Raw genomic sequence first — 72,089 nt, 5'->3', positions numbered from 1 at the left:
GTATATCTGCTATTTTTGAATAGCCAAAGTGTGAAATAATGCTTTTTCTTAATGGGTTATGGCCTGAATTGCCCCTTTTGCTAATGCAAAATTATACGGTGCAATAGCGACGTTTTATTTCACAGTACGATAGGTCTAACTTAACGTTGTCTTTCTCTAAAGGGTCCTTGCAGGAGAAAGTTGGACGGCATCATCCAAGGAATGAAGGATACCTCTCGCGTCCTGGCTCTGTCTTTGTACCTTCCCAACTGTGACAGGAAAGGCTTCTTCAAGCGCAAACAGGTGGGGTTGACTTTCTGACATTCTAGCATTCTAACCGGCAGTGGTGTAAAGTAACTAAGTACATTTACTTAAGTACTGTACTTGAGCAAAATATCCGAGTACTTCTTCCACCACTGCTAAGTGCTAACCAGCTTATTTTTAGGATTGAAATGTAAAAATAAAACAAAAATAGTACTCCCATGTTTGGGACGAGATTATTTATGCCTCCTCTCTCTTTGTCTTTTCTCCACCCACCTCCCCCCCCCCCCCCCCCACCCCACCCCCCCTTCCTCTCTGTCCCTGTCAATCGTGTGTGTCCCACAGTGCAAGCCCTCTCGCGGCCGCAAGCGGGGCATCTGCTGGTGCGTGGACAAGTACGGCGTGCAGCTCCCCGGGACGGACTACAGCGGCGGGGACATTCAGTGTAAAGACCTGGAGAGCAGCAACAACAACAACAACGAGTGAAAGTACAAAGAGAGAGGGGGGGATGAACTCTGTCTGCCGACCCCTAGTGATCCCGCCCTCCCAGCCCCCCCCCCCCCCCCCCCCTTACCCTCTCACCAACCCCCCTGACCCAGAGCCCATACCCCCCCACCCCCCCACCCCATCACACCTGTCTGCTCCACCCTCCAGTCACTTCCAAGATTTCTTTCATTTTTTTATTTTCCAAAAAGAAAAAAGGAAGAAAAAAAAAGAAATCCAAATGAGACGGACAGGCTGAGAAGAAGAGATACCGGTTCTTTTTCTCTTTTTTTTTCTTTTTTCTTTGGCTGTTTTTGAACCGAAACACTCATTTCCGAACGTGAGGGGAAACCGAGAGGATTTTAAAGGCCCTCGTCTACTACAGCCCCCAGCAAGCGGGCCCCATTCTAAGTGCTGTGGGCCCCTGTGCCCACCCCACCCCCCCCACAACAGCCCCTTGGCCTACCTACAGATTCATGAGAATATAGGCACGTTATAATGGATGTGTTTTTATTTGCAATGCGAACTTGCTTTGTATCATGTAAAGGCAACAACAACAACAACAACAACAACAACAACAAAACAAACATTGTAAGGTGTGGGGTGGGGGGGTGACGTAAGGCGCATTGATTCTAAACAGAACTCATTCAGGCTTTTTTTGAATCGGATGCCGATCTGGAGGAGACAGCCGGAACATTTGACTTTTGATTGGCTTTTGAATAATTGGCAATTTCTTTGCTCATTTTTGTGTTTTCAAAAAGAGAAACAAAGCAATTTTTCCCTCTTTTTTTGTGCTTTCAAAAAGAGAAACAAAGCAGCAACAAAAAAAAGAAAACATGACATATAGGGAGCTGCTGGTGTAGTTGTGGTTCTGTCAGAGCACTTATGAATAGGGGAACCCCTGCTTATGGATCATGTGTTAACTTCACAAAAAACGATGCGCGTATGAATGTATGCATGTTGTGCGGTGTGCGTGTACAGTACGTATGAGCCTGTGTAGGTGTACGACGGAGTGAGCCTATTACAAAAGAATGTCCTTTTTCCTTTCTTTTTGGTTTGTTTTTATCACAACAATTGTTTAAAAACTTGTTTTTTTTTTGGCTAGTGCTTGAAGTGGTGTCGGTGGCTGTCCTTCTTTTGCTAGCCCCGGAAAAGGTATAATGTCTCGTGGTGACATTTGCGCGTGTTTTCAGAAAGCAAAACGAATGAGCAAGACGAGTAACAGAGGAACCTATGTTAAGTGGCTCTTTTTTTTGACGACGTAGCTATAGCCTGATGATATGCCAACTGTGCCTATTTTTGGACGGACACTCACTGCCATGCAGGGCAACACAGAGCTTCAAGAGAACGCAACAGCTCTACTGGTGAACTGAATCAAGCTAAAAAGGATTTTGCTTCTTCTCCTCGCAGCCCAAGTGGCCCGACTCGAGTCGCTCGACCCCCACCACCCCTACCACTCCCCCCCCCTTCCCCCCTCCTCTTCCCCACAAGACTGCGAGCATAGAAGGAATCCTGGACACTGTACAGTCGAACGATATCGGCCACGTCGCGTGACACGTCGGCTGCAAGCGAAACGAGTCGAGCGTGTGCCCCCCCCCCCCCCCCCCACACCCCCCACCCACCCCGACTGGTGTTCACCAGTAAGGTGGGTCATTCTCTGAGGAGTGGCGCAGGGTGTGGTTTTGTATGGTATAGTGTGTGTGCTGTTTTCTTTGCCTTCAGTGAAGTAACGACCGCCCCCCCCACCATTTTTTTTTTGTTTAATGTTTTCTTTTCTTTCTTTTTTTTGAGCCATGTTCCTTTTTCACCAAGCGGTTTCCCTTCCAATACTGCTACTACTACCGTGTAACCGTGTTGTATTACGTTGCATTTAAAATATAGATATTGAATGTTGTTTTGCCTCTCGAAACAAACAACGACGACAATGTATCGGTGCTTGGAAAACAAAAGGAGCATTTTCTTTTTTGTTGTTTTTTATTTTATTTTAAAGCCTGTAAACTATTTGAATAGGTCCTTTTAGCCTGGACCGGTGGAGTGTACAGGAGGGGCCCTGTGTCATTTGAAATACAGTACAGTCAAAGAAAGCTAAAGCCCGATTCATACTTCGTGGCACGACCGTGTCGGACGTCAAAAGTATTTTTTTGGCGCGCGACACTGTTGTGCGACTGAGCATAAATCAGGCTTAACTCGTTCACGTCGTTCTGCTTGCATGTATCACAGTGGAATTATCCTGCCTTTAGAATATAAATATATATAAAAAAGCAAATAGCAGGCAGTTTTAGCGAGCATGTTACTCACTTAAGCCCTATTTTCATTTTTGGGGGGGGAAATTTTCAAAAATGTTCCAAAAAAAAGTATGTTTTTTTTTTACATTTATGAAAATGTTCACCTATAATGACATGCCCAAAGTAGGGACACAAGGGTGGTTAAAATACAAAAGGGCAACATTGAAAAACAGGGTGATTATCAAAACAGGAGTGAGTCACAGTGCCTTCCTATATGCAAATATACATTTGAATACTGACGTGAAAGTGACATGGATGTCATAGGGGGCAGAGTCCCTTTCTTTTCTTTCCAGTCTGCCCAGGCCTGATCCTCGTTAAGCCTAATTTTATGCTCTGTCACGCTGAAAATAGCAGAACTGCAATCTCACAGGTGAGCTTGTAGGTCTGCTATTTTCTGCGTGGGACACCGTCGTTCGACTAAGTATAATTCAGGCTCATGTTGGCGAAAAGGTTCTAGATCTAGTTCTGATGTAGTGAAGAACAATTGAATGTGGTAGCTCCTATAAACAGTGTCGCAAGAATGCATTACGATTCCATTATAATCCTTGCCTGACCCTCAGGGGCAATTCTGGACAAGAGCGATTTGTTGAGGGACAAACCGCAGCTGGTTAAAACCCTCTCTCTTCTCTTCCTTCAAAAACCAATAAGCTATGATAATTGCTTTTTTTGTTTCTTCTTTTTGTTCTTGTGACTGCCAATGTATATGATTGCCAGAGAGTGGAAGCCAAAGGATGTTAGAATTCAGAGGCAAAACCATCGCCGGGGACTGGAGGAATGCTCCTCTCTTTAGCGCAGGCATAACGACGTCCAAATTTCAAACGAGAGGAGCCGTCATTTCCTCCGTAAAAAAAATAATAAATCAAAAAGGAGAAAAGGCACTTGCATCCAAAATGGCTTCTGGTCATGATGAACCTGACATCAAGGCTCCATCCAAGTCTCACTTCCTACACCAAAATCCCTACCACCACTTTTGAGAGAAAAAGAAAAAAAGAAAAAAAACGAGAAAAAAAAAGCAGCTTGCACTTATTTCAGTTAATACTCGATATTGATACTGACACAACAACGACATCCTGAGATGATGTGGTGTCATGAAGTTAGTGGAAAAGAAATAAAAGCAACAACGCCACAAAGCAAAAATGGTTTTCTTACTTTGTACTTAACCTTTTATTTGTTTTTCCGGGGAGAAAAGAAAAAAGGGTGGGGGGGAGGGGGGGTGGGGTGGGGTGCTACCGAGGCAATTCTTGACGACAGGGGCTGCACGCCTGGTACCTCCAATACAGCAACGTCCCTTTAGTGGGAAACTAGATAGATCATAAAAAATGTTTAAAAATTAAATAAAAATAAAAAAGTAACATACTGTACACTAGCGATGGCACACGCTCTCACAGCCTGTTGCACAGATGGAAGAGACTAAGGAGGGGGGAGAGAGGGAGGGGGAAGAGGAGAGGATGGGGATATGAGAGCCAGCGCCATGGGCAGTGGTCATAATCAGGGCCTAGCCACTTCTCCCCGATATACGGGGTACACCAGTTGCATGACGGTATAGATATACAGTTAGCGAGACAGTTACAGAGTCTTTGGGAGCCGGGGGGGAGCACAACACTGCAACCAGGTTAGCGGGCTGGCTAACAGCTAGCTGGAGCTTGTGTAGTTTACTTGAAAAAACACAAAAAAAGAGACATTTTTTTTCTCCCACGAGAAGAAATTTTAACGAAGCAAACAATATTGGTATCAGTCAAACACGTGACTGCCGTCTAGCACATTCTCTGGATTTGAAATCTTTTTTTTTATTTTATCGTGAGGTGAGATGGTCAAGGGTCAAGAGCCAACTTTGTTAGCATTCGTACTTTCGCCTGTTTGCGAGGTTGCGCCTTTCCTCGGGCTTCCGTCTCTCCTACTTGGTTTTTAAACTCATAATCACACTTCATACTACAATAGTTACAGTAACTGCAGCTTTTTTTCTGAATGCATAACACTTTTCCGGATGAAATCAGACAACACAATTGGTTTTCACAATGTGGTGTTCACTGGCTTATGAAATCATCCCATCAAGTGGCAGGAGGATTCTGGGAATAACAATAAGGATTAAAAACAAACAAAACAACAACAAAAAAGGTCAGCATTTGGAACTTCATAAAACAAAACAAAAAAAAAAGACAAAAAATCTCAAATTATTAAAGTGAATATCACTGTGTAATATTTATTCTACTTGTAATTTATGTACTCTTTTAACCTTTGTCTTTTTTGTTATGACAAAGCATTTATTTAAATAAAGTTATGTATTCATTTAAGCACTTGTTTTTGTGTCGTGTCATTGCATATCTTGCGTTCTGCAGTGGTGGAATGTAAAGTGTTTTTTACTCAAGCACTGTACTTAAGTACACTTTTGAGGTACTTTTACTTTAATTGAGTATTTACTTGTCTCAATAGTTTATACTTCTACTCCACTACTCATCTCAGAGGCAAACGGTTTACTTTTTACTCCCCTACAGCTATTTGAAAGCTTTATTTACGAGTGACTTAGATTTATACTATTATTTCAAAACATGTTAACCAATTAAACCCTATTTTATACTTAGGCTATTCAAAAATAACCTAAAAAATAACCTACAAGCTCATGCGATGCGTTGTGAGCTTGTATTTTTGAAAGATTAAAAAATAAAATAAGTACTTTATCTTTTTGTAATTATTTGGTACAAATTGATGCCAATACATTTTGTACTTGTAAGTAAAATTTTAAATGCAAGCATATATACCACCGCTAGACAGATTTTTTTAACCCATTAAGACCTGGAACGCATCGATCTGTGTCACTTTTTGATTTGCACTAAAAAAGCATTATTTTACACTTTGGCTATTCAAAAATAGCAGACAAAGAGCTTGTAGATCTGCTATTTTTGAGAAATCGTGAAAACGTGTGCAAATCTTGGAATATATATTGTTTCAAAGCGAACATTTGTAACTCAAATCTTTGCTTCTGGGGGTCCCTGGAACAACATATAATTTTGGGGGCTCCGTGACATGAAAAAGTTTGAGCACCACTGATATAGAAACATACGTTTTTTTTCCAGAATACTGTTGGGATTTAGAAAACATTTGTAGAATCGGCTTCAGGTCTTAATGGGTTAAATTTCATGTGTGTGTCACAGCCACAGTGAAAACACAGCCCCAGCGCGTAGCAACTATATGTACATTAGACAGACTTCAAATTGATTGTTTGAAGTGGAATAGAGTTGACTAATCTCCCAGCCACGTCGATAAGGTTCCCAGACATCGGGCCGCGGCGATGCGGGCGGAGGAGACGCTGGTGAGGCACACAGGATCTCCATAGCATACAGGATGTGACTTTATAAAAGCCTCGCCCGGGGGCAAGTCACCTGGTTTTCAACACTATAGTCAAAAAGATTGCACAGGAACAAGGAAGTCATTTAACATGAGTTTGAACTTCAAGGGAGAATAAACTCCTGTGGGACTATAGCTCTCTCTCTATTCAGATGACTGCTGGGGGAGAAAAAGAGATCTGTTGCCCTAAGGAGGCCCCCCCAAACATGTTATGGAAAACGTACCTTTATCACCACTTAAAGGGAGAATTGACTCCCCAGAGACGTGGGCGTGCATGCACATGCACACGCACGCACACACACACTCACACGCCGTGTGAAACATCGTAATCTCCATATTTCAACTTCTTGTTTTTTTCGTAAAATAATGCCAAACTTCTGTGTGCAACAGTGTCGCACAAACTTAGCAAATACAGCTGAACTACGAGCTTGTAGATCCGCTATTTTTTTTGCTAATTTTGAATACTTTTGGAAGTGAAAGTGGTTAAGTGTGTCTGTGGATTTAACAAATATTGAACCAATGAAAAGTATTATAGCTTGTGACTAAATAATAACTTTAGCTTTTCCACCCCGAAGGCAACAATATATATTTTCAAAAACACATCCGTGTACATGGTGTATGCATAAAGCATGCAACATAAAATGGATCTATACTGTATGTAACCAAAAAAATGCCATCATGTCTGCACCAGAAGACAGACAAGTGGCAGGCAGTTTAAACACAAACAGGACGATGCCCCATTGCCAGACTGTACACAGGGTTGGCATGGCAGGAATGGCGTGATGACGACACAACGCTGTCTTTTTTTGCTTTGACTTGACATCGGGGCAAAGCCTTTGCCAAGTCAAAGCAAAAAAGACTTTTGTTAACCCATTAAGGCCTGAGACCGATTCTACTTATAAAGTCTTCTAAATCCTAACAGTTCTTCGAAAAAAAAAACCTATGTTGCTACATCAGTGGTTCTCAAACTTTTTCATGTCAAGGAGGACCCCCAAAATGATATGCATTTGGCCACGGACCCCCATCTCAAATTGCTTAGTTCCAGGGACCCCCCAAAAGCAGAGATTTGAGTTACAAATGTTCGCTTTAAAATATATATATAGATTTGCAAAAAAAATATCACGCTTTTTCAAAAATAGCAGATCTACAAGGTCATAGCGCGGCACTCTGCTATTTTTGAAAGGCAAAGAAATCTAAAATGACACAGATGCGTTCCCGGTCTTTTGGGGTTAATTACACACACACACACACATGTGCGCGCACACACACACACACACACACGCAGAGAGAGAGAGAGAGAGTTGTCTGTCAAGATGTTGGTTTCTTGGCAGTCATCCCCATCTCGGTGATGACATGGTGAAAGTACAGTTAAATACACACAAACATACACCCACGTGCGTGCTCACACACACACACACACACACACACACACACACACACACACACACACACACACACACACACACACACACACACACACACACACACACACACACACACACACACACACACACACACACACACACACACACACACACACACACACACACACACGCACAAGCACACACACACACACATAAATGTGGTCTTGATGATCAGAGTTTTGCAATACCATGGTATGCACTAAGACAGTGGTTCTCAATGTGGGGGTCCGGGGTCCTTGAGGGAGTTCCAGCTAAATGATGGATAGTTAGGGACCAAATGGACCCTTATGGGTCTGTAACTCTGAGAGTGTACAAATGGAACCAAATGGACCCGTTGGGGTCCATTTGGTTCCATTTGTACACTCTCAGAGTTAAATTAACATTGATTTCACAATATAAATTGGGGTCCCAGACGTAGAAATGCCATTAAATGGGGGTCCGTAGCCTAATGCAAGTCAAACTGGGGGTCCTTGAAATCAAAATGGTTGAGAATCACTGCTATAGAGCCGTAAAAATCTTCTCTTTTTATTTTTTAACTTAAAATGTTATCCCACGATTTTGTAACCCATTTTTTTCACCCAGTGCCAATTGTCTATGTAATCCTGGGCGCTACACTCCCTCTGCCAGCCTAGGGAGTGCCTAGAGCCGAGCTCATGCCTCCTTCAATGCATGAGAGCTAGCAAGCCGCTAGAATCTAAAAAGAATCTTCTCTTATGGGGGTCCTGGCATATATTTTCAAATGGGGGTCCGTGGACTAATACGTGTCAATTCGGGGGGGGCCTTGACACTAAAAAGTTTGAGAAACACTGCCTTCCAGGTCCGTAGCTCTGAGAGCGTACAAAATGAGTTAAGGGGGTGTGTGTCTTTGAAATAAATAAAAAAAGGTTTGAGAGCCCACTGCACTATAAGAAGTGCAACAAATGAAAGGGAGGCCAAGGCGGTGGGATATCCCCCCAGGGAGGGGCGTCTGGCCATCCTTATCCCATTAAGACCGGGAAAGCGTCTGTCGTTTTCCATTTGAACCATTATCATATACTTTGGGCTATTCAAAAATAGCAGATATACAAGCTCATAGCGCGGCACCGAGTGCCGCGCTATGAGCTTGTAGATCTGTTATGTTTTGAAAAATCATGAAAATGTGTGCAAATCTTTGAATATATTTTTTTCAAAGCGAAACATTTATAACTCAAATCTTTGCTACAAATGTCTTCTAAATCCTAACAGTTTTTTGAAGAAACTTATGTTGCTATAATCAGTGGGTCTCAAACGGAGACCCCCCGAAATGATATGTATTTGGCCGCGGACCCCCATCTCAAAATATGTTGTTCCAGGGACCCCCCCAGAAGCAAAGATTTGAGTAAAACATTTTCACTTAAAAATATATATATTCAAAGATTTGCACAAATTTTCACGATTTAAAAATAAATTGCCGCTATTTTTTGAATAGGCCAAAGTATAAAATAATGGTTAGAGTGGTTACACACAGACGTGTTCCCGGTCTTAATGGGTTATTCCCTCACGGATTCCAGGAAGTGACAGGAACGGGACTTTTTTGGGGGGGGGGCACCGAGAAATCTTTCCCCAGGGACCATGGGGACTTTGACCAACTCCAGATGTAGGTGATTGACGGCAGGCCATGAAAGGATACAGGCCCCACCAGTTCCCCTGCGCCGCGCAGATCAAGCGCGCCGTAAAGGAAGGAGGGAGGAGGGAGAACGCGCACGCTCGCGCGTGTGCGTGTCTAAGTGTGTGTGTGTGTGTGTGTGTGTGTGTGTCGGTGGTGGAAACTAACTAAGTACATGTACTCTCCAGTACTGTACTGAAGTACAATTATTGTCTGGTATTATTTAATTTACTTGAGTACTTCCAATTTCCCAATACTTTTACTGTACTCAGTGGCAAATATTGTGCTTTTTTTATGCCGCTACGGTCATTTGAAAACTTTACTTGCCAGTTACTTTGCAGATTAACATTATTATATTCAAAAACATGAGCCCTATATTTTACACTTCTACTCGTCTGCTTGTAGATCTGCTGTTTTAGAAAAAGTTAGAGATTAGATTTTGAAAAAAATAATAATGCAATAATAACTTTTGTACTGTTCTGTACATTTTGATGCCAACACTTATTTTGTACTCAAGTAATGTTTAGAATACATATCTTTTATCTGTAACAACAGCATACCTACATTTTATTCAAGGAAAACAATTACACAACGTGTGCCCCCCCTATACGTACACATGTGTGGGTTGAGAGTTTGTGCGTTTGAGAGAGAGAGAGAGAGAGGGGGGGGCAGGGGGGCAGGGGAGGGGGGGTGCAGTCTTCTACTAGGGGAGAAGGAAACATGTGTAGGGGATTTGATTTGTGAGGTAGTGAACATGACAATTACTATTTGCCTTCAAAGCAACTGACAACTGCACTTAGGACTTCAAAGCATTCATGCCCCTTTTATTACATAATTAGGCCAACAACTATGGATGGCTACGTCTAATCTCAACACGCGCTCCCCCCCCACCCCCACCTACCTATACTACGCTCTCAACCTGTCCTAGAGCCAGACGAGTCGTTGTCGGCGGTGACGGGCGAGCTTTTTCTGTGGGGGGGGGGCGCTAGAGGAACTTGAGAAACTCGGTGGCACAAAAACGCTCCACCTTATTCGTGCCAAGGAGGACCCCCAAAATTGTATTTGGTGGAGGACCCCCCCACTCTGAAAAGGTTTTGTGCCAGGGACCCCCCAGAAGAGAATATTTGTGTTAAAATAAAATGTCAAAGACAGATTTTTAAAAAATCAAATAAATAACAGATGTACAAGATCACAACGCAGCACGAAGTGACACGCCGTGAGCTTGTACATCTGCTATTTTTGAATAGCCACGGTATGAAATATGGATAAAGGGGTCAAAATGATTGTGATGCTGTATTAACAAATTTAGCTGGGGACCCCCTGGAACGACCCCTGGGGGTCCCCGGACCACACTTTGAGAACCACTGCTTTAGTGCAGTGATACGCTACGTTTTTTTCATGTCAAGGACTCCAAATTAATACATATTTGGCCGCAGATTTAAAAATATATATTTTGTGCCAGGGCCCCCGATACATTATCACATTTCTTCAAGATTTGTTTGAAAATAGCAGGTCCACAAGCTCACGATGCTGCCGCGTCGCAACGCGCTGTGAGCTTGTAGATCACCTATTTTCAATTAGCCGAATAGCCCAAGTGGTTAAACCAGTGGTTCTCAAAGTGGGGTCCGGGGACCCCCAGGGGTCCTTGAGGGGGTTCCAGGGGGTCCCCAGTCAAATGATTGATAGTCAGGAACCAAATGGACCCTTATGGGGGTCCATGGCCTTATCAATGCATATCAAATAGGGTTCCTTGAAATTAAAATGGTTTGGAATCACTGTATAGCCTTAAACAAATTGTCTCTTTTGGGGGGTCCCTGGCATATCTTTTCAAATGGGGGTCCGTGGGCTGATATGTATCAATTTGGGGGTCCTTGGCACGGAAAAGTTTGAGAACCACTGGGTTAAACTGATTAAACACTTTGAGAACCACAGGTTCAGTGAAGTAGTGGGGTTGCGGTAAAAAAAAAACTGTTAATCAATTAAATTGGTCTATCGAGGGTGTCAGAGTTGGCCTTGAACTTGGTATAAGTTTGGAGTTGAGTTCCATCCTCTTGCACACCTCTCGTACCCCTATTCTAGGCATGTCGTAATTAGCCAATATTCCGCGAAAATAGCATATCTACAAGCTCACAACGCGACATGACAAGCTCGTAGACAAGCTTATTTCGAAAAAGACGTTTGGCGAGTAGATTAGGAAAAAAGGAGGGGTCCAAGTAGGCCTACAGTAGACTGGAACACTCCCCGGTCAACGGATTATATAAGGCAGTGGTTCTCAAAGTGGGGTTCGGGGACCTCCAAGGGTCCTGGGTGGTGGGGTCCCGTAGAGCTAAACATGTTAATACAGCAACACAATCACCACTTTATCCGTTTATACTTTGGATATTCAAAGATAGCAGATATACAAGCTCACAGCGCTTCACTTTGTGCCGCACTGCAAGCTTGTGCATCTGCTATTTTTCAAAAAAAAAAAAAAAAACAATCTTGAAAATCATCTCTTCTGGGGGGTCCCTGTCACAAAATATTTTAAAGGACAACTTTGGTTTTTCACAACCAAGGTTTATATTTTAGCTTGTAATTAAAGTAAATAAAAGATGAGTGTAATTTGTTTTTCATTTACTGCTTTCTGTAGTTTTTGCAATTTTCGCAATCTTTTTTTACAGTGGGCGGGGGCATTCTGTTCGTTGCCTAAATATGTATTTTTTTACACAATAACCCGCCGTTTTCTTTATTATTAATTACAGTAGCTCTTCTAGCCCCAAATAACTCACATCTGGCCATCAAAGACCACAGGACCTTTTTTATTGTGTAAAAGACATATTTAGCCACCGGACAGAATGCCCCCGCCCACTGTAAAAAATATTGCGAAAATTGCTAAAACTATAGAAAGCTGTAAATAAATAAAAAACAACACTCATCTTTTATTTACTTTAATTACAAGCTAAAATATAAACCTTGGTTGTAAAAAAAACAAAGTTGTCCTTTAAGATGGGGGAGTTCCGCGGCCAAATATATATCAATTTGGGGGTCTCTGACACGAAAACGTTTGAGAAGCACTGATATAAGGTTTATACACGTGGTTAAAGCTCTTGATGGGAAACGATGATGGGTCATTTGAAGACGTACGTAGGCGCAACGTGCTAATGGCATGCAGATGGTTTACACTGCATAATAGGGGGATCTTCACAAACCACCACTTGTGTGCGTCTTGTATAACGCTATCTCTTCAAGGGCGTAAATGATGGTTCTTTTCATCGCCGTCCGGGACTGGAGGAGATGAAAGGAGATTTACAAAAGAATGCACGGCAGTCGGGGGGGGGGGGGGAGTAAATCACATGACTTAGTAATGGTGTCCCCCCGCATTGTCGGCGCTTGAAGACGGCAGACGAGTGTCTGCTGGTTTTCCACCCTCGCCCTTTCATCAACGACGGGCTTAAAGGAGGAATCTCTGATGGAAGGTTTTCTGCCATGAAGCGGATGTGACTGTGTGAACCAAACCCCGTGTGCTCACTAAGGGTTTTGCTAATCTCCCACTGAGACCTTGCATCCTCCGAGCTTTAGCTAAAGCTGAGATGAAATAGTCTTTACAGGGTGGTGTTGTGGTTTTTGATGTAGCTCTCAGGCTCGGGCAAAATCTGAGGAATGTCACTGAAAGTGTGATGTCAACAGTATCTATTCTGCCTGGAAAGTAACTTGGGGGAAAAGTCGGGGGAAGATGGAAATTGTTCAACTTGTACTCTGCGAACGGGTCAATTCAATCCGGATTCGGAATATCGATAAACTATTATCAGAACGTTATTATCGATAACTTTTTAAATCTCTTCTTTAAAATGTGGTTTTGTGAGAAAGGCAATTTTATGATCCATTTCTTATCAATTAATTTATGACTTTTGGAACCATTTAAGCCAGTGGTTCTCAAACTTTTTCATGACAAGAACCCCCAAAATGCAGACCCCCCATCTCAAAAATGCTTTGTGGCAGGGATTTTTCAAAAATAGCAGATCTACAGGCTCGTAGCACGGCACTCGGTGCCGCGCTATGAGCTTGTAGAAGCGCATTTGTAGAAATATGTTCTAGGCAACAGTATGCCTAGAACTGGATAATTGATTGAGGTCATGTGATCAGTGCCATACGCAGGGTGTACTTTTGGCTGAGAGGGCGGAGCCAAAAGTACACCCGGCGTATGTCACAGATCAAATGACCTCAATCAATTATCCAGGCAACATAGAAGGGGGGGGGGACTTTTTTCATTAATCCTTTGAACACCGTTTCAGAGACAGTATATTTAATTCTCATTAATCCATGAATTGATAAGGAGACCCTACTGAACAAATAGCAATGAGTACTATCAGAATATAGAGCTATTTAACACTTACTTATAAAATCAACCAACGTTTCGACAATAGTCTTCCTCAGCAGGGCAAGGCAATCAAAACCGAGAGGGGCCAGACTAATCTGCCGAGGGCTATACATGTTTTTTTGCACTCGCAGATTTGTCTGGTTTCCAGGCTACAACATTATTACCTGCCGTGGTCAGCACCTCATCAAAGCCGGTGTGCACGTTCCCTCCCTTAAATATAACATGTTAAAATGAGAAGGATACCAATTGTGCAGTTTGGCCTAAGACTGAAGGAAGAGAAGTCCTCACACTGTTACTTTCTGCTACTTTCACATTTTGAAAACTTTTGAAAAGGGAAAATGGGATGGTTTACTTGTTGTGTGCTCGCAGGTAAAATCTTTTTTGGAAACGTGCCATATAGCAGTGGTTGTCAAACTTTTTTCATGTAATTTGGCCGCCAATCTGGGAACCCATCGCCAAATAAAATCACACCCTGTGTGAAGGAAGCGGTGCCTTTGATGAGCCCCGTATTGATGTTGTCATCAATATTTGTTTATAGCCCAGCCAATAAGAATGTCGGGGTGTCCGGACACCCGGACAGACACACGGACACACGGACAAAGTCAGATATAGAGCGGTTGGCACCGCTACAAAAGGAAAAACAGCGCCCTCTGCTGTTTTTTACTCTTTCACTTGGCTCTGGGGGGGGCTCAATGTAGCACCCGTGCGCAAGGAAACCAGGGTTTTTGGTCTGCTCTCAGCCGCCCACTTCCGGTGGTGCGACTATGTTTTCATTCCCACTAACAATATTTCTACACGGAACACTAACACCACTTCTCGCAAAGAACATGGATCGTTTTGGTTATAAGCCCACTTGTTTCTATGATGAAAGAGCAAGTTAAAATGTGAATATCTTTCCGTGGTTTTGTCTGCTCCGAGGACGCTATTGTTAAATGAGTTTCGGTTTGTTTTTAGTGGGAAGCGAGAGCACAGACAGTAAATTCAGCCCACTACATTTGATTGGGTAAAGCGCGGCCTGCTTCCTGATCTGGAGGTACGCCCACTTGTAGGCCAGTGCGTACACGTTATGACGAACCCCCCCGACAGATTCAAGTGGAGAGCAGAATCTGTTCTTGAGAGATTATTTGGCCGCAGACCCCCATCTGAAGGTTTTTGGTGCTAGGGACTCCCATGCAAGATTCGTGTTGTTAAAATGTTTCAAAATCATTCCCCTTCTGGTTAATGTCATCCTGGAGTTGTGTTGGTTGGTTGATTGATTGATTGATTAATTGTTTGATTGAATAAATACTTTATCAGACAAAATAAATCACACCCAGTGTGAAGTGAGCAGTGTGGTCATCACAGTGGTCATCACAGTGATGGAAGATCACTTTTTTTTAAGTGCATAGTCCTATTTATAGGTTATTAATTTCATCATGTGTCTCGCTAGCCAATCTCAGTGCTGAATAGAGTCAGCCAATAGAGTCAGCCACTCACAGTACAGCTAGGGGTGTAGTAATGTAGAGGGGTGTGCTATTATGAGCCAATCACAGTACAGCGAAGGGTGTACTAATGAGGTGTCCCAACCCCACTTATAGGAGCGGCTACACCGCTCAAAAAACATGTAAACAGCACGGTGGGACAGTAAAACATATAGGCTGAAAGGATAAAAAAAGTCCTGGGGACTTGTTTCCATTGTGGTCCTATGATCTTCCAGACGGCAGTCAGTTGGACTAACGCCATAATTGATTAATCTATGTAACAACGTCATCATGCAATAACATCACAATGACATCATAGGAACCATGTCCTTTAAAACCAATCGTTAATTAAACAAAATGTCATTTGTCAGAAGTAACACTATCTGCATAATTTAGGAACAAAATGACATTTAGCTGCTTTTTGAAGTCTACCTGACTATCAACTTCCTCTGAGAATGATTTGTCAACACTGCTGAACAGACTGCCTGCTGTGTGGCCCAGGCGATTGAATTCAATTCACCATATTAGGGAGATCTACAGTAATCGGCTTCCTTGATTGGTCAACCCGACCTTAACGGCTTTGTAGATTGGCCAAGCTTTATGTGGCATTTGTGCCACTGAAAGAACATAAGTGATAGCGTGCACATTAGGACCGCATCGTGTTAGAGGGCCAGTCTCCCGATATCCAACCTTGTGAACGAAATGTTCTGCTGGAGTGTACATCACAGTGTGAAAGGAAGACCAAAAGTACACTATGATGCAACCGCTGTTGCCGTGGGGAACAAGGTGTACACATTTCTAAGTGGCCGTTGCAACAATATGGATCAGATTTGTGTGCACGTCTTCAACACTGTGTCTGTACACTGGATGCAGTTGCCCCCAGTGACGACTGGAAGAAGTGAACGCGAAGACGAGCGTCCCGTCACGATTATGGACCACACAGCTGTGCTTATAGAAGATATCATCTACGTCTGGGGTGGGTTTACGTACCGTATTGGGCTGTATGCGTTCAATGTCGACACCTACAGATGGTTCAAGCCGAATACGTCTGGGATGTCTGTTCAGGAGGCGTGGGGGACTAACTCAGCCTGTGTCTTGGGGAAGGTCATGTATGTCTATGGAGGGTTGCTCAATCGTCTATATGACATCTATACGTTGGACACCACCACGATGGTCTGGGCTTTAATTAACACCAGAGGCACTCCGCCACCCGTTTCACAGTATGACTCCGCCACCATCATTGGGACAAAGATGTTCGTATTTGGGGGCCGAACGACCGCTCCCCGCGGAATGAACGGGGACCACTACAATACAATCAGAGTGTTTGACACAGAGACCGACTGCTGGCTGAGCACGCCCTCTGCACAGCTTCTTCCAGAAGCACGCTGTGGCCATTCAGCCTTTGCCTACAATGGAGAGCTGTACATATGTGGTGGTGAAGGCCCGCGCTTAAATGATCTGTGGAAATTCAACCCAGACACCTTCTCCTGGAAGAAGGTTGAGCTCAAGTGGGAAGGCCCCCGTGAATTCTTTAAGATGTGCTGTTGCGTGGTGGGAGATTGCATCGTCAGCTTTGGATTTGTCTCAGGTGATGGCCTCTACATCTTGGACTTAAGTCCTAGTCTGAAGACCTTTTGCAAGCGAGCAGTTGTTCAGTACGGTCTGGAGCCCTCTGAAGTTTAACTTTAACTTTGTGTTGTATATTTCGTTTCCAAGTGAATGTCATATTTAATTTTATTTAATTTCAATTAATCTGTTTAATATGTCTGCCGAATTGTCTTGTTTGTTTTTCTTTTCGGTTCTGTATTTCTCTTTTGTTTTTCTTTCTCTGTGTTTTTCTTTTAGTTTGTTTGCTGAAAAAATAATAATGTATACAAAGTGGAATTTCCCTGCAAGAAAAGCAAATAAATGTCTTTGTTCAAAAACTAGAAAAAGTGCTCCTCGGAGCACTGCCAGACCCCTAGTGGTTGAAATCTGTATGGCCGGACTTCGCATGACGTGTGTGCAGAGGAAAAGAGGGACAGACCGACCGACCGACAAAGCCTCCTGGAGGCCGACCCCCTGGGTCTGGCAAAAAAATGAAGCTATTGACTTCCTCTTTCAAACAAGTGATTTGTTTTTAAATGTCTAATATCCTACAAACTTTTATAACCAGAGAGATAAGTTCTTATTTGGCTACTGCAGCCGACAAGATTCCACCAGTTGTAGCACTAAAACGTTTCCTGAGCAAGACAGTGGGGTTGGCACCTCAAAGAAGCTACTAGAAGTGGTTACTGACATTTTTTATTTAATTTTTTTTATCCCACAATTTTTGTAACCCATTTCTTTCACCCAGTGTCAATTGCCTAAGCTTGTAATCCTGGGTATCCTGGGTAAAATATGGTTAAAGTGGTTAAAATGATATTAACAATATTGCTGGGGACCCCCTGGAACCCCCCCCCCCCCCCCCCCCCACCCCCCACCCAAGGACCCCTGCGGGTACCCGGACCCCACTGTACGAAAATACCTAATCTGCGAGCTTACAAATCCACAGTTTATAGATGAGCTATTTTCACTATTTTTGAAAATACAATTCTGAAAAGTTTTCACCAGTATGCTCTCCTGTTCCCACATTTTAATCCATGTTATTTATTTATCTGTACTAAATTTATGTTTTTCATCCCTTCTTGGCAGTTCTTAATCCTTTGTAGTTGTGGTTTTATATCTGGGCTTTGTTGCCTGTGTAGTTAGTGTTGTTAGTTTTTTTTATCCTGTTCTAATAAAACACTTTGTCATATTGCTTTGAAAAGTGCTATATAAATAGTGTTAATATTATCACCATAATATTCACATTTTGAGAGTGGGATCAGTGACAGACTCACATGCACAAACATACAAATACATACACAGTAATAAGTCACCCTCCAAAGCCTATTCAGACAAATCAATACAAACCCAAAACCACAGGGAATGGTTTCGCTTTGTGTTCAAAAGGCCAGACTCATTCTTCCATTAGACAACAAACACCAATCCAAACAGGAAATCCCGGCCAAGTTTCCAATATTTTTCTAACACAGACATCGGCCCAAAAATCACACGTTAATCAGACAAAGAACACTCTGGGATAAAGCAGCACATCAGGAAAACCACACAGAAAGCTGTAGTGAAGGGGCTTTCATATTATGCACACGGTGATTAATTGCGCGGCTCAACTGGCATTCAGCTAACTGGCATAACTGGCACTGGTATAAGGTTACGAGGGCAAAGTCAGTCAGGCGCGGCCTCATATGATACACGTTTGGCTGCGGGTTCAAAGAAGTCTCCTTTTACACAAGTCTTGAATCACTTTCAGCTACAAATCAATGATGACTTTTTGTTGGGGACTTTGTTACAATTTCAACCTGCCTTCAGACTCTAAATCCACGATGGAATGTGGCGACGTTATTTAGAAAAGCTTTTGCCCCTGAAATGTAGGTATATTTAAATCTTTATTTCTGTGAAGATCAAAGTAAATTATGGTCCAGTTGTTTTCTGTGTTTTGCAGTAGCTCATATTCAAGACATTCAAGAAACAGACCAATCCAAATTTGGATACGGTGGATTTACCAAGTTGGCGTCATTTTGACATTTTCATTTTCATCTGAGTAACTATTTCTGTTGCACTTAAATAAGTAAAGAAATATGCCATAGAAACGTGTATCTGACTTCTGGACTGCTCTCCATCTATAAAATCTATAAAATACAGTTTCTATTATTTTCTTTTTTTGCCTTTTAGTACTAATACATTTTGACAACATGCCAGTTTGATCTTTTTATGTTTTTTGATGACATGCTATATATGCACACGTATGACCTTTTTAGACAGCTTTTGAGGAGGTGCTAATACCGGGTATAAATATCTTCGACGAAAGCAGCCCATACTACAAGCTCAGCGTTGTGACATGTTGTGAGCTTGTAGATCTGCTATTTTCGACCAAATGGTTAGCCAACAGAATAGGAATGCTATGGGTTCAAACGGATCATGAATCATAGAATCTTAAGCCCGCAATCACTTCCCGGAACCCACGAGGGAGGAGGAATAGACAATCTTCTTAGAACAGGGGTCTTCAACAGGGGGTCCGGGACCCCTAGGGGGTCCTCAGAGCTACTAAAGGGGGTCCGACAAATCTTCGTGTGATAGGATGTTCTTTTTTTACATTAACCACTTCAACCCCATCATCATCCCTATTCTGAGGAGAACATTAGCCGAAAATAGCAGATCTACAAGCTCTCAACGCCTCGCAGCGCGAGGCGTTGAGAGCTTGAAGATCTGCTATATTTGGCAAAGAGGTTTGGTGTAGGAGGGGGGGAAGTTTAATCTGCGTGGGGGGTCCTTGGCCTGAAAAACGTTGAAGACCCCGATTCAAGGACAGGAGTCTTGGGTCACTTTGATTGCTTTCCTCTAGCACATTACATAACATCCACACCTGTAATTGTGGGAGCACAATGCCTTTAAGCTGCCACGGGATCACATACACACATCTGTGATCTGAATACAATATCATCTTAGTATAAGTATTATTATATTTACCCAGGGTTCGCTGAATGCTCTTTTATAGCAACATCCTGCTTTCACATAGTTTGCATTATGCTGCCTATATAGAGAGAATCTGCGGATACGGAAACAGGTGTGTGTGTGCGTGCGTGCGCGCGTGCGTGTGTGTGTGTGAATTATGCCTTGGAGTAAGCTCTAGACCAGGGGTCTTCAACAGGGGGTCCGGGACCCCTAGGGGGTCCTCAGAGTTACTACAGTGGGGGACGCCAAATCTTTGTGTGATATGATTTTTTTTTTTACATTAACCAATTGAACCCTAGCATCCCTTTTCTGAGGAGAACTTAAGCCAAAAATAGCCGATCTACAAGCTCACAACGCCTCGCGCTGCGAGGCGTTGTGAGCTTGTAGATCGGCTATTTTTGGCAAAGACGTATAGGTGTAGAGGGAAAAAAAGAGAAGACCAACTGAAACACCATTTTATACAATATAGAGGGGGTCCCTGCTTCATCTCTCTCTCAGCTAGGGGGTCCTTTTGGCCTGAAAAACGTATGAAGACCCCTGCTCTAGACCGGATGGCACTGGTTAGTAAAGGGAATTGAAACCAGGCTTTCCAGGTACTGCTAGACAGACAGTAGCATGATATAGGAATATAGCAGGATTAATCCCAGCTTTGATGGGGATATATCTGTAGCCACACTGTAAAATCCTCATTGTTTAATTTAACTCTGAAAGTGTACAAAATGGTACCGAACTGACACTCTCTGAGTCACAAATGGATGAATTAACACTGAGGATCTCACTGTGCACAGCTCAGCTTCCCACTGTAGGGATACCATCAGTGGTGGAAAAATAACTCAAATGTTTTACTTAAGTAAAAGTATCAATACTGCAACGTAGAAGTTCTCTGTTAGTACTCTGAAGTAAAAGTCCGGAATTAAAAATTTACTTGAGTAAAGTATAAAAGTATTGGTATTAAAGTACCAAAGGTAGAAAGTACTCATTATGCAGAATGTCCAGTTTTCATATAAAATGTGTAAAAATCTTTTGAAAGTAGCAGATTTGCAAGCTCACAATGCGTCGCATTGTGAGCTTGTAGATTGGCTATTTTCAAATGGTCGAAATGTATATAGGGCTGAAGTGGGTAATGTACTGTATGTTTTGTAAAATCTACAAAGTAACTAAATGTTTTCACATAATTGTAGTGGAGTAAAAGTAGAATATTTGCCTCTGAGAGTAGTGGAGTAGAAGTAAAAGTACTGAAAATTGGAAATACTCCAGCAAAATAAAAAATTGTACTTAAGTACAGTACTTGAATAAATGTACTTAATTACTTTCCACCACTGGATACCGGGTTGGTTTCCCCGATTCTGACCAACGCTCTGCAGCAGAAATATGTGCGTGCCCAGTATGTGTGAGCTGAGCGAACGTGCGTGCATGTGTGCGGAGTGGACACTGTAGGCATATATTTGCAAATGTGGATTGGTTTATTTATAGACATCTTAACCCACTTAGCATCACATTTGTCAATGTCAGCCCCCACGCCCTAATCCCTCCTCATGTCAACACTTCATTAGTAGCCCTCACAACACATGCATGCATACATCCATATCCCATCTACTGTACGCACACACACACACACACACACACACACACACACACACACACACACACACACACACACACACACACACACACACACACACACACACACACACACACACACACACACACACACACACACACACACACACACACACACAGTATGTAGATATATTAAAATATGCTTTTATTTAACTAGGCAAATCCTCCAGCCTTAACCACTTATGATAATATTAATAATAATAATAATACCTGGAATTTGTATAGCGCTTTATAAGCAATATAAGTATTAAAAGCAATAAAACAATAAAAACAAGAGTTGTATATTATATTATATTATAATATATTATGATATAATAAATACAAATACATTTCACAACGTGTCACATCGTTGGTGTGCAACGATTACACAAACACTCACTCATACAGGTACAAGTGTGGAATTTGCATGTTCTCCCCATGTCCTATATAGGGTAGGTACCCTCACAAAAACATGTAGTAATCCTGGTCTCTATACTGCAAAGATTTGAGTTACAAAGTTCGCTTAAAAATATATATATATTCAAAGATTTGCACAAATGTTCACAATTTTTCAAAAATAGCAGATCTACAAGCTCATAGCGCGGCACTTGTGTCACGCTATGAGCTTGTAGATCTGCTATTGTTTAATAGCCAAAGTATAAAATATGGATGAAGGGGTAAAAGTTAAGGTTTATTAACACATTTTGCTGGGGACCCCCTGGTACCCGCCCCCAAGGACCCCTGGGGGTCCCCGGACCCCACTTTGAGAACCATGTTCTAAACCAGTAGATATTTCAAGATTTTTACAAAATGTAAAAAAAAAAAATAGATGTACAAGCTCGTGACACGCTGCAAGCTTGTATGTCTGCCATTTTTGAATATCCAATTAAGGCTAAAATGACACCCAAGTTTTTCCGATTTTAATGGGATGATACGATGGATTATAATGGGGATTATAATGGGGGAAAAAGAAGTGAAAAGAAAGAAAAATAAGGTAAGACAAAACAAAGTGTATGAATGTAAGCAAATGGAGGTACTATGGGATAAATGAACACTGAGGATTTTACTGTGAAGTTGCACAATTCTGACGGCCGATCTATAATCAATCAAGCAAGTCACTCAAAACTTCCTCTGACTTTGGAGTTTGTTTGTTAGTGATCCAACGTGCCTGCGGTCACACAAAACACGCACACTTTAATGTTATATCAGTAGGATGTAATTACAAGTCACTTACAGTAGTATCTCCTGGAAAATCTAACCGATGGATGGGCCCGATATTGCTCAGTATCTCTCACTCACACACACACACACACACACACACACACACACACACACACACACACACACACACACACACACACACATTATGTCCAACAACATAGTAGTACATTATGACACAGTACAGCCTGACGTATAGAGTTAGCTATTTACTAACTAACTTTTTTACATTGTATATTACAGTGTACAAATGGAACCAAATGGACCCATAAGGGTTCCATCATGTACTAAGGAGCACGCTCAACCTTCAACACGCGTTAAAATGTCAGGCTCTCAGCTGACTTCTAACACCACTGACCTCCAATTCAATGCATGTCAAACGCAATTTGACAACGAGAATAGCAGAGGTGCTGATAGTGATATTATGGACCCATATGGTTTGGACGGCACTCTGAGCCGTGGAATCAACTGGAAAGGAAAATTGGAAGTGGAAAAAATTATATAATTTATGTACTGGAACGTGTGTGTTTTGGAAACATGTACCATGTAATGTCATCGCTGTAATTTCCATACAGTGGTTGAAGAAAGATAAACGCTCTAGTCTTCTACACATCACATTACCATTCTCCTAATGAAGATATGTTTATTGCTCGGCGTGCAACAGTGTTGATTTCGTCGACTATAACTATGATGAAAAATGTTCGTCGACTACCTTTTTTCACTGATGAAAACTCAATAAAAACTCAATAAAAACTAGGCTATGATGACTAAAACTAAAGACTAAATATATTGACAATTTCATCAACAAATAAAAACTAGACTAAAATGTAGTGGAAAAGAGATCCAGTAGAACTAAAAGCCAAGTAATTTTATGTTTGGTTCTGCTCGGGTGTTGCGCTCTGAAAATAGCAGATCTACAAGCTCACAACGCGTTGTGAGCTTGTAGATCGGCTATTTTCACCATGCAACAAGTGTAAAATCAGCCATTATGACCCCATCAAGGCACCACCAACATACAGTTTAGTCGACTAAATCAACTGTAGATTTAGTCGACTATAATCTTATGATTTTTTAGTCGACTAAAACTACCGTAAATTTCGGACTATAAGCCGCGATTTTTTCCCATTTTTCGACCCTGCGGCTTATATAACGGTGCGGCTTATCTATGGATTTTTATAGCTAACGGCCACTAGGGGACTTCCTAAATCTAGGGATTTTACACCCGCGGCTTATAGTCCAGTGCGGCTTATATATGTACAAATCATTCAATTTAGCTGCTGCGGCTTATATTCAGGTGCGGCTTATAGTGCGAAAATTACGGTAGACAAAAACAAAAAAAAATCGGATGACTAAAATATGACTAAAACTAAATGGAAATTGATTCAAAAGACTATGACTAAAACTAAATTAAAATTTGCTGTCAAAATCAATCAACACTGGCGTGCAACATGGAGTACTGAGCACTCCAAGTACTGACAAATTAAAGGTCCAATTTGCACATCGACCTTTATTGCTTTTATACCATTTTATTTATAATTTGTGTTCTTCTTTCTTTCTTTTAAAGCATTTTGAATTGGCTTGGCATATGGAATGAGCTGAAGGAATTAAAATCTCACAAGTTTGCATCTGAAAGATAGTAGGCCTAACTCTAAGGAAATGTCCTTTGCCAGTCGTCACCCTACCTGACACCATGGTTGTGTCTGGAATCACTCACTACTCAATAGTTTGCCATTTTATAGTGTTGTCCGAATGTAGAGTGATAATTATTATATCCCATATAGTGGACTATCATTACATTACATTACATTACACTACATTACATTACAGTCATTTAGCAGACGCTTTTATCCAAAGCGACTTACAATAAGTGCATTCAACATAGGTAGGGAACAAAACTACTAATCACCAGAAGTCTTAAGTGCATTCTCTTCTAAAACAAGCAACCAAGAGTATACCTAGCGCTAAGGTAAAAGTGCAATATATCAGCTACCTACTTTCTTAAATAGATGAGACAAATAGGAAAATAAAATGAGCAAGAGCTAAAAGAAATAAGTGTATCGAATAAACAAGATCCAATAAAACAATAAAACAAGAGTTCATACAACTAGTTAACGACAAGTAGGCAAGGCGAAGAGGAAGGGTAGTGTTTCCTGAAGAGGTGGGTTTTCAGCCTGCGGCGAAAGATGGGCAGTGACTCTGCTGTCCTGACATCAGTGGGGAGTTCATTCCACCACTGTCCCACAACTAATCACGAATCGTAGTGTAGCCTACAACCGATGGTCACTAACCACCCTACTGGGGGGGAAAACACAGCATAGACCAGCATAGTTTAATCCCACTGGTTGCATTTGTGAGCATGTTTTGGTACATTTCTGGAAGCTGTAGTGACAAAAAATGACACGAGTGTCACATGATCACATGACCAGGTCAGTTTGTTTGCAGCTTGCACCTCTGGAAGAGAATGTGCTCCTCAGACTTCTACAAAATGAATGTAAAAAAGCACCATTTAACAGATAAAACTGTCATATTTTGAAAACTATACTCTACACATCTCTACATATATATTTTGCTCATAAGAGGTGTACATTTGTGAATGGTCACATTTGTGACTGGTAGTCTAACACAGTGTTTACAAACAGGTTTTGGCTGTTAATCATAAGTCACTTTCAGACATGCACTGTATTCTGGAAGTTTTCCAGAATTTAAACGGAGGGAATGTATGTATGAACCATAGACTGTAAAAAGAATGGACAAAGCGAAGCCATTGGTTTCTGCAGACCGTTTTGAAGGCACTTTTTCGGCGAATTTGAACTTCTTTGAACTTCTGGTCCCCTTGTGTGCGTCTACTACCCAGACCCCGCCCCTCACCTTATAAAACAGAGTATTTACCTTCTGAAACTGACATTCTCCTGTTGCATATGTGAACGGCCAACACCGGACAATGTCCCAACCTGATTCCCTGGACATTTTCCAGTGTTCATATGAGAAAGGGGCCATAGGTAGGTAGACCATTTGTCTAGATTTGTTTAACCTCATATACTGTACATACATGACGACCCCCCCCCCCCCCCCCCCCACCACCACCCAAGTGCTGTTTGCAGCTTCACCGTCATTCCTACACTTGAACAAGAGGCAATTGAAAGTAGTGACAGCCATAGTGAAGGCTCAGATAGGGAGCACCATGGGGTAAAACGGGTCATAGGGAAATGCCTACATAGACAGATGTTAAAAGCCAATCATTATGAACCAATAAAGCCATCCTGATTCCTGTCACAACTTACAAACTTCAACAGCCACTACACAACAGACATACTGTAGATTCAATTCCAAATGAAGACATGGATTTGAAGGCTGTTGTTACTGTACGTCAAAGCCAAACAACCTCTAGCTTGAAATTGAAAGGAAATGGCAAACTCACACATATGCTGGTAATTGAAGTGACCATGGCACATGCGCGTTGTTTATACTGTACCCTGTCAGAACTCGCTACCTTCAACAACAACCACAACACAACACAACACAGTAGATTCAATCACAACAGCCTTCAAATTCAGAGACAGAAACATTCACTTCACTATTTCAATTTCCACCCAGTCATTGGGTACCAAAATGAACAGCAATAGTACAACAGCTTGAATCACATTAAGCACAACACAAGCAACAGCAGCAAAGAAAAACAAAAAACACAAGGTTCCTACCTTGAGCCGTCTTCTACTCGACTTCATCAGTTGTGTGACCAGTGATGACCGGTGTCAACCTTTGGAACCCGTGGGGTTGAGAGATAGAGCCTCCTAATCCCTAGTTCGTTGTCGGACGAGCCCTCCAGCTACACGTCTCCCGTCACCTCGATCCTCCATACATCTGGCTAGCTTCACCAGCAGTTTCCTCCCCTGCTGGGAGCTCCCTGGTGTCAATGTTACTGACCTGACCGACGAGCCTCTTTCTCGTGGGGGCCATCTTCTTACTTCTCACACCATGGTAGCCCCCCATGCAGATGCTTGTTTGTTTGTAACATGTTCATCCTGGTTGATGTTTAGTACCGCACTTGACTTAGCATTCTGGCGTAGCACAGTCGCCAGGGACTTCTGTAGGTCAGGCTTTAAGGGTCCCAGCATTCACATCTGTATATATATATAGGAGAACGGACTCTGAGAAGAGGCTGAGCTTGATATGGCGGAGGAGGTTGTACTTCCCACACCCTGGCCATGCCATTCAGGATCCACCATGCGAGTGATTTCTTCACTTTTAAAGGTCGCATTGACCCATGAGCCCAGGCATTTGAAGTCAATTACTTCTTTCAGCGCATTGTCTCTTGTGATTAAAGTAGGATAATATGGTCCGGGGGGAGGGTGATATAGGTGATAACCTCGGATTTGTGCCATTTACTGTATCACAAGACCAACCTGGGCACACTCTGGTCAAGAGCAGCTGTGCCTGCTCCACATGGTCAGGCAGAAGCCATCTGCATAGTTTAGGTCTATTAAGACTACAGCAGGGAGTCATCTATACCTCCTATAGGTGTAATAGTGAAGCCAAGTTCTTCCTCCCCTCGACTGATGGCCTGCCTATAAGTGTATAGTCCAGGGATATAATGAAGAGGAAGAGGGCGAGGGTGGCCGCCTGCAGCACTTCAGCCAGAACGTTAAACTCCTCACTGTTGCCTCCTGGGGTCACCTTGGCTCTTGTGCCCATGTGCATGACTCCTATGGTGCAGAGTAGATTGGGAGGGACACCATAAGCTTTGAATATCTTTAGAAAGAATAAAAGAAAGAAAAAACATGATAAATAAATAGTTTTGAAGTTAGTATAGTTATATATTGGAGATATTCAGCCAATGCCTAAAACAATTTAGAGTTTAAATAGAAATGTGCTAATAAGGTTGAAACACAGGCTGCATTGCTAATAATTTCCCTTTAACCACATAAACCATAGCATCCCTGGGTGAACATTCTGCGAAAACATTGTATCATTCAACTGACTGACTGACTGACTGACTGACTGACTGACAAGACAGACAGACAGACAGACAGACAGACAGACAGAGAGACAGAAACCATGCACACACAGCACATTTAAACAAGTTAATGGTCTGTTCATTTCAAAATAATAGCTAATATCTATGATACATATCTGGCCTTTTATTTTATTTCTTTTTTTTTTTACAACACACAGCATTCAACCAGAACTGAAACGCGCGCGCGCGCGCGCACACACACACACACACACACACACACACACACACACACACACACACCTCAGCTCCAGGCTCGTCTTTTTTACTTTACTTTAAGTAGTGAAATAATGATAAAAGTGAAATGACATACAAGCCATCTTTATTGCATGGATATATGAGCGCTAAGCAGCTGTAAACTGTAGCTATGCTAACTCACCTGGTCTGGAGAGAATAAATAAACTCTTCCAACGCTTCAGCTTCATGACGACATTAACTTCTCTTCTACCTCATACAGTATGTGTCTTAATTAGCATGTGGAAACACATATAACTGCACTCAACTCCCATGTCGTGGAACGTTACATTGTTTGTTGTTTAAACTCTTGTTTTACTTTCATAACACAGCTGGTGTCAAATAAGAGCACCTGTCTCACGGCAGGGGGGGGGAGACGCGGAAATCAGAGGATTAAAGAGCACACCTGAAGCCTGCCTCTCTCCAGTGTTGCCATGTGTGCATATTATAAGCGACTTTGAGCTTGTTTTTCTTTAAGTTGCTTGTAGGCTAAATATTGGTGGTTGCGGTTTTTCAGGCTTGTTTTTTAAGTTTAGTTGGTTATTTTGGCTTGTTTCCTAATGTTGTCGTTCTCAAACATTTTCATGTCAAGGACCCCTAAAATGAATGTGTAGGCCTATTCGTCCATGGACCCCCATCTGAAAATATTGAGTGCCAGGGACCCCATACAAGATTTTTGTTGAATTATTAAAAAAAATATTCCATTTTTTTTTTTTGAAAAGATTTGTTTTGAAAATATTTTCAAATAGCCTATGTATATATACAGTAGGTTTAAAGTGGTGATGTGGCCAAATAGTCGCTTATTTTGGGCTTGTTTTCGTAGACCTGGTTGCTTATTTCTCTAGCAAAATCTGGCAACGCTGCCTGCCTCTAGGTCGTGTCCACCAATAGCCTGCATTCACAGAGGGTCTTCATTCTAGGGACTATCTATCAATAACCCCCCCCCCCTGTTGTGCCAGGGACCTCCAGAACAAGCAAAGATTTGAGTTAAAAACGTTTAAATATATATATTCAAAGATTTGCAAGATTTTTCTAAAATAGCAGATCTACAATCTTAGCTGTCACTCCGTGCCACGCTATGAGCTTGTATCTGCTATTTTTGAATAGTCAAAGTATAAAATATGGTTAAAGTGGTTAAAATGATTGTGACGCTATATTAACAAATTTAGCTGGGGGTCCCCGGACCCTTACTTTGAGAACCAATGATTTAGCCCAATATACATTTTTGGAAGACTATTATTGCCCTTTTAGATGTTGCCCCCAGATGTTAAGCAAGCATACTTGTCGTGTAATAAATAACAACTAAGCTAAAGACGTGTTTTAATTAAACAAAGTTTGTTCAATTCTAACAAACAAAGACAATTCAGTCAAAGTAAAATCACACTAACAGGCAATTCAATGGAACAGTAGACTTGCTACCCAAGCAATGGGGGCAAGGAGGGGCCATGTCACACTGTTGTTTCCAGAGAGTAAAGTTGGAGGGTTATGATAAGAAGATCCACACCCAGCTGAACCTTTACAGATATCTATTGTTGCTACTAATATTTAAAGAAGACTACGACTATTATTTACAACTTTTTACTAGGCCTGGCTACTACATGTATTATTTCACAACTCCTATTTGACTACTACTGACCGGGGACTGTAGTTAAAGGGATATTTCACTTTCAAACATGTTTGGGGTCATTTTAACGTCTACTCTGGCTTTTTAGAGAGACAGTTTTTTAAGTTGTTTAATTCAGTATTTAGGCTAGATATTCGATATTAATTTTAACAGACACGCACCCTTCCTATACAAACCCATTGTAACTTCAAACTTAAAAACGGTCTGGGGTGCTCACAAAAGCCCAAGTAGACGTTAAAATGACCCCAAACATGTTTGAAAGTGAAATATCCCTTTAACAAACTGCTGCTTTACCTCCTGAGTCACTGCCGGCACCATTATAAATTGGCCCGGTTCAACTGAACGACATGTGACACTATGGTTCTTTTCTGAGGCGAAACATCAGGGCTGATTCGTTTGATTCTAGATAAGATAAGACCTTTATTGATACCACTGGGGAAATACAGGAAGATGGGGATATCATAATCAGCATCGGACCCCTGAGGCACAGCCGTTCATTATCTACGTAATAGGCGGATAAGATCAAAAGATCCTTCGCACACTCTAGATGCAGTCCAGAGATGCTTTAGCCAGACGTGAAGGTCACCCAACCAGCCTGCTGCTTCCTTTGTCCACATTGTATGAAAGCGCCCATTAACTTTTTTTAACCCATTAAGACCTGAGGCCGATTCTACAAATGCCATCCAAATCAGTGGTTCCAAGGTCCCCCAAAATGATTATGTATTTGGCCTCGGTCCTCCCATTTGAAAATGTTTTGTGCCACGGACCCCCAGAAAAGAAAATTTGTGTTTAAAACTTTTTTTTTTTAAACTTTCAAGATTTTTCAAAAATGTTCAAAAATAGCAGATGTACAAGCTCGCAGCTAAGTGACACGTTGTGAGCTTGTATATATGCTATCTTTGAGAACCAGCTGTTCTAAACCAGTGTTCTAAATCCTAAGACTTTTCTGAAAATTCGGCTGCCGTGTTAAGTGGTCAGGTGGGTGGGCCGCGAATGCTTTGCAAGAAAAGGTTGGGAATATAAACCTAATATGTCCAAGACTGTTACTTTTCACGAATCAAATAAACAGCAGAAGTTGCAGATCTACAAGCCCAAAACCCGTCGTGTCGCGTTGCGAGCTTGCAGATCTGCTACTTTTGATAATTTTGTGTGACGCTGTAGTATGATCAAGTATAGCGCGTTCATTTACGATAAAACGCAAAAAGTAAAATATGGAGATAAGAGGTTTCTGACCGACAGCAACGATCTGGCTTACTTATGACTGCATGGTATATTAGGCCTATGCCACATGTTTGACGGCATATTGTAGTAAAGGCATATTTTATGACTTTGCATGTGGCGTATTTTTGGCATCTACTATTTCATGGCATCAAATCCCACAGCTGAGGCCCTATAATCACTACTATATGCACTGTATGTTTTCACACACACACACACACACACACACACACACACACACACACACACACACACACACACACACACACACACACACACACACACACACACACACACACACACACACACACACACACACACACAAGAAAGAAATGACTCGTGATTTCTTGGAACTATATTGCATGTTTATTGCAACTTTCTTTTTTGATACAGAAACATAAGGAACAAATCTACAAAAATAGCAAACTATTAAACAATGTTACCGTAAACAATGTCTACTTTTATAATTTACTGCAGCAGCAATGAATGGGGGGTAATTATGATTCCATATGTCTCTCCCTAGTTTGGTCATAATAACACATAATATAACCTTTCCATCCATGCTCATGACATATTGAGGACTTAGAATAAAATGACAGACAACCACTCTATAACAGTGGTTCTCAAAGTGGGGTCCGGGGACCGCCTAGTGGTCCTTGATTAGGCCCCAGGGGGTCCCCAGCGAAATTTGTTTAACCACTTTTACCCTATATACATAGGCTATTTTATTGGGAATATTTTGTATCTTGCCCTAATACAAGATATTTTCAGATGGGGGTCTGCGGACAAATTACATACATTTGGGGGCGCTTGACATGAAAAGGTTTGAGAACCACTGCTCTATAACTCAAGGTTGGGGTCAGTTCAGTCAGTGTCCGTCATCAAACAGAGGTGTGGTCATCTCGAGTCAACATGACAATTAAAAAGGCTACTCTTTTTTTTATTTTTTACAGATTACCCAAGGCGAGCCCTTTTCAAGGCAAAAATATTCCCACGATAAAATCCTCATTGACAATTTATTTTAACCACCTACACCCCAAGCGTCCGTATTGTAGGGAAAGCTTTTGCAAGAAATAGCAGATCGACGAGCTCTTGCGACGCGCTGTGAGCTTGTCAATCGGCTATTTTCAGCATAAGATTTCCCAAAAATAACAGAAAACAGAAAGTACACTAGTATAGAGCCCTGATGGGCTCCTGTCAACCATTTAGGGTTTAAAGTTCTACACTCTACGAATTGAATGGACCCTTGCATTACCTTACAGTATGTGTGCCCTTACGGGTCCATTTTGGATCAACACTCTCAGAGTTAAATTTCACTGTGTGTGCACATTTAGAATTTTGAGGAATTATACTGCATGTCTTGGCCCCATGTGTCCTTAGACGAGTGGTTCTCAACGTGGGTTCCGGGGACCTCCAGAGATCCTTGACAGGTTTGCAGGGGGGCCCCAGCTAAATGATTGATAGTTAGGAACCAAAAAAGGACTCTAACGCATTGGTTTTCAAAGTAGGGTCCCCACTGGGGATATGTGTTAATATAGCATCACAATCATTTGAACCATTTATATGTTGGATATTCAAAAAATGTAAATCTACAAGCTCACAGTGAGCTTGTACATCTACTATTTTTGAATTATTTTGAAAAACAATGAAAATGTATTTATTTTTGCATACATCTTCTCCTTTGGGGGTCCCTGGCACAAAACATTTTCAGATGGGGGTCCGTGGCCAAATATATATCAATTTGGGGATCCTTGACTTGAAAATGTTTGATAACATACTGTATGGAAACAAATGGAACCATATGGGTCCATTTGGTCCCATCTCAGAGTTAAAATCTATCAAACGGGGGTCCGTAGCCACATGGACATCAATCTGGGGGTCCTAAAAAAGTTTGAGAATCACTGAGGGGGTTCCAAATGGACCCTTACGGCAGTGGTTCTCAAACTTTTTCATGTCAAGGACCCCTAAAATTGCAATGCATTTGGCCCTAAAATTGCTATGCATCAGATGGGGGTCAAATGCATTGCTATGCATTTGACCCCCATCTGAAAAGGTCAGGGACCCCCCATAAGAGAAGGAAAGAAATCCAAACATTTTCAATATTTTTCAAATATTTTCAAAAATAGCAGATGTACATAGATCTGCTATTTTTGAATAGCTAACATAGAAATGGATAAAGTGGTTAAAATGATTTTGATGCCGTATTAACCACTTTTGCTGGGGACCCCCTGGAACCCCCTCAAGGACCCTGCACTGCGGTTCCTTGGACCTCACAATGCCTTACGGGTCTGTAGCTCTGGGAGTGTACAAATGGAACCAAACGGTTTCATTTGTACACTCTCAGAGTGTATTAGTCCAGTGGCTTAATAAGGCCATTACTTTTTCGTGAGGCTTCTCATCAGTAAACCTCCTGATGGATTCTAGCCTAGTGGCCCAAAAAAAAACAATCTATTTTTATCTATCACTTTTTGGCCTATAACTTTTGAACCATAGGTCAAAGGTCATACCGTAACAAAATCTGTTCCCCCTTTTTCCCTGGGCCAAAGACAGAGCGTGTGTGCCGGTTTGAAGTTGCGTCATGAACCAAGGAATCCAGGAAAAAAGATTTTTGATGGTATCCACTACGGTTCAAAAGTTATAGGCCAAAGAGTGAATCGGCCTGTTTTTTTATTTTTTAACTTGATTTTGTTAGGCTAGAAATCATCTAAAGAAGCCTCGTGCAAAAATGTGCCCCTTTTATCCACTTCGTAACGGTTAAAAAATGGCCTTAAGCCACTGGACTATATGGGGGTCCTTTGAAATGAAAAGGTTCTGAGGACCACTGTGTCCTAGATAGCTCCGGAGCCCAGCGGAGAATCTCTGCGTGAGCGATGAGAGCGGAAGCGCTCTAGCGGCGGAGAGTTATGGCCGTGGGCTGCGGCCAGAGGTCATCCTGGAATTGGTTACAGTTGGGGTCCCCCCGGATTTTGGGCGACGCCGCAATCTGGATCCCCGTCAAGGGGTTGACGCACCAACACTCGCCCCGCTGGCCGTGAGTGGACATGTTGCACTGGAGAGGGAGAGAGAGAGAGAGAGAGAGAGAGAGAGAGAGAGAGACAGAGAGAGAGAGAGAGAGAGAGAGAGAGAGAGAGAGAGAGAGAGAGAGAGAGAGAGAGAGAGAGAGAGAGAGAGAGAGAGAGAGAGACAGAGTAAAAGAGAGTAATACATACACAAACAAGAGAGGCTGGAAAATACTGGGAGGGGAGAAAAAATTCGTGGAGGGAATTTGTGGAGGGGGGGGGGGTCTTAAATGATGCATGAAGTACAGTGGGGCATCATTACATATCGTCACTGTCGAGCAGAAACCTTGTATGTCCAAAAATGTCACATTTCAAGAAATGAAAGAAAAAAAAGGATCCAGTATTATTTATTCACACGCTCTTAATACTTTTCAGTGGATCAATAGTCTTAAAACCTATAGACACACTTACGGTTAACATTTTAACTGTCCAAACATTTCAAAAAAGTAGTGAAAATAGCTGATCTACTGGTTCACGACGCGTCGCGATGTGACTCGTGGTGAGATAGTAAATCTGATATTTCCGATTTTCATGATGATGTAGGGCGTGAATTTATGACAAGAATAAAAGTTGAAATATGGAGATACCAGGTTTCTGCCCGACATGCGACCATGATAATAATATGTTGGGTACAAGTGTGTCTGTATGTGTGTGTGTGCGTCTATCAGGGGCGCGGGGGGGGCGCAATTATTGGACGAGATTGAAGGCTGGGACGGAGGGGTGGGGCAATGTCCGCCCAATAACAGCCCATGGTCAGGTCATACCCCCACCCCACCCACGACAGGCACATTTGCACATGCAACACACACACACACACACACACACACACACACACACACACACACACACACACACACACACACACACACACACACACACACACACACACACACACACACACACACACACACAGAGCGAGGCATGCCAGTGGACACACAGTGGCCCCCCTGCCGAGAACCCCCTCTTCCATCGGCCCCCTTAAAAAAATGAGGTCATAATTGAAGCGGACACCGATTATGCCGCGCGTACGGGGGGCTAAGAGATGGGGGGGTGGGGGGGGGGGGGGTAGAGAAAAGAATGAAGAGTTTATGGGGGGGGGGGGGGGGTGGGGGGGGGGGGGGGGTTTTAGTCTTTCCATTTTCTTCCTTCGATGAGGAAGAACAAAAAGAAGTGACAGTTACGGTAATTACCCCGGCGAGGGAAGGCGGGATTCATGAATGTTATGGAAGGTACAGTGTGCTGTGCCCTGTGGGAACTGAGTCTCCTGGAACCACAACAATGCTGTTGTTTGTGTGAGAGCGCCGATGAAAAGGCCTGGGACCAGTGGTTGTGCCGGAAGAAGTACTCAGGTTTTCTTGTTTTTACTTAAGTAAAAGTAGCGATACCAATGTATCGTTGCTGTCGTGGACAGAAAACCTCTTATCTCCATATTTAAATGAACGCCCTACTTGATAACACTGACAGCGTCACCACAAAAGTATCCAAAATAGCAGATCTACAAGCTCGAAACGCGACGCGAAGCGATGTGTTGTGAGCTTGTCGATCTGCTATTTTTGAATTTGAATCCTGAAATGTAACAGTTTTTGGACATATGAGGTTTCCACCTGACAGAGACGATATACAATGTAGAAATACTCTATTACAAGTAAGTGTCTTGTATTACTTCAGTAAAAAAGTACAGTACAAAGGCATTGGCATCAAAGTATAGTTACCAGAGGAAAAGTACCAAACCTTTTTTTCAGAATAAAAAAGAAAAATGCTGAGGTATAAAATAGGGCTTAATTAGTTTAATGTATGTTATGTAATAGTAATCGAAATCTGCAAAGTAACTAAACTCGTCAAATAACTTTAGTGGAGTGAAAAGTACAATATTTGCCTCTGAGATGTAGTGCAGTAGAAGTATTAACTATTTGAGTAAATATACCACTACCACTGGCCATGACAACGATGAGGAGGAGGATGAAGGTGGTTACAGACCCTACTGTATGAAATCAGGATGAATTTAAGCTGTTCTGTTGTTGTTGATGTTGTTTTTGTTTGTTTCGTTTTTCCTTTCCTCCGCCAGTGGGATCGGGAGGGGTTTTGTTTTCACCCCGTTCCAGTTTACTTGTTATATCCGCCCAGCTGAAGGCATGGGGGTGATTTCGTCCCCGTCTGTGTGCCTGTCCGTGTTTTGTTCCAGGGACCCCCAGAAGCAAAGATTTTCGTTAAAAATGTTCGCTTTGAAATAATATATATATTCAATTTGCACACATTTTCAACATTTTTCAAATCTACAAGCTTGTATATCTGCTATTTTTGAATAGCCAAAGTGTGCCTGTCCGTGGCTAATCTCACAGACCACTACACCAGTGGTTCTCAAAGTGGGGTCCTAAAGACCCTCAGCGTTCTTTGAGAGGGTTCCAAAATAATGGATCCTTATACAAGTCTGTAACTCTGAGACTCAAATATTTCTAGAACTCTGCGGGTTCTAGAAATGGAAAAGGTAGAACCACTGCACTATAGACCAATCAGCGTCAAATTGCTTGTACACGCTGCCAGCAAGGCCAAGGGACTCAATCCCAGAATATTTGTCTCATCGGGTCATCGATAACTATGTTTTTTATTGTGAATACATAACGTCAGAGCCACACTCCCTCCAGGCTATGGCCAGTCTGGAGTCATACTTGGAGGCCATGCAGTCTGGAGCTTGTGGAACTCATACAGATTTGAAAAAGACTGACGTCATATCTCACCCAGCCTGGTGGAGATATGCACTCCACTGAGCGCCTCCTTTTTTTAGGGTGCCATAGCATTCACTTTGAGAAAACCCTGAACTATAGAGAACGTTCGGCCAGATTGTATAAACCAGTTGAATTTTCACTTTAAAATGTTTTGTAGTGCGGCTTTTAATTTTTTTTTTTTTTCTACCTCTATTTGGATAGTATAGTGGAGAATAGGGATGTCCGATATTATCGGCCTCCCGATATTATCGGCCGATATTAGCATAAAAATTGATATCGGGAAAATATCGGTATCGGTTTTTGAAAAAAACATTTTTTTTTTTTTTTTTTTTTTTGCTTTATAAATAAGTTACAGGAGTTCTTACTGTATATGGTGTGTGTGATATGAAATTTGAGCTTACCCTAATCACAATAATCCCCGCATATATCGGTATCGGTAATTAAGAGTTGGACAATATCGGTATATCGGTTATCGGTAAAAAAGCCAATATCGGACAACCCTAGTGGAGAATGACAGGAAACAGGAGAAAGATGGGGAGTGACATGCAGGAAAGGTCACCAGGCATGGGAATCGAACCGGCATTAGTATGTGGTATGCGCATCAAACCGGCATCGAACCGGCACCAGTATGTGGTATGCGCCTTGACCACTAGGCCATCAGAACCCCTATACTGGCTACTTACGCTACTTTTCCATGACACTCTTTGTCTGAAAATGTTCAAGGGTCAAGGTCCTTGGGAGGGTTCCTTGAGGGGGTTCCAAATGGACCCTATACAGGTATGTACAGTTAGGAACCAATTGTGCACTCTCGGAGTTACGGGGTCCTTTTGAAATCGAAACATTTGAGAACCAATGTAGCCTGGCCCCTATCCTTGGGGGGTTCCAGGCGGTCCCCAGCAAAAAGTGTTAATATAGCATCACAATGATTTTACCTTTTATACTTTGGCTATTCAAAAATAGCAGATATACAAGCTCATAGCGCGGCACCGAGTGCCGCGCTATGAGCTTGTATATCTGTTTTTGAAAAGTCGTATTTTTTTTGTTGTTAAATATTTTGAATATTTCATTTTTTTAAGCGAATATGAACTAAAATCTTTGCTCATGGGGGTCCCTGGAACACCATATTTTAGATGGGGGTCCGCGGCCAAATACATAATCATTTTGGGGGTCCTTGACATGAAAAAAGTTTGAGTTTGTAGAGGAGGGAAAAAGAGCGGTCCAAGTATGGTCAAGTTCACCAAAGTAGATGATTTAAGTGGTTAACACTGCCTGCCTGACCCCATGCTCTGATTTCTATAGACTAGCATCGTTCCAAACTTTTCTATGTCCCATTTGGGAGCTGTATGGTTTTTCTGCGCTGCGCAGACGTTTTCCCATGAACTCTGGTTCTCTCTCCGCAAACACGTTTTTTATTGCCTTGTAACCCCGGGCTGCGACACTGTTGCCTCACTTAAGATGACAACATCGCCCCATCTAAGTGTGTATTATGTTGAGGAAGTTGGGGTGGGGGTTTTAGGGGGGGGGGGGGGGTGGAGGGGGGTGCTGTGCAGTTGTTGGGGTGGGGGTTGTTGTAGGGGGCAGTGTTGCCTCACCCATAATGATGACGTTACCCCCGCATTCCTGCCGTGTGTGTGTGTGTGTGTGTGTGTGTGTGTGTGTGTGTGTGTGTGTGTGTGTGTGTGTGTGTGTGTGTGTGTGTGTGTGTGTGTGCGTGTGTGTGTCCATATGGCCCCACGAGGATAGTGAAACCAGAACAAATGGACCGTGTAGGGACATTGTTCCATACCCCATGAGGGATATAGTCATTTTAATGCTTGTAAAAAAAAAAGTTACAATAAAAATTATGAAAACAATTAGGTAGGCGTTAGGCATTTAGGGGTTAGGTTCAAGGGTAGGATGAGGTGTTAAGTTTAAGGTCAGTTTAAGTGTATTATTGCATGGGGATTTCAAAGCTGTAATACGCAACTTTTATACAGTACCTGAATACGGAAGAATACCACTATAATCCAAGAAGCACGTCCGCACTTGGCAAAGGGGAGATATGGGCTTCAGACAGAACTACACAGGTCTAATTTCTCACAGGAAGATTATAGGAAGACCACCTCCAACCACCGCAGATGTACTAGTAGTTATGTTCTGTTAATTGGTTCAATTACATTTGTATTCATTAAAATAAGTTTTGGATTAAAGCCTTAAGGTCCTTACACACCGGGGCGATTTTTTTCATGCGAATAATATGTTTTTTTTAAAAACCTTATAAAGTCAATGCAAGCTTACATGGAGCGAAAAAGCGTTTTTTAATTATTCGGAACAAGTCCGAATTTTGTGTATATTCGCATATTCGCCGGTGTGTAACCGCCTTTAAGGTTAGGTTGTGTTTAGGATTGGGCCAGCAAAAAATGGCCTTTTTAACCCATTCAATCCAGGAACGCATCTGTGTCACAGTTTTTTTGAAAACGTACAGTATGTTGCTATAATTTCTGTGGTGCTTAAACTTTTTCATGTCAAGGACCTTCCCAAAATGATATGTATCCCCCCCCCCCCCCCCCCCTGAAGCAAAGATTTGAGTTACAAACGTTCGCTTTACAAATATATATATATTCAAAGATTTGCACACATTTTCAGGATTTTTTCCCCTTCAAAAACGGTGCCAAAAACGGTCCGGACCGTTTTTGAGAATCCATGCGGGGAGGGCCATAAACGGTCCGGACCGTTCTTGGCCCAATTTCTTTTTTATATGTGGGGTGCTCTAACAAAACTTTGGGATCATCCACTGAGTCTCTGAGAAGGAGAGGCCGGATGTGGATCCATGTCAAAAAATCCTTCCGGTCGGCCGCTCCAATGTTAACTCCTTGACTAAAAGCTTAATATCTCCATTTCTTTTTAACGTGGTGGAAGTGAGCCGTTTTCGATCGGCGATCACTCTGCAATGGAGGATCGCGTTAGAAATATTATTGTTCCAGGCGTTAGTCGGGACCCTCCGCCGTCTCGCACGCACGATCTGTTTACATGCACTTCCGCGTCGGGGCTTCGACAGCACGAAACATATCAATGTAAGTGGATGGAAGATATGCAGGCACTGAACGTACCCTATTTTAATAAACCTCTGGCACCCGATGTGTAACAACCACCCATTGCCCTGTGCCCAGCACCACCACCACCACAGCTCACCTGTTTAAGGTTGTAGTATCCCAGTCTGTCACAGTTGGGAAAGTAGAGCTCATACAGGTTCTCCACCGGACCTCTGTTATCCGGGAAGGTCATCTTGGATATTTCCTCCAGGACCTTGTCCAGCTCCTGCTGACAGGAACTCTGAAAGGATGGAAGCACATAGAAGTAATACTAAGTACAAATACCAGTGGTGGAAAAAAGTACCCGAATATTTTACTTAAGTAAAAGTATCAATACTGCAATGTAATAGTACTACAATTAAAATTCCGGTGTTCAAAAGTAAAAGTACTGAAATATTTGAAAATAGCCGATCTACAAGCTCACAACGCGTCGCATCGCGACGCGTTGTGAGCTTGTAGATCGGCTATTTTCAAATAGCCTATGTATAAAATAGGACTAAAGGGGTTAATGTATGTTTCATAATGTAATAATTTACATCTGCAAAGTAGTAATTAAAGTTTTCAAATAAATGTAGTGGAGTAAAAGTACAATATTTGGATCCAAGATGTAGTGGAGTAGAAGTAAAAGTATTGGAGAGTGGAAATACCTCAATTTTACTTAAGTACAGTACTTAAGTAAATGTACTTTCCACCAAATACTACACCTGAAACCCGTGGTGCTCACAAGTTTTCCCGTCAAGGAGCCACACATTAATATGTATTTGGCTGCGGACCCCCACCTCAAAATATATTGTGCCAGGGACCCCCAAGAGAGAAGTACATATCAAGAAAAAATGTAAATTATACAAAATATGATCAAATGTGCAAATATGGAGTGAAAACAGACTTACAGTACACAATACAATAAAATAAATAAAAAAAGAAAACTATTTACACACAAGGTGTGTAAGAAGAAAGACAAAAAACACACAGTCATGTCTTTCATTTAGGATTTTGGGCATGACATTAAAAGCGAAAGTTTACCAAAATATTCAAAAATTGTGAAAATAGCCGACCTACAATCGCTGTTAGCGTACAGATCGGACGATTTAGCTTTATTTTCACCATTTTTTTCCACCGTACAATGAAGTTTGTAGGTCTTTGAGAGGTTAAAAAGTGTCACAAAATACAGAAGCTTTCTCTGAGGTGCACCTTTGCAAAGAGAGAGAGAGGTCATGCAGTGTGACTGATGTTAATCTGCTGGAGGTGGGCATGAGTGCCTGGACTGTGTAACTCACCAGGTGGTCACGGCCACACGCACACACGCACACACACACACACACACACACACACACACACACACACACACACACACACACACACACACACACACACACACACACACACACACACACACACACACACACACACACACACACACACACACACACACACACACACACCAGGGTTGCATTCATTATAAGCGACTTTGGGCTTGTTTTTCTGTAACACCGCTTCTAAATATTGCTTAGTTGAAGGTTGCGTTTTTTGGGGGTGCGTTTCTAAAGTGCAGTTGCTTATTTGAACATTCCTAAATGTTGTTTAAACCAGTGCGTGGTTCTCAAACATTTTCATGTCAAGGACCTCCAAATTAATATGTAATTGCCCACGTATCAGAAAATATTTTGTTCCAGGGATCCCCCGTATCAGATTTGTGTCAAAAATATTTCAAATCTTTCATCTTTTTACCAAGATTTTTTGGAAAATAGCAGATCTACAAGCTCACAACGCGGTGCATCGCGATGCGTTGTGAGCTTGTAGATCGGCTATTTTCAAAAAGCCAATGTACATGTGCTAGTCGCTTCTTTTGGGCTTGTCTTCATAGACCTGGTTACTTATTTCTATTGCAAATTCTGGCAACATTGACAGACACACACACACACACACACACACACACACACACACACACACACACACACACACACACACACACACACACACACACACACACACACACACACACACACACACACACACACACACACACACACACACACACACACACACAGAGAGAGAGAGAGACTCATGGACGCACAGGCACACACAAATACTGCTCACTCTCTCCTCTTTCACTGACGCACACCCACGCAGTCACACATGCATGCACGCATTCACAGGCTACTGATTCACAACGCCTCGAGCTGCGAGGCGTTGGGAGCTTGTAGATCTGCTATTTTTGGCTAAAGTTCTCCTCAGAAAAGGTATGACGAAGTGGTTAATGTAAAAAACAAATCATATCACACAAAGATTTGGCGGACCCCCTGTAGTAACTATGAGGACCCCCTAGGGGTCCCGGACCCCTTGTTGAAGACCCCTGCTCTAACTTATTCATGTCAAAGACCCCAAATTGATTAGGTCTATGTATTTGACTGCGGACCCCCATATGAAAATGTTTTGTGCCAGGAACCCCCCAGAAGAGAAGATTTTTTTTCATGTTAAAAAATAGCAGATGTACAAGCTCGCAGTACGGCACAAAGTGACCCGCTGCAAGCTTGTACATCTGCTATTTTTGAATAGGCAAGGCGAAAATCTAAAATGACACAATCCCCTTTTTTTTTTAAAGAAACAACGTAGTGTATCATTCCACACACAGACTGGCTGGCTAGCTATTATGGCAGAGATTGAGCAGAATCTCTCTCTCACACACACACACACACACACACACACACACACACACACACACACACACACACACACACACACACACACACACACACACACACACACACACACACACACACACACACACACACACACACACACACACACACACACACACACACACACACACAGCTAGGGTATCAGGCTGCCAGTGGGGGGATCAAAGGGGTCCGAGCCTTCTGATTAGTTGGCTGCAGATGAGAGAGCAGGGCAGAGGAGAAGGCAGGCTCTGCCATGGACCTTATCACACATCACACAATATCCATGAAAAGGCCTCTCTCTCTCTCTCTCTCTCTTTCATACCGTTTCTCTTTCACATCGTGCTCTCTCTCTATCACACACACACACACACACACACACACACCCACACCCACACACACACACACACACACACACACACACACACACACACACACACACAGTTCACAGTCTACATGTGCACAGAAAAACACTGATATTACTCTTGACAAAAAAAAACATACGCGCACATACAGGACACACAAAAATACACAAAATTAGCTTACAGCATGCACTCACACCCATATATACAGTGCAGTACACACACACACACACACACACACACACACACACACACACACACACACACACACACACACACACACACACACACACACACACACACACACACACACACACACACACACACACACACACACACACATACACACACACACACACACACAGGAAGTGCTCTGTTAAAAGTAAAAGGCCTGTATTCAAAATTTTACTTGAGCGAAACAGTACTGGCGTCACAATTATACTTAAAAGTACACAAATAAAAGTACTCAATGTTCTTTTTAAATGTTCAGACTTTCTAAAATAGCAGCTCACAATGTTCACAACGCTATCGGCAATTCTTTTGCAGAACAGGGACGCTATAAGTAAATAAATCTTCAAGTTCATGGTTTTCTCGAGATTCAGACAGATATACGACTTTAATCTGCATTTCTCATTCTCTATACTATAAACGGCTCAAACATGGAAAGAGTTGCAGAACACTAGTATCTTGGCATCTGGCTCGATGACAATTTTACTTTCAAATACCACATCAAGAACGGTGTTGGGAAATGATGACAAAAGACTGGCTTCTTATACAGGAGTAAAACCAGCTTGTCTTTGATTTGTAGGAAGAGGATTGTTGGAGCAACTTTGCTATCAGTTCTGGATTATGGAGATATAATTTACAGACATGCTTCTGCCTCCACCCTAAAGCCTGGTTTATACTCAATCATACTATAAATTAAAAGCGTATTACGCCCCTAGACTGTGTTTATCACTCAGCTCTAAGATGTATTACTGGTGATAGTCACATATTCACCACTGTATTCTATATCGTTGTTGTCGGGCAGAAACCTGCTATCTCCATATTCTAAACGTTTGTGTTTTTTGGTAAATTAACGCCCTACTTGATCATACTACAGCGTCACACAAAAGTATCAAAAGTAGCAGATCCACAAGCTCGAAACACGGCGCGAAGTGACACGTTTTGAGCTTGTAGATCTGCTACTTTTGCTATTTTTGAATTTCAATCCTGACAAGTAACAGTTTTGGACATATGAGGTTTCTACCGGACAGAGATGATGTGATAAGATCGGGTGGTTCTTCTCTGGCCGAGAGACGCAATAATCGTTGGTATGTGTACCGGGTCAGACAATTACCATCGTATATCACATCTATTGTATGTTATATGAAGGAACAGCGGTCCAGTTTTAACTGGCTCCTGGCAGTGATTATCTGGCTGGTTCTTCAGGTGCCTGGTGCCAGGTCTGATCTTGGAAAGACTGCTTTTAGTAAAAAAAAAAATCTCGTACAGCAGACTCTGTCGCAATAATTCTGTTATGTTGATTTGTATGATTGTATTTCCACAGATATTGTTGATCTCATACTGATCTCATTTTAAATTTTGTTGATGTTTGATTTTTAACTGATTTAATTTGTTGATCTTGTATTCACCCTCAATGGTTTCTCAGAGGATATTAAAGGTTGAATTAATACATTTATGTAGTATATAGTTATGTGTAGTATATGTGTTATACCTGGTCAAGATATAAATCCGAATTATCCTTTATTTCTTGCTTCTTTATTTTATGTGCTAAAATTTAGATTTTTGAGACCTTTTTCACCATATAGCCTAGAGGTGAAGAAGGATCGCTGACAGCACCATTTGACCTATTGCTTTTTATTGCATTAGAGAACTTGTATTGAGGGTAATATAACACGATTACAGACATTTCACATTCCACCAGAATCTGCTTTGTTTGTGTTCATGTGCTAAATGTGAATTTTAGACCTGTTTTGCCATGCAATGTGAGTGAATTGAATCACTACCTCTGATTTCTCGCTCTACCAAAGTTCAATGTTGCTTTAAGCACTTAAACCCTATATACTTGGTTAACCGGAGTCCCCCAGGGCTCTATACTCGGTAGGCATCATCCTTTTACCCCTCTACACCAAATATCTTTGCTGAAAATAGCCGATTTACAAGTTTGACGTGTTGTTAGCTTTGGAGACTACTACTATTTTCACCTAAACTTCTCCCCAGAATGGGGACATGTGGTTAAACTAACAAACACTTTGAATTTTACTGAGTAAGCCATCGCTAAAAGCAAACGAACAAACAAGCAACAGCAACAAAACAGCGCAGTGGATTCTGCATCAACCACCCAATATGCTTGACTGGCCTTCCCCCGGGTCCATCCTTTTTCCCCTCCTTTTTTCCCCCTACACCACATCTCTTCGCCCAATCTACAATCTACAGGCTCACATGACACAGTATGCTTGGCCCCCTCCTTTTCCCCCTCGACACCAAATCCGTTTTGCAGAAAATAGCCGATGTACAAGCTCGTACTGCGATGCGTCGCAAGCTCGATCGCGTGCGAGCGATCAGCTATTTTTACGTGCATTGTTCACCAATTAGGACATTCCGCGAATAGGGACGCTTGTCGCCATAGGGTTCATGTGACTAAAAGTGTACTGTAGATACAAGCTGCCTGCTTCTCATTGTTCCCCTTAAGTGACCTTTGACCATTGCCGCATTTCAAACCAATGACGTATTTATGAAACAAAAAAAAAACGATATGGTGGCGTCTTCATCATCAAGCCCATAAAGACATGCATGGAATGTGTCACCAACACACTGACGACACCCCCAGCAGCATTATGTTGATTCTACGACCACACACAACGCAACGCGTCCATGCTTGACACTATAGCCGTCTGAAGCCCCCCTGCCCCCCCCCAGCCCACCCCCCCCCCACCCCTTTTGTTGTCTCTATAGGTCTTGTTAATTGTTTTGCACCCCTCTTGTTGTATGTTTTGTTGTTTTGCCATGAGAGAGTGAGTTAAATGGGGGAGAAAATGTGGGCATGTATATCATTGTTCCTCAGGTCGGAAAAATATTTCCACGGGGGCCTCCACCCTCCTCAGCCCCACGCCCCTCCCCCTACTGAAGGGGGCCCACGCTCATTTGCATGACGAAGGGGAAAAAAAGAGGGATATCTGTGTTTGTACGTCATCCCACACGAAATCAAATCAATTCCTGGAAAAAGACTATTCGAAAAACAAAAAAATACCTCTGTTTTGTTTTTCGATTAATCTTTTTCCAAGAATTGATTTGATTTTGTCTGGCCGGCGCGTTTACCACCGCGAACGAGTGAATGAGGACGGGAGGGGTGTAAAATCTATCCAGAATTGGATTAAACGGGCGATGCACATTCCACCGTTGACAGCAAAACAATGGCACATGTTTTTTTTTATGGAGAAGCTCCATGTGACCAATTATTACAGTAGGTTTATTCAGCCTATTTATGTGTACAGTACAGTTCATTCAACGAGCAAAACATGCTCCGCGGGTTCAACTAATTTGAAGCCTTTTGATTTTCATAACTAGAGTGGAAATGTGTCAACGACCAAAATGAACGAAAGACTTGTTGAAGAAGAATAAAATGCACACACCCTCATATTGTCGCTGTCGGGCAGAAACCTCTTATGTCCATATTCTAACTTTTTGTGTTTCTTTTTCGTAAATGGACGCCCTACTTGATCATACGTGCGTGCGTGCGTGCGTGCGTGTGAATTCTACTGAACAATATCAGGCCCATCGGTTAGATTTTCCAGGAGATACTACTGTAAGTGACTTGTAATTACATCCTACTGATATAACATTAAAGTGTGCGTGTTTTGTGTGACCGCAGGCACGTTGGATCACAAACAAACTAACAAACAAACTCCAAAGTCAGAGGAAGTTTTGAGTGACTTGCTTATTGATTATAGATTGCCTATTAAAATTGTTCACAGTAAAATCCTATGTGTTCATTTATCCAGTAGTACCTCCATCCGGTTACATGCATACACTCTCAGTTAACACTGAGTATTTGGCAATTGCATTCCAGCATTTATTGATCTTTGTAAAAAAGCGTGTGTGTGTGTGTGTGTGTGTGTGTGCGCGCGCGCGCGTTTGTGTGCGTACAGCACAGTGTGTTTGGGTGAGCGTCCAGACGAGGGCACCAATGTACCAGGGAGGTGAACAACATGCAAACATAAGACATTGACCCCTGCATTCACTTCTCACGCCACCATGTCAAAACATCAGTGATGCAACTCACGCGCACACGCACACACACACACACACACACACACACACACACACACACACACACACACACACACACACACACACACACACACACACACACGCGCACACACACACACAAACACACTCAACATTCTCCTGCGTTCTGCCATGTGACTGTAGGGCTCTCCATTATTATCAGCAGAGGTGTCGCTAGTAACAGTGTAATGGGAGACACCACAACCCTGCAGAGGTGCAGAGTAGACACAGTAAAATCTCAGAGCCCAAAGTTACGGTTCTCAACCTTTTCTGGATCAGGGGGGCCCACTTGAATATCTCCAAAAGTGTTTGTGGCCTAACAGTGTTGATTTCGTCGACTAAAACTATGATGAAAAATGTTTGTCGACAACCTTTTTTCACTGACGAAAACTCAATAAAAACTAGGCTATGATGACTGAAACTAAGACTAAATATATTGACAATTTCGTCAACAAATAAAAACTAGACTAAAATGTTAGTGAGGGGTGAGTGGAGAAGAGATCCAGTAGAACTAAAAGACAAGTCATTTTATGGTCGGTTAAGCCAGCTGAAAATAGCAGATCTTACAAGCTCGCGAGGCGTTGTGAGCTTGTAGATCGGCTATTTTCAGCATGCAACCGAGTGTAAAATCAGCCATTAAGACGCCATCAAGGCACCGCCAAAATACATTATAGTCGACTAAATCAACCGTAGATTTAGTCGACTGTAATCTTATGATATTCCGTCGACTGAAACTAGACAAGAACTAAAACCTTTCAGATGACTAAAATATGACTAAAACGAAATGGAATTTTATTCAAAAGACTATGACTAAAACTAAATCAAAATTTGCACTCAAAATCAACATTATGGCCTATCTAAGTGGTCAGATGGGGTGGGCCACGCGCATTTTTCAAAGCGTGTTCATTTTCTACGAGCTCAATACGTGTAGCTTCGCGCCCGCATTTCGAGCTGGCGTATCTGCTACTTTTGGTGCTTGTGTGACGCTGTAGTATGATCAAGTAGTAGGGCGTTCATTTAATTAGAATATATGGAGATAAGAGGTAGAGGTAGTGTTTTGGTACTGACCTGGGGCACTGGTCTGGGGGGGGTTCCTGGCTTCATCCTGGCCTGGCGATTGATCTCTTCTCGATCCACTGCAATCTTCTTGGGCCACAGCCTGGTGTTAACGGGTCTCCTGGGCGGACCCTCAGTGCCGTGCACCTCTACGGGGCGGCGCGCACACACAAACAAACACACACACACACACACACACATACACAATTCAAACACATAAGTATCCCTTCCAACTAAGGCTTCCATCATTAATACAGTACTTAAGCCCTATACACTTTGTTGTTGTGTGCCGAAAAAAGAAAACAGCCAATCTACAAGCTTTTAGATCTGAGCTTTTAGATCTAGATCTTTCTCCTATAATGACACGTCCAAAATACGGACACCAGGTTCAAAGTGTTTAACAATGCGGAAAATGCAGTTGATACATATAAAGAAAAACACTACAGTGGACATAGCCTGAACCAATCTTTTTTTAAGGTACTAGATTACAGTAATAGGCTTAATATAGGGGTGTAAATATTTGGGATCAAAGAACATAATGATGGTGCAATGTTTCTTTTTGCTCTGCCGCTCTCGTCAGGAAATGGTAAAAAAGAAAAAAGGGCTTCAGCATCTTGGCAAACATTCTGATTCCACTCAAAGTGTAGTGTTTAACTTACAGATTTAAACACTTATATACTTTGTTAACCGGGGTCCCCCAGGGGTCTTTACTCCTTTTTTCCCCTCTAAGTCTGCATCAAATCTCTTCGCTGAAATATCTGATCTATACGTTCAACGTGTGAACTTGTAGGTTGGCGATTTTTGCAGAATGGTTGCCTATTATGACATGGCCAGAAAAGGGATGCTATATAGGGTTCATGTGGTTACGATTAAGGTACAAAGTACAAAAGTGGGACTGCCCCTTCAGCATCAGATATTTGTGACTTTTTGCCCATGAATGAGGTCAGTACAACGAGCTCCCTGACACAGTGTGTTGTGATTAATTGACAGCTGTTACGTCACACACACACACACACGAGCGTCCGGTTGACCTCTTCACCTCCTACACTCAATGTGGTTGAGCCATGTGGAATTGCCCCTTCTCATCTTCAGTGCGTATTATGCTACGGACCCATACACCGTACATATTCACACACACACACACACACACACACACACACACACACACACACACACACACACACACACACACACACACACACACACACACACACACACACACACACACACACACACACACACAGCACATGCAGGCACAAGTGATTTGTCTATTCTTCCATCACAAGCTGCTTAAGAACTGTTGTTTTCTAATAACAGCTCCTTAACATGCTATGTTGTCATTCCTGGAATTGGATCCTGGAATTCCTGGTAAAGACTAACCAATGTCTTACCAGGAATTCCTGGTAAGACATTCCTGGTAAGACGTTGAGAGCAGGTAAAGTAGTCTTTACCTACTCAACGTCAAGGCATCTAGTGCTCCCTATATTTTTATGTCAATATACTTTTCTACTTTTACTCAAGTACATTTTGAATACCTGACTTGTACTGGTGGAAAAAGTACTCAATTTTTTTACTTAAGTAAAAGTATCAATACTGCAATGTAGAAATACTCTGTTACAAGTAAAAGTCCGGAACTCAAAATTGAGTTGAGTAAAAGTACAAAAGTATTGGTATCAAAATATACTTAAAGTACAAAAGTTAAAGTACTCATTATGCAGTACAGTATGTCATATTTCAAAGTTTTCAAAATGTCTAAAAATCTTTTGAAAATAGCAGATCTACAAGCTCACAATGCGTCGCATCGCGACGTATTGTGAGCTTATAGATCGGCTATTTTCAAATGGCCGAAATGTATACAATCTACAAAGTAACTAGTAACTAAAGTTTTCAAATTATTGTAGTGGAGTAAAAGTACAATATTTGCCTCTGAGATGTAGTGGAGTAGAAGTAAAAGTACTGAAAATTGGAAATACTCCAGTAAAGTAAAAGTACCTCAAAATTGTATTTAAGTACAGTACTTGAGTAAATGTACTTAGTTACTTTACACCACTGCTTGTACATTTCTTCATTGTGGTATGGTACTTAAAAAAGATGTGAGTAGGCTACTTCTTCCACCACTGGTAATCACCACGGGAACAGCATCAAATGTTCACTCTATAATGACTGATACAGTAGGTGGTGCCATGAATGGCTTACATGGGTTTGTAAAGGTAGCATGAGGATACCGTTTGTGTGTTTTTCTTCTAAACACAGCATAGGTTTCAACATGTTTTCTGTAATAGTCCTTAAACAAATAGATAGATAGATATACTGTATAGATAGAGCAGTGTCTGGCTCAGGGCCGACTGTGTCAAATGGGATGGGTGGTATTTTAAGAGGATGTTTATTCGAATGATCAATGAATCAATCCGGCATGCACCAATAGAAGTGACTTAAGGTAACACAATATACTTTAAGTTCCTATTTATGGTATAATTTAAAATCATTTTTCAAGGTTTGGAAAAATGATATGTATTATTTTCATGATTAATTGTCTATTATATATTATTATTGGGTCATCTCGGTCCGTCTGACAGATCGACTTCAAACTCGGCACGTGCGTCGCAGACGACCTGAGGGAGTGCAGTGCCCGGCGCCGAGACGGTCGGATACTGTAGGTGGTTGTCCTGAACCACCAATCCGACTGACACACCCATATACAGTATAGGCACGCATTATGTGGGGATCCGGTTGTCCAGAACCGCCAATCTTACGGCTGACATGGAACTCCATATATGGGCATAAAAGAGACACTGACGGACAGATACAGACATCTCCATAACGGGCATAAAAGGGACCCAGTCAGACAGACAGACGGATACAACGGGTACTCTGACAATGGGTACAATGGGTATTGTACATGGAACTCCATATATGGGCATACAAGGGACACAGACAGACAGCGGATACTCTGACAATGGGAACTCTGACATTTCCAACTTGCATCGTCCCCGAGTAGGCCAGCCTACAGTAGTAATCAATAAAATCTTAGTGTTTTGCCAATTATTTGGGGAGCTAAATATCGCAATATCCACACGGCCCACCAGTATGCACCGGACCACAAGTCTGGGATTCAGACGGACAGACGGGCGAACAGACAGACAGACAGACACTCGCCATTTGTCGCACGACAAAATATATGGGGCTTAAGTGGTTAAATACATGCAGGCAACTGAGAGAAAAGCGCAACAGATTTTTCACTTCTTGAACATGAGATGTTAGGCTGTAAAACTAGGTCAGTAAGTATAAATGACAGGTACAACTACCAACAGCATAATGACCCATGGTTGCTAAAGCACACACACACACACACACACACACACACACACACACACACACACACACACACACACACACACACACACACACACACACACACACACACACACACACACACACACACACACACACACACACACACACACACACACACACACACACACACACACACACACACACACACCACTTAGGATATCGTTCTATACACAGCCATGGCGGTCCTGTCCCTATCCAAAGACGAGAGCTCAGTTTTGCTTGGCGGAGGGCGCTTTATCATTATTGCATTTAACCCATTAAGACCTGAGGCTGATTCTACAAAATGCCTTCTAAAATCAGCAGTTGGCACACTTTCGAAGATTTTTCAAAAAACTTTCAAAAATAGCAGATGTACAAGCTTGTGTATCTGCTATTTTTGAACAGCCAACGCTCAAAATAGAAAAATTACACAGGCGCTTTCCCGGATTGAATGGGTTAAAAAATTGCTCAGAGGGAAATCGGAACATCTAGTTATAGTTTTCCTTTCTGCCTGTGTTTATAGTCATCACTGTGATGGGGACGCAGTCAAATTCCCATCCACTTTAGAATAATTTAAATCTTTAAATGGCTGTGTTTTGCATCCTAGGTGTGATGACGGGGGAGCTTAAGGACACCCGGGACTAGGGTCTGATGCATTTCCTGAGGGGAAAAAGCAGAAAACAAAAAAGTGTTTAGCGTATTAGCGTCGACTGCTAGTCATGGGAGGTGAGAGCAGACGCATGTGGAGGCAGTACTTCTGAGGGCTGCTGTTCCTGCTGAGTAAGGGATTTCCTTGAACTATACTATACCTGCCAGAGGCTCTCTCTGTGTGTGTGTGTGTGTGTGTGTGTGTGTGTGTGTGTGTGTGTGTGTGTGTGTGTGTGTGTGTGTGTGTGTGTGTGTGTGTGTGTGTGTGTGTGTGTGTGTGTGTGTGTGTGTGTGTGTGTGTGCTTGCATTACTATATTTGTGAGGACCAAGGTTATAATAGTTTGGGATTTTTCATTTTAGTTTAGTTTTAGTTTGTTTTGAATATTACTTTTCTAATTCTAATTTACTTTTTAGAGCAGATTTGCTAGTTTTTAACAGTTTTTATTTTTGAAAATGCTATTAGTTTTAGTTCTTTTTTATACTTTGGGTTATTTGTCAGGTGCAGGATTGAAAAGGTAAGTATTGTGTAATAAAACATAAAAAAAACAATAGCATTTAAAAATGTATTCAACTGTTATAAATAAACGAAAACTACGGGCATTTTGTCTATAATTTCAGTTTGTTTGAGTTTGTTTTGTAAACATACAATACAGTTTCAGTTAGTTATCGTTTATTTTTTTTTATTCTAGTTTTTATTTAGTTCAGTTAACGAAAATGTTTAGTTTTTGTTATTCCGTTAGTTCTGTCGTTAACTATGGACCAAATGTCCACACAAGTATTGTAGAATTTGAGAAATAACCTAGACGTTGTGAAGACCATTTTCCTGTTCTTCACAAGAGAAATTGTAGTTTTGAGGTTAGAAATATTTTTTTGGGGGGGTTAGGCTTTTTTGGGTTATCAAAAGTTTCAGATTGGGATTTGTGTTTAGGATTAGAGATTCAGAAGTGTGTTAGGGGTTAAGGTTAAGAGTTTTCCTTATGTTTTTCTTAGTCGGGCGGCGAGATCTACAAGCTCGCAATGAGCTTGTTGTGAGCTTGTAGATCAGCTATTCTGCGGTTTCTTTCAGCTATTTTCAGTGGCACGTGTGTGTGTGTGCCTTTTATTACTATACTTGCAAGGGACAAAATGTCCCCAAATGGAATTTTGAAAACAGACATTGTGAAGGCCATTTTCCAGCTTCTCACCAGAGAAATGCCTGTTTTATGGTTTAAATAAAGGCTTTTGGGGAGTTATGCTTACAATTAGGAAAATATTCAGGTTGGGGTTAGTAGTAGGCATTCAGAGGTCAGGTTTAGGGGTTACGGTTAGAGATATGCCTGATTTATATTTAGCTGCACGCCAGTGTTGGGCACCGAGAATAGTCGATCAACAAGTTTTTGGCTTCAGGGTTAGGGTAAAAAAAATTACAAACATTGAAAAAAATAGCAATTTTGTGTTGTCGTGTGTGTGCGGGTGTGTGCGTATGCGACTATGCTTCACCAAGTCTTATCTGTAATTAGGCCAGAACAAACAGCAGCAGAATCTCAGAGGCTGTAAATCACTCCTGAGAGGGAGAGGCGCCCAGTGACACACACACACACACACACACACACACACACACACACACACACACACACACACACACACACACACACACACACACAGTCTGAGACTTGTGAGAGTGCGCATGTGAGTGTCTCTGAGTGTCTGTGAGCCTCTCTGAGTGTGTGTGTGTGTGTGTGTGTGTGTGTGTGTGTGTGTGTGTGTGTGTGTGTGTGTGTGTGTGTGTGTGTGTGTGTGTGTGTGTGTGTGTGTGTGTGTGTGTGTGTGTGTGTGTGTGTGTGTGTGTGTGTGTGTGTGTGTGTGTGTGTGTGCACACGCATGCACGTGCACACACACCCATATACAGTATAGGCACGCATTATGTGGGGATCCGGTTGTCCAGAACCGCCAATCTTACGGCTGACATGGAACTCCATATATGGGCATAAAAGAGACACTGACGGACAGATACAGACATCTCCATAACGGGCATAAAAGGGACCCAGTCAGACAGACAGACGGATACAACGGGTACTCTGACAATGGGTACAATGGGTATTGTACATGGAACTCCATATATGGGCATACAAGGGACACAGACAGACAGCGGATACTCTGACAATGGGAACTCTGACATTTCCAACTTGCATCGTCCCCGAGTAGGCCAGCCTACAGTAGTAATCAATAAAATCTTAGTGTTTTGCCAATTATTTGGGGAGCTAAATATCGCAATATCCACACGGCCCACCAGTATGCACCGGACCACAAGTCTGGGATTCAGACGGACAGACGGGCGAACAGACAGACAGACAGACACTCGCCATTTGTCGCACGACAAAATATATGGGGCTTAAGTGGTTAAATACATGCAGGCAACTGAGAGAAAAGCGCAACAGATTTTTCACTTCTTGAACATGAGATGTTAGGCTGTAAAACTAGGTCAGTAAGTATAAATGACAGGTACAACTACCAACAGCATAATGACCCATGGTTGCTAAAGCACACACACACACACACACACACACACACACACACACACACACACACACACACACACACACACACACACACACACACACACACACACACACACACACACACACACACACACACACACACACACACACACACACACACACACACACACACACACACACACACCACTTAGGATATCGTTCTATACACAGCCATGGCGGTCCTGTCCCTATCCAAAGACGAGAGCTCAGTTTTGCTTGGCGGAGGGCGCTTTATCATTATTGCATTTAACCCATTAAGACCTGAGGCTGATTCTACAAAATGCCTTCTAAAATCAGCAGTTGGCACACTTTCGAAGATTTTTCAAAAAACTTTCAAAAATAGCAGATGTACAAGCTTGTGTATCTGCTATTTTTGAACAGCCAACGCTCAAAATAGAAAAATTACACAGGCGCTTTCCCGGATTGAATGGGTTAAAAAATTGCTCAGAGGGAAATCGGAACATCTAGTTATAGTTTTCCTTTCTGCCTGTGTTTATAGTCATCACTGTGATGGGGACGCAGTCAAATTCCCATCCACTTTAGAATAATTTAAATCTTTAAATGGCTGTGTTTTGCATCCTAGGTGTGATGACGGGGGAGCTTAAGGACACCCGGGACTAGGGTCTGATGCATTTCCTGAGGGGAAAAAGCAGAAAACAAAAAAGTGTTTAGCGTATTAGCGTCGACTGCTAGTCATGGGAGGTGAGAGCAGACGCATGTGGAGGCAGTACTTCTGAGGGCTGCTGTTCCTGCTGAGTAAGGGATTTCCTTGAACTATACTATACCTGCCAGAGGCTCTCTCTGTGTGTGTGTGTGTGTGTGTGTGTGTGTGTGTGTGTGTGTGTGTGTGTGTGTGTGTGTGTGTGTGTGTGTGTGTGTGTGTGTGTGTGTGTGTGTGTGTGTGTGTGTGTGTGTGTGTGTGTGTGTGCTTGCATTACTATATTTGTGAGGACCAAGGTTATAATAGTTTGGGATTTTTCATTTTAGTTTAGTTTTAGTTTGTTTTGAATATTACTTTTCTAATTCTAATTTACTTTTTAGAGCAGATTTGCTAGTTTTTAACAGTTTTTATTTTTGAAAATGCTATTAGTTTTAGTTCTTTTTTATACTTTGGGTTATTTGTCAGGTGCAGGATTGAAAAGGTAAGTATTGTGTAATAAAACATAAAAAAAACAATAGCATTTAAAAATGTATTCAACTGTTATAAATAAACGAAAACTACGGGCATTTTGTCTATAATTTCAGTTTGTTTGAGTTTGTTTTGTAAACATACAATACAGTTTCAGTTAGTTATCGTTTATTTTTTTTTATTCTAGTTTTTATTTAGTTCAGTTAACGAAAATGTTTAGTTTTTGTTATTCCGTTAGTTCTGTCGTTAACTATGGACCAAATGTCCACACAAGTATTGTAGAATTTGAGAAATAACCTAGACGTTGTGAAGACCATTTTCCTGTTCTTCACAAGAGAAATTGTAGTTTTGAGGTTAGAAATATTTTTTTGGGGGGGTTAGGCTTTTTTGGGTTATCAAAAGTTTCAGATTGGGATTTGTGTTTAGGATTAGAGATTCAGAAGTGTGTTAGGGGTTAAGGTTAAGAGTTTTCCTTATGTTTTTCTTAGTCGGGCGGCGAGATCTACAAGCTCGCAATGAGCTTGTTGTGAGCTTGTAGATCAGCTATTCTGCGGTTTCTTTCAGCTATTTTCAGTGGCACGTGTGTGTGTGTGCCTTTTATTACTATACTTGCAAGGGACAAAATGTCCCCAAATGGAATTTTGAAAACAGACATTGTGAAGGCCATTTTCCAGCTTCTCACCAGAGAAATGCCTGTTTTATGGTTTAAATAAAGGCTTTTGGGGAGTTATGCTTACAATTAGGAAAATATTCAGGTTGGGGTTAGTAGTAGGCATTCAGAGGTCAGGTTTAGGGGTTACGGTTAGAGATATGCCTGATTTATATTTAGCTGCACGCCAGTGTTGGGCACCGAGAATAGTCGATCAACAAGTTTTTGGCTTCAGGGTTAGGGTAAAAAAAATTACAAACATTGAAAAAAATAGCAATTTTGTGTTGTCGTGTGTGTGCGGGTGTGTGCGTATGCGACTATGCTTCACCAAGTCTTATCTGTAATTAGGCCAGAACAAACAGCAGCAGAATCTCAGAGGCTGTAAATCACTCCTGAGAGGGAGAGGCGCCCAGTGACACACACACACACACACACACACACACACACACACACACACACACACACACACACACACACACACACACACACACAGTCTGAGACTTGTGAGAGTGCGCATGTGAGTGTCTCTGAGTGTCTGTGAGCCTCTCTGAGTGTGTGTGTGTGTGTGTGTGTGTGTGTGTGTGTGTGTGTGTGTGTGTGTGTGTGTGTGTGTGTGTGTGTGTGTGTGTGTGTGTGCACGTGCATGCGTGTGCACACACACACACACACACACACACACACACACACACACACACACACACACACACACACACACACACACACACACACACACACACACACACACACACACACACACACACACACACACACACACACACACACACACACGCACACACGCACACACACACTAATCCACATGTAAGAATGCAGGTGTGTGTCTGCAGGTGTAACTTTGTGCGTGAATTAGGTAGGTGTTCTTGTGCGCTTGTCAATTATACTGAAACAATATCAGGCCATCAAATAGATTTCCAGGAGATATACCACTGTGAGTGACTTGTAATTACATCACATTGTAACATTGAAATGTGAGTGTTTAGCGTGACCCGCAAGTACGTTGGATCACAAACAAAACGTACTCCAACTTCAGAGGACATAATGTATACATTTGTAACTTTGAGAGTGTACAAATGTAATCAAATGGAACACATTTGTACTCTCCCAAAACATGTGGCATTGTGACGTGTTGTGAGCTCGTGGATCTGCTATCTTTGGCGAAGAGATTTTGTGTAGATGGGGGGAAAAAAAGTGGACCAATTGGAGAGCTGACACATGTCCAGTTTCAGGGGCGCCGTTTTTTGGACCAATAGTAGTTTAAGCTATTCAATCCAGGAACGCATTAACTGTGTCATTTTAGATTTTTAGTTATGACCATTATTTTACACTTTGGCTATTACAGTATGTTGCAATATATCAGTGGTTCTCAAACTTTTTCATATCAAGGACCACCCAAAATGACATGAATTTGTCCGTGTACCCCCCCCTCCCTCAAAATATTTTGTTCCAGGGACCCCCAGAAGCAAAGATTTGAGTTAAAAATGTGTATATATATATATATATATATATATATATATATATATATATATATATATATATATATATATATATATATATATATTAAAAGATTTGCAAAAACTTTCATGATTTAAAAAATAAATAGCAGATCTACAAGCTCGTAGCGCTGCACTCTGTGCTTGTAGATCTGCTATTTTTTTATAGCCAAAGAAATCTTAAAATGACACAATGCGTTCCCGACTTCCCGGTCTTATGTCTTTCATGTTAAGGACCCCCAAATTAACACATAATAGCCCGCTGACCCCCATTTGAAGAGATTCGCCATGGACCCCCATAATAGAATATTTTTACAACTATAGCACTTCTCAAACATTGAAATTTCAAGGACCCCCAGTTTGATATGCACTACTAGGCCACGGACCCCCATTTTATACCATTTTGATCTCTGGCACCCCCAATCTACACTGTAGTATCATCAGTGTTAATTCTCTGAGAGCGTACGGGTCCATTTGGTTCCATTTGTACGCTCTCATAGTTACAGACACATAAGGGTCCATTTGGTCCAACATTTGGCTGGTGAAACCCCTGGAACCCCCCTTCAAGGACCCCTGGGGATCCTCGGACCCCACTTTGGGAACCACTGGTTTAAACTATCTGTGATTCAACTGGCATGCGGGGGGTGAGTATAGATAATGACATCATTTTCATTTCTGGGTGATCTATTCCTTTAAAGTGATACAGTATCTTGACATTCTGAAATTAAATATATAGAACTTCATGGAGGAACACTTCTCACCACATGGAACCAAAGAAAAAAGAAGGAGAAAAAAGGTTTCCACTATTTTATGTTCTCCTAAAATGGCTTGCCAGCATCCTTGTTAACATGGTTTGTTAACACCATTGAACACTGATAGCAGGGCTTAAAGGAAGGCGCGCTGACAACGTTAACAAGCTGTTTTCCACTTACGCTAAAGTGCAAATACAGATGCGAAACTGTGCGAAAACTGGTCCTCGGCGGAGACTCGTACAGCATTAAAATTCAAAATGTCAAGGTATCCTTTTTTTTTTTTTTTTTTAAGACGGCGTGATCTGTGGTTGTGTTCATGACCTAGTTTTCTATAGACGCTATAGGAACACATGAGAGGCCATTTTCCAGGGGAGAGAGAGAAGAAAAAAAAACACACGTCTTCAGCCAACAGCTGTCATCTCAATCCAGTGTTGTTGATTCTGTCTTCAAGCTCCATAGAAACTACCTGTCCCAAGCTGTTGAAGCGCTGGCAAGGGGTACTGCCATTGAGCAATGCTTTCACAGCGCTCTCATAACACTGAATGAGTAATGTCTTTCCAGCGTTGCTTCACATTAATGTATTTGCAGTGCACTGTTATCATGTACAGTAGAGCGCTCCCAAAAAGCCTTCCCCCTTGCACTTCCAAGAAAGTGGCCCTACTTCAAACCAATGCTCTCGCGTAAACGGCTCCTCTCTCTCAAGGCTGAACCACTTCAATGGCTTCACGGCTGGCAGAGGGACAAAAGTAACTGAATAATGAAGAAGGTATTGTCTAGCTAGGGGATCCTTTCAACTCTTGAACTTCGCTGCGCTCTCCACTGTACTGTGCGTGGCCTTGTGCGCTCGCCAAATGATACAGACTTTGTAGTCTGAGGAGGGGAAACCATTGTCAATGTGGTGTGGTCATGCTGGAGTTTATAGAATATAAGAGACAGAGAGTAAAAGGGTACGTTTGGCGATTCAAGAGTAAAGACCTATATAATAATTAGCCTCTCACAGTATGGCCCATAAGGGGCTTCAAAAGCCTGATATCGTTTAAAATTGGTTCTGATTTCATGAGAGTTCTGCTATCACACATACATTGAGTGATGTTAACCTGGAAGTAACAGTAGTATTTTTTCTCTGCTGCAGCACAGGATGCTGGGGGGTGTGTACAATAACTGCGGCAATGGACTGAGCGTTCTGTACTCAGATTGTAATACTATGTTGCTGCTCCGGTGGGAAGAGTTGGGGATTAATGTAATCTCCAAAATGTACTGTGGGAGGTACAGCAGCAATACACTTACGTACGCTCACTCACTAACAACCCTGTGGAGTTACCTTGATACACCCAGGGGTGTAGTGCTATATGAGCCCCCCCCCCCCATGTATTAACATAACTATTCTCAACGGGCCAAGTGAAATTAATAAACAACTAGAAAAAAAGTGCTCTGGTCTCCACCAGGTTAGGTACATTATTGTGGCCTCCTGGTGGCGCTATATTAGGCCTGAAAAGGGTGTCATTTCTTCTTAGGCCTTTCACGGCAATCGGACACTGCATTCATGATTTGAGGCATTTTGTTCCACAAATGTGTTTTGCTAAATTAGACCTGCTGGTGGCGCTATAACAGGCCAATGTGAAAAGGGTGCCATTTCTTCCTCGGCCTAGTGGCAATGTGCGTGTGAAATTTCACAGGAATCGCACGCTGCGTTCATGATTTGAGGCATTTTGTTCAAAACGGACCAATCCTGCAAACTTTGGAAGCCAACCTTAGCCAATGAGGATGGAATATGGAAAATCGGACAGATCCGTGTTGATCACATGACTATAGAGATACTGTGTACCGATTTGCATGACGTTTGGATAAAATCTGTGGGAGTAAATGGGTTTTGCACAAATTGGCTCTCTGGTGGCGCTATAACAGGCCCATGTGAAAAATGTGGGCCAGAGGTTCTGAATTGGCATCCAGGGAGTGTGTGTGCACAGTTTCGGAGCGACCGGGCCAGTGGTGCCGGAGATTAGCTGTACACAGACGGACACACACACACACACGGACGGACAGCGGGTACTCTCGCCATGCCTTTCGGCCTGGCGGAGACAATGACTAACTATGTATGCACTTTCCCATTAATACCAGCCTGCAGGCCTGTTTACTTTGACTAATAATACATCATCTTACTGAATAGTCCATCTGCCGTGCAGGAAGTATAAAATAGCACTACAGGATACACCTCGTTGGACTAAATGTTTACAGCGACGCCATGATGAATTGAGGACAGTGTACCACAAAGGAAACAAGACCCCTGGGTGCTTTTTGTGGCGTCCGTCTAGCATAACCTTTCACAGTACAACCTGTTACTGTTAACAATCTAGTGAATAAAGTATTCAATCAATCAGTCAATAGTACCTCGTCATCCAGGTAACTCTGGAGCCTGAAGTCTCAGTGGGTCTAAGTCATTGGTTCTCAAAGTGGGGTCCGGGGACCCCCATGGGTCCTTGAGGGAGTTCCAAGGGGTCCCCAGCTAAATGATGGATAGTTAGGAACCAAATGGACCCTTATGGGTCTGTAACTCTGAGAGTGTACAAATGGAACCAAATGGACCCGTTAGGGTCCATTTGGTTCCATTTGTACACTCTCAGAGTTAAACTAACATTGATTTTACGATATAAATTATCTATTTTTATTTTTGTATCAAAATTATTTTTGTATCAAAGGTGGGAGTATCTTTTATAATTTTTATGCTCCTTCATCTTATTTTGATAATCTATTATATTCTCCATTTCTTTTTAAAGTGCATTGTTGCACTCTGATTGTATTTTTATTCAGTAAATCACTTTGAATTGCCTTGGTGTATGAAAAGTGCTGTATAAATAAAGCTGCCTTGCCTTGCCTTAAAAGATTTTTTTTTAAATCGGGGATTGTCTGCCTTGTCAAACTGTACACTACAGAAAACTGCAGGTCTGCTGCCACTCTTATTTCTTTTCTTTTAAATCACAACTAAAGACCCTTCTCTTCTGCACTGTAATTGTATTTGTTATTTTTACTTACTCTGTTTTATGCATCCTAATGTCATTGTATAATTGTGTTTCCTTTGCTTGGTGTTTTGTGCAAGAGCACATTGCATTGCCTTGTTGTTGAAATGTGCTATACAAAAGGTAAAAATGTTTTACTTTTTTTACTTAAAAAAAAAAAGAAAGGAGGAAAATCTGGTCTTGACTTGACAGAATAGCACAGCGTGGGTTGGCAATTCTCCAAAGAGAGATGAAAATAACTCCCCTTAAAGGTAGGGTAAGTGATATTCCTTTGGCGTCTGGCATTTTGTTTTAAAGTCTGCACTGGTGAGACTCAAAAGGTTTAAAATAAGTGTTAAAAAACGATATATTCTGATAGTAATCATTACTACAAACTTTTCACACACACACAGCACTTGCGCGGCCAACACTGTCTCACCCCAAAAAGTCATATTGTGAATTATTGATCAAACGTCAGACGGTGACTTGAAGGGGGTACCCTACCCTTCCAGTCAAACGGTGCCTTCCCGGGCACTTCCGCACTCCAGGAACGCGGAAGTCCAGTTCTCAGACCCAAGCCGGTCCGCCAAAAAACTGTTAAAACGACGGAAGCACTCCGTCTCAAGCGGACTTGAGCGATGGGAGGGACTTGCCGAGCTAGTCGCCGTGCCGATTGAGCCAACTCAGCGGCGTTCAAGTTACTGTATGTCTATAGGGACAGAATCGTAACTCATATTCCCCAAAAGTCAACATGTGCCTTATTTGCCCCCCCCTTCAAGTCACAGCGTTGGTGCGGCGGAGTTCAATGTTCAAATCTGGGATAAACAAGCAGATAATGAGTGATTCCATTTTTCCAGTAAACGTAGCAGTTTCTATTAACCACTATATACAGTACTTTGTTGAGGTGGGTGGGTGGGTCCCCCAGAGGTCTTTACCTAGCCCCCTCCTTTTCCCTCCTCTACACAAAATCTCTTTGCCGAAAAAGTGAGCTTACTGTATATGTTGACCTATATGACATGCCCAGAATAGGGACACTAGAGTTCAAGTGGTTAACACAAACAAATAGAGCATAGCGTTAGTTCTGGCAGGACACGACATTCAAGCTAGCCTCACCCACTGCTGAGAGTCAGCTGATTCCTGCCAAGCCCTCCCGTACAGCTGACGCTCCAGCTCATTATCTTTAGAACAGTGGTTCTCAAACGTTTTGGTGCCAAGGACCCCCAAATTGATGTAGGCCTATATTTGGCCGCGGACCCCCATCTGAAAATGTTTTGTGCCAGGGACCCCCGGAAGAGAAGATTTATGTTAAATGTTTTAGCAGATGTGCAAGCTCGCAGCGCGGCACTTGTGAGCTTGTATATCTGCAATGTTTTTAATAGCCAGTGTATGAATTATTATTACATTTATTTTATTAGTAGTATATTTAAGGCCTAATATTTCTACAAATGCTAAATATTGCTACAAAACCTGTGATAGCAAGTCATTTTGGGGATAAACAAGAACATTTTTTTCTATTTTGCAAAATCGATTGGGTGGGCCAGCTTTCTATGTGGGCAGGCCCACCCATGGCTGCGCCCCTGGCTACTACTCTCACCAATAGCAGCAGGGATGCAGAGTGCACCCATTAAGGGCGCGCGCACATGCACCCAGACATCTGTCCACTGTCTGCAACTTACATTTTGAATTGGTCGAACCAGTGCATCTTAAATTTATCAGGTCTGTCTGTGTGTGTGTATGTATTTGTGGGTGCATCTAAACGCTATATGCTGGTGCACCTACGTATGATATGAAAAAGTTAGCCGCACCAGTGCAACCAACTACCAACTACCTCCCGACCTTTCTGACCTCCTTCACTACTACGCCCCCTCCCGCTCCCTCAGGTCTGGTAATGCCAACCTCCTCGTCGTCCCCAAGACAAAACGACCAACCCGGGGTGACAGGGCTTTCTTTAGAACTCACTCCCAGCTCACATCAAAGCTTCCGCCACACTTGCAATGTTTAAAACCACCCTCCATACTGAGGTTAAGGTTAGAAATAAGGTTAGGGTTTATAAAGGCATAGTTTTACTGAGGTTGCGTTTAGGAATAAGGTTAATGTAGGTTCAAGCATAGTTTTCCTGAGGTTACTGTACGTTTAGGAATACCTGGTTGCGACCGTTCTGAGGGCGCCAGATTTTACGTAGTTATTAACGTACGTTTTAAGTAGTTATTTCTTAATAAAGTTTTTGTTTGTTTTATTTTGTAAAGAGACTTTGAGTATCTAGAAAAGCGCTGTATAAAATGGATGTATTATTACAAAGGCTGGAGCCCTGAACAGGTAACACAATTACCCAGGCCAGAAGGACTCTCTCTCTCTCTCTCTCTGTCTCTCATGTGACGTGACTTTGTGTACTGCTGTCCCGGCGTGTGTAATGATCATTAACTCTCATCTGACGATGTTAGACCGTAACACATGTGGGCTTGTTGAAACAAAAGCCCAAAAAAAATGGAGGCCTGCTAAGCAGGGAGGGTTCCCCAGCATTTAGACCTGAGGGGAGCCTTTAACGTGGATCTCAGGCACAAACACGCAGCTCCCGCCCCGAAGCCATTTCTCTTACCACATGAAGATCGCTCTATAGTCTTGTGTCTGTGCACGCACCTCACAGACCCCCCCCCCCCACACACACACACACACACGCCTACAGTATGTATCCTTATGGTAATTAAGCACCTGAGAGGGTGGGAGTGTAGGAGGGGGCAAGTCTGAGCAAAAGATCACCTGCAGGGCACCGAGGCAATTACCAGACCTTGACAACATGGGAAATTAGAGGCGCACACACACAGAGAGAGAGAGAGAGAGAGAGAGAGAGAGAGAGAGAGAGAGAGAGAGAGAGAGAGAGAGAGAGAGAGAGATGCAAGGGAACAATTAAAAGTGAGTAAGACGGTGCAGGGCAGTTAATAATTATATTAATAACTTTACGTCGCGTAGACCAAAGATCAGAGAAGAAGCCTGTGACCAGATGTTTGTAAGTATCTGGTTCAACTTGGATATTAAGCTTCCCAGTTGCATCAAAAGAGTAACTATACCGTCTCTAGGGGGCGCTCTGGTAGCACAGGGGGTGAAGTTCCTGCCCACCACTGCAGAGACAAGGGGATTGAATCCTCTACATTGGTTCTAAAAACGTTCAAATTCATAGTATTTTGTATTTGTTCCATGGACCCCCATAGAAGATAATTTGCGTTAAAGTTCCAAAAATATTCCAAAATGTTTCAATTGTTTCAAGATTCTTTAGAAAATGGCAGCTGGGGGGAAGGAGGGATTTCCCTTTGAATGAGAGATGCTTGGTTTCCCATAATGGAGACCCGGGTTCAAATCGAAGCTTGAACACAATCTACAGTATTGATTGATCATTAAAAAAGACACGCTCACAGTCGGATGTTCGATCCCGGGCTCTCCCAGAATTAGTGTTGAAGTGTCCTTGAACAAGACACTGAACCCTTGCATGGTTTCCTCCGCCATCGGTGTATGAATGTGTGTTTAACCAACCCTGCACCGGTAACCGCCTTCCATTCCGACATCCCACTACTCCGACTACGTGGCTTCCGCGTGCGGTTAGGGTTAGGGTTAGGTATAGGGTTAGTAACCGTCGGAAAGGCGACATGTCGGAAAGCCGACATGTAAACCCCTGCACCATTTACCATTTATCTAACACGGCAGCCGAATCGTGGTCAGCTGGGTAGGCCGTGAACACTTTTTTGAGATTTTCAAGTGGGGGAAAACGTTGGGGACCGCTCTGCTTTAGTTCGCCAGATACTGGATGGATGCCCCCGATAAAAGACGCCACTGAGTGTATTTGCCACGGCCTCTGCTCCAGTCTCTGCTAACAAGCTATCATTCCCCCCACTCTCCTCTCATCCTCGCTTTGAATCAACTGCCAAATTGCACTGTTTCATCTTTCATAAAGAACAAAGCCATGGAGAGCATCCAGAACTGACAGTCGTGTCAAAGGCCCAAAATAGCTACAGTATAACGCCTGATTTATACTTAGTTCTGCGCTAGTGCCTCACACAGAAAATAGACTAAATCTACAAGCTCACAACGTGTCGTGTTGCGCCGTAGCAGCGAGCTTGTAGATCTAATGTTTGCAGTGCGAGGCATGATGCGCGACCGAGTATAAATCAAGGCTTAATTGCTACAGTAAAAACCTATAATGCTGACACAAGCATTACATCGGGTCAGATGTTTTGCAACAAGCACATAGGGCAGATAATGAGGAGACACAAATGGGGAAACATATGCTCCTTCTGCATGTATGGGGGGGGGGTCTAATGTATCCTAATGCACATGTGTGGCAAGCTAAACTTCCGCCAGTGATTTTTAAATAATGTTTGTCAGTGACATGGAGAGAGCACTGGGCCAGACAGCAATCAGCAACATCTATAATGCAGATTGCTACCTAAATACATGGTCTGTTTCTAATTTAGCCTTTTGCTAACAGATGAGATATCCTTCGGTTGGGGGTCATGCCTATATGTTCCCTCAGTTAGGCTTGGGGTTAGGGGTTAGGTTTAGGGTTAGTGTTAGTTTTGAGGGAACATAGGGCTGAGAGAACATACTGTATAGGGCTGAGGGAATATAGGGCATAGCAGAGGCGTCCATTTTGTGGTGCCACAGATAGGAAACAGATACATTTTTCCCATAGATATTTTAAAAAGTATTTACATAAATGATTTTAAGCCATCCAGGCTCCGGGTGAATCATGACCATAACACATTTGATTATGTGTAAAAAAAAGAATAATAATTGAAAAATGCAAACAAGGGTATTTGTTAAATGTAAGTATATAATATAATTCAATATTCAAATATTTGTTTACACATAATCAAATGTGTTATGGTCATGATTCACCAGGACGCTGCATGGCTTGGTTCCAGGCTTAAAATAATTTAAATAAATATTTTTGGATATTTTCTATGGGAAAAAATGTATGGGCTTTCTATCTGTGGCACCACAGAATGGCCGCCACTGCTACAGTGTATGCCCTATAGCAGTGGTTCTCAACCAGTGGTCCGGGGACCACCAGTGGTCCTTGGCTGGGTACCAGGGGGTCCCCAGTGAAATTAATTAACATGGAGTCACAATCATTTAACCACTTAGCTTTGGCTATTCAAAAATAGCAGATCTACAAGCTCATAGCGCGGCCACGCTACAAGCTTGTAGCTCTGCTATTTTTGGGAAAAACAATGTTGTGCATATCTTTGAATATACATTTTTAAAGCAAACATTTTTAACTAAAATCTTTGCTTCTGGGGGTCCCTGGCACAAAACATTCTCAGGTGGGGGTCCGCGGCCAAATGTATATCAATTTAGGGGTCCTTGGCATGAAAAAGGTTGAAAACCACTGCCCTGTAGGGCTGAAACTAAAGAAACCGTTAAGTCTGGTTTAGTATAATGTTCTGATAGTGGATTGATGAACGCTCGGATGTGCAAAGCATCATGCCGTGACATTTTTGTGTGAACTGTACCGACGTGCACACAATCTATCTTTTGTGTGCGTGTGTACTGTGTGGTGTTGGAAAACTCACACACGCTAACCAAACCTTGCCTGGATACATAGTTCAAAAGTTCAAAAGAAAAGGAAAAGTGTTGAAAGGTTGATTGACTGAATTCATACATCACCGCGTAATGATACAATGGCACGAGCCAGAGGTTTGCAGTGTATCCAATCATAGGCAGGGGGGCTGTGGTGGAAAAAGTACTCAAATGTTTTACTTAAGTAAAAGTATCGATACTGCAATGTAGAAGTACTCCGTTACAAGTAAAAGTCCGGAATTAAAAATATAGGATATATATAGTATAGTATAGTAATATAGGAAAGTAAAAGTACAAAAGTAATGGTATCAAAATGTACTTAAAGTACCAAAAGTAAAAGTACTAAAATGTTTGAAAATAGCAGATCTAACAATTCAGATCTAACAATGAGCTCACAATGCGTCGCGATGCGACGCATTGTGAGCTTGTAGATCTGCTATTCTCAAATAGCCTAGGTATAAAATAGGGCTAAAGTGGTAAATGTATGTTTTATAATAATATAATAATTTATATCTGCAAAGTAAGTTCTCAAATAATTGTAGTGGAGTAGAAGTAAAAGTACTGATAATTGGAAATACTCCAGTTAAGTAAAAGTACCTCAAAATTGTACGTAAGTACAGTACTTGAGTAAATGTACTTAGTTACTTTACACCACTGGGCAGGGGGCTGAACCGCTTACCTCTCCCATTTTCCCACATCTTTTTATATTGTTTTTCAACCAAATATTGCTTTGTGAGAGAAGGGGAACATTTGACTGATTTCTCACAAAATAATAGTAATACCGAGAGCTTGATAGGCAGAAAGTTCCACGCTCCAATCCAACTGCAAGTGGAGCAGGCTAGTGGAAATAATGAGGATGTTCTGCCCGTCCTAAAGATCCAAGACTAGTTGATTGGAAGGATTTTAAATTGCAAGCATCAGTCTCCGTTGTTCCCAGGCCCTTTTTCTCATTTTGAAAGACAGAGAATGCCAAAGTTGAGCTGTTTTTACAAACAGAGGAGGAGAGTTTATAGCAGCTCACAATGTACCTGCATAAAATGTATGCAGATAAATCAAAGTCACAAAGACAGTGTTATGAGGATTTTGAAGAGGACTAATGTTGAAAAACTGTTGGTAAAACGCTTTACTTATTTTTAACTGGAAACCACTTATAATGACCATAACAATAAAACAAATAAATCCTATGTTAAAATCGGCTTACGGATGAACGGTGGACATTACAAACGTAACATTCCCGAATGTGTGGAGAATGTTCCGGCAGACAGTTATATAGACTTGCTGATGTCACTGATGATGTCATCGCCCTGTGATATCAAAAGCTCAGACGGGGTACATACAACGTGTAGCTTTTACCATCGTTATAAATAAACAGGCACGGGCCTACTGTGGAAATCTGCAAGTCGAGAACGAAGCAAGTCGGGAATGCATTCCCCACCCGTCTATACAATACCCATTGTACTTGTTGTACCCGTTCTCAGAGCACCCAGTGCAATACCCACCATCATACGTCCGATCGACTAAATATGGAGCTACGGGATCCCTGATGTCGTGAGAAACTGCTGACGTCATGTTAATGATGCACATGGCCATATGCAAATGGTGTTCTATTGTACATGCCACCTTATCATCTCTTATTATGTCCAAAACTGTGACTTTTCAGGATTCAAATTCAAATATAGCAAAAGTAGCAGATCGATAAACCTCAAACCGCGTTGCTTCGCGCCGCGCTACGAGGTTGTGGATCTGCTACTTTTGATGCTTTTGTGTGGCGCTGTAGGATGGTCAAGTAGGGCGTTCATTTACGAAAAAACACAAAAAGGTCAAATATGGAGATAAGAGGTTTCTGCCCGACAGCAACGTTATGAGACACATATGTGAGACAAAGCTCCATCAATCCGTAAAGCCGACGGATCAGGCCCTTCAGGGAAGCCGATGCCTAGACTCCCCCCAAACACAGAGATTTGGTTCGTCCTCCACAGACCACATCCGTGTTTTTGTATTTCTCAAAAAACGTTGGTCTGACCGAATTGCCTCTCGCCATTTGCACACCCTTGAAGTCAATCGGTCCAATGGCACCCGAGTTATGCCCAGGACAGACACACAGAGGTTTCTGCAATTTATAGATGGATATATTTTTTTATATCCACAGTTTGACAATTCTGGCTATTGTCACGCTCCAATCAGGCCTTCGGAATGGGCGAATGGGGTGATGATTTGACAAGCTGTGAAGCTTTATATTAGAGGGAAATTGTATTGTAAAATGGATGGTATTTTCAAAAAAACATTGAGCAAGCACGATTTACTATATAACCAGCCAAGTAAAACAATGGGTTTTTTAATGCCTTTTATTAAATGGTTTTGATCCGGTACTCCAATCAATCCATGAAAGTCAAATACTGGCAATTATAGGAAATCTCTGAGCGTATGTGGGTTGTGAACCATGGCTGGGGGTTCATCGAGGGGATAATGCTTGTTTTCACTCACAGATGTGGGTCTGCCACTGCCTGCCAAATATGTTGCGTATGTCAACATGCATTTTCACGAATCAATAATGACCCTTTGTCCTCAATAAGTATAATGTGCGAGAGGGAGGCCTGACAATTTCCCCCACTCCCTACTGATCTGGGGCTTTTTTCCCTGTGGTTACTGTGACAAAAACATGATTGATTTTTACTGTAAGCTGTGGCTTTCCTAAAAACAAAAGAAGTGATGCAGTGAAAATCTGAAGACTGGCAGAAATACTGAGTCAGTGTCCAAAGGAACGGCATTGTCGTGCTGGATTGGGTATGCTTTGGTTTTCAAAATGCTGATGACTTCAAGAAATTGCAGTCCCCTGATAGTTAACCAGTTTCAACCTGGTGTCCCTATTCTCAACATGTTCAGGAATAACAGAAAGAAAGCAAAAATAGCATATCTGAGAGCTCAACAACACATCACGGCGGGAAGCATCGTGAGCTTGTTGATCTGCTATTTTTGCTATTTTTTGTATGACTGTGTATCCATATATATACCCACAATAGTGGAAGAAGTACTCAGATATTTTACTTAAGTAAAAGTAGCAATACCACGGTGTAGAAATACTCTGTTACAAGTAAAAGGCCTGTGTTCAAAATTGAGTAAAAGTACAAAAGTATTGGCACCAAAATATACTTAAAGTACCAAAAGTAAAAGTACTAATGTTGGAAAATAGCCGATCTACAAGCTCACAACGCGGCGCGATGCGACGCGTTGTGAGCTTGTAGATCGGCTATTTTCAAATAGCCTATGTATAGAATAGGGCTAAAGCGGTTAATGTATGTTTTAAAATATAATAATTTATATCTGTAAAGTAACTAGTAACTAAAGCTTTCAATTAATTGTAGTGGAGTTAAAGTACAACATTTGCCTCTGAGGTGTTGTGGAGTAGAAGTAAAAGTATTGAAAATTGAAAATACTGAAGTAAAGTAAAAGTACCTCAAAACTGTACTTGAGTACAGTACTTGAGTAGATATAGAGTAAATATACTTAGTTACTTTATACCACTGTATATATAGCTACACACACACACACACACACACACACACACACACACACTAAAGCCTTAAAGGACAACTTTTCAGATATATGTAGTTTTTTTTTAAACTCACCGTTTGCCTGGCTGTCCTGACTCCCGGCGGCCGCGGCGGCGTCCATGTCCACTTTGTGCGCGCACCTCCCCAGGCCCTGTATGAGTTGCTGCAGGGGCAGGTCAGCGTTGGCGTTGGGGTAACACCTGAACCCCGTGGAGCACCTGGGCGTGTAGACCCCGCACAGCTCCCCCTCCAGCCGGGCGCACACCCCGCAGCAGCCGCAGCCCGGCTCCCTCACGATCCCGGTGGGACAGGCAGGTTCGGGACAGGCGTTCTGGCGCTCGCGCGTGCAAACCGGGCATCGGAAGATCAAGTCCTCAAGCAGGACGCCGGGCAAGGCGAGGTACGCGAACAGCAGCCCGATGGTGAAGTATATGAGCATTCTGGCGTTCCACTTCGGTTTGTTATATAGTGCCTAGCAGGAATGGAGACGACCCATTGAGGAGGATAGTGTGTGTGTGTGTGTGTGTGTGTGTGTGTGTGTGTTTGTGTGTGTTAGGATCCTCTACCAGTCAGTGGCCTGTGGGTAAACAGGTGAGAGCTTCCGATCAATGCTGACAGGGACGTCCTATCTGCTGTCATGTTACTGGCTCACTGGATGTCAAAAACACTCACGCCTTTGACTCTCAAATATTATGACACAACCAGTGACCATGAGTGCGTGTGCGTGTGCGCGCGTGTGTGTGTGTATTTGAATTGTGCCTATGCCTAAAATCTCAATTATAACTGCTGACTTACACATTAACCCCCCCCCCCTCGGACGCCTAAGTAAGTACCCATGGGAACCCTGACCTCCCAGTCTCAGAGTCGACACTTTATAACCCAGTGGTTCTCAAACCTTTTCAAGTCAAGGACCGCAGAGCCCCATCTCAAAGGTTTGAGTTCAAAACGTTTGCTTTAAAAAAAAAAAAGATATACATTCAAAGATATGCCAAAATGTTCAAGATTTTTCAAAAATAGCAGAGCTACAATAGAGTGTGAACGTTACGGAGCAAGGGTGGGTGTCTTATGGCTATTATGGCTATATCATGTTTTGTCCATTAAAATGTTTATGTTCTTTAATGTTTTTTTTTGCATTTTTGCATTTTTTCATTACCAGGCCAAAAGGTAACCCAAACACGAACGACGTACAGCTGACTCAGCAAGAAAACACGGCACCGGGTCAGTCACTCTCTTATGAAAGAGCAATTAAGCAAAGCAACAAAAAAGAAATAAAGGGTGGGGGGGGGGCAAAAAGAAATCAGACATTTCCTGGGGAATATTTCTCTAAGTGTTGAGTGTCTGCAACACGGCTCCCTTGTTCGGCTGCCTTGTCGGTTGGCACTCTATTAAAGCCGCGGGACTGGAGCCAAAGTCGCTGTCCATTCTCCACGTAGCCCAATTATTCACATGGGCACTGTAAAAGTCCCAAGTGCTAATTTGACGCTGAGAGTGCACAAATGGACCCTCTCGGGTCCATTTGTGCACTC

At 42.2% G+C, this 72,089-nt stretch overlaps 2 protein-coding genes across 2 annotated transcripts in view; one reads left to right on the top strand and one right to left on the bottom strand.

Annotated features, from left to right (window-relative positions):
• Window positions 1-5,299, top strand: part of LOC311041297 (insulin-like growth factor-binding protein 5) — a gene marked incomplete at its 5' end in the record, with an annotated part of 5,830 nt that extends 531 nt beyond the window's left edge. Inside the window, 2 exons of the mRNA XM_084086204.1 lie at window positions 163-282; window positions 586-5,299. Coding sequence (XP_083942330.1) covers window positions 163-282; window positions 586-726 — 261 coding nt within the window. The remainder of the gene's footprint in view (window positions 1-162; window positions 283-585) is intronic.
• Window positions 5,300-33,539: 28,240 nt separating this feature from the next.
• LOC311041296 (insulin-like growth factor-binding protein 2-B) lies at window positions 33,540-71,002 on the bottom strand (the record flags this gene model as incomplete). The annotated part of the gene is made up of 4 exons (XM_084086203.1): window positions 33,540-33,677; window positions 39,606-39,746; window positions 47,904-48,040; window positions 70,639-71,002. The coding sequence occupies 4 exons, from the start codon at window positions 71,000-71,002 to the stop codon at window positions 33,540-33,542; spliced, it is 780 nt and encodes a 259-aa protein (XP_083942329.1).
• Window positions 71,003-72,089: the final 1,087 nt, after the last annotated feature.

This window comes from Gymnoscopelus microlampas, assembly GCF_963454915.1.
Source record: "Gymnoscopelus microlampas genome assembly, contig: SCAFFOLD_114, whole genome shotgun sequence".
NCBI lineage: Eukaryota > Metazoa > Chordata > Actinopteri > Myctophiformes > Myctophidae > Gymnoscopelus > Gymnoscopelus microlampas.
The sequence above is the reverse complement of the archived record's forward strand: the minus strand, read 5'-3'. Positions and strand labels throughout refer to the sequence as shown.